Below are 69,673 nucleotides of genomic sequence, written 5' to 3'. Positions count from 1 at the left end.
CCCCAGCAAACTCCTTGAGACTCTGCCAGGCTTCACCATGCCTTGCAGGGACCAGTCAGCAAAGCCCAGTGCCCGAGCTCCTCCAAGACGTCTGTCTCTCTGCAGCGCCAGCCCCATCACTGAACACTCACAGGAATTCCTATGGCCACTGCACAGCCTGTTAGTCTAGCTGCGAACCCCCGTGGTACTTTAATATAAGCAGTGTCAGGATGAGCTCCACCCCGACATCTGGTGGTGAGGTGTGGCAAGTTGTGGAAAAGAACTTCAGGGGCCGATCTCATTTGCATAGGCACACCCACCCCGCCTAGAATGAGGCCATAGCTGCCCAAATGGTCACTTTGGCTGCTGTGGGACCCCAGTGTCTCTGTTATTGGGGCAGGAAGAATAACTTGCTATTACCCTGATTATGGGAACTGTGCTTAGAACTGTACTTGGCCTTTTGTTATGATGGAGGGATTCACCATCAACTAAGTAGCACTCGCTAGGCTAGGGTCATGGGTTCCAATTCTCTGTGAATTGAGAGAGGCTGCAGAGAAGTATTAATACTGGGTGGTATGGGCCCCTGGGTGAGTGCCTTACATGCTAATTGCACTTCCTCCTCTCCACTGTGGAATATCAGAGCTAATTTTGATTCCATTAGGAGTCTAGTTAGAGGCTGCTGAGCTCACTTTGGGCTAATGGTGCACCAGCACTGAGGCTCCTCTACTACAAGCTGAATTCACCAAAGAGCTGAAATCACTGAGTGTTGTGTTAAGTAGCGGGGGAGCCTGAAGATATATTGTGGAGCAGTTTGCGGGATGGCTGGAGTGCCTTGTAGACAGGCTGGTGGAGCAGTTTGTGGGACGTGGAGCGGAGCAGTTCATGGACCAGCTGGTGGAGCAGTTTGTGGGACCGCAGGAGCTGCTTTAGGGCAGTGGAGCGGAGCAGGTCCAGTGGAGCGGAGCAGTTCGTGGACCGGCTGGTGGAGCAGTTTGTGGGACGGCGGGAGCTGCTTGTGGGCAGCAGAGCGGAGCCGAGCAAAGCAGTTTGTGGGGCGGCTGGCAGAGCAGAGCGAAGGCTTATGGAGCTGTGGGGTGGTCAGCTTCAGATCACGTAAGGTGCCCCTTACCTCTCTCCCCCCCACTCCATCTCCACCCAGGTTGGGAGGTAAAGCTCTGCAGATAAACTTTCAAACTCTGGGGCTGCCCTGACCAGGGAAAGAGACTTTTGAGTCATTGGACTTTTGGGACTTTGGGTGATTTGGGGTTGCTGGACTCAGAACCAAAGGGAAAGAGCATGTCCCAATTTGCTTGGGGTGGGTTTTGCTCACGGGTTGTGTTACGAATCCTGTTGATGGTGTTTCCCCAACATAATGCCACATTGTTTCTCTCTGTTATTAAAAGGCTTTTGCTACACTCAGACTATGTGCTTGCGAGAGGGGAAGTATTGCCTCTTGGAGGCGCCCAGCAGGGGTGGTATATAACACTGGGTGGGGGCTCGAGCCGGTTTGCATTGTGTTATTGGAATGAATCCCCTAAATATTGAACCTGGCCCTTGTTGCTGCCAACTCTGACGGGCACAAGGGTTACATTAATATACAGCACTGTGACTATTTATAGTAAAACTAAGAACACGTTTATTAACCAAGGGCAGAGATTTCAGTGACACTGGGCTGGTTACAAACAAAAGCAAAACAGCTCACTTTCTAGCAACTGACCCTTAACTCCAGCAAGCTACAGTTTGCCTCAGCAGCATTCTCACTCATCCAGCTACCAGCAATTCCAGCCCCTCAGGTGGGAGGATCCACCGTTCCCAGACCCAGGGGGTGCTGATCCCTTTGTCCCATCAGCGATGGACCCAAGGAAGCCCCATCCTGCCCTTGAATTACCCAGCAAACCTTTGAAATAGATCCTTTGAAAAGTAACCCCATACAGAGCTACTTTCCCCTACAGCTTGTTCTTTGGGGTGCAGGGGCCAAACCCCTTCTTCAGCATCTCGTCAATTGGCTTGATCTCTTTGTTTACCTTAAATGCAAATGTCCCTTCGCTGTCCTTTGCTTGTGATCAAGCCCTGCTGTTGTCTCCTCCGCCTGTTAGCTCAAGCCAGGCAGGCAAGTAAATCCACAGCCCTCTGTCTAGGCCAGGCTTGTTGATCGACTGTTGTAAGAAGATATTTCCACACATACATAACTCTTTGTACACCCCCTGTACATACACCATGCCATGTTATTCATGACTGGCGTGTGACCCGTTCATATGATACCTTACCAGGCACTGTCTGGCTACGTATTCTGACAGCAGTGTGCTGGGTGCGCCCTTTGCTTACTGGCATAAAGGGGCTTCTAGAGGGGCAGTGGATCCAGGCAGTCAGGGAGCAAAGCCTGTGAAGGGCAGGGTCTCAGGAGCTGCTGAACCAGAATGGACCCAGGCCCCACAACAGGGACACAGACATTGTGCTGTATGGCCTCTGCCACTCCAACTGCACCCCCACCACAGCTCGGCCCTGTGCACTGGGGCTGCACTCCTGTTGCTGGTGGGGGCGGTGGCCCCTCTAGCCAAAGTGACTTGCACCAGCATGAGACCTCAGATTTCAAGCCGAAAAAGTGTCACACTGACAGTGGTGCAGGGCATCTGCACACAGGGAGTGTGTGGGTGCAGCTACAGCAGCGTAAACACAGCCAGACCCAGAGTCTCTGTGAGTCAGGCCCAGATCCTCAAAGATATTTAGGGGCCTAACTCCCATTGGGTGAGGCACCTAAATACCTTTTTGGATCTGGATCTTACTTCCTCCCCCCTCTGACAAGCTCATCAGCCTTTCACCTGCATCCTCATCCCACTGCCACAGTGGTGAGCTGGAACCGGTTCTTAAATTTAGAAGCCCTTTTAGAACCGGTTGTCCCTCGCGGGACAACCAGTTCTAAAAGAGCTTCTAAATTTAACGACCAGCCAAAAGTGCCTCTTAGGCACCATCTCCGTGGGTGCTCCGGGGCTGAAGCACCCACGGGGAAAATTTGGTGGTTGCGGAGCACACACCGGCAGCTCCCCGCCCCGTGCCCGGCCCCAGTTCACCTCACCTCCACTCCGCCTCCTCCCCTGAATGCACCGCCCCGCTCTGCTTCTCTGCCCCCCGAGTCCTGGCTTCCCATGAATCAGCTGTTTGCATGGGAAGCCTGGGAGGGCTGAGAAGCAGGCGGCGGCTTTGCGCTCAGGCCCAGGGAGGCGGAGGCGGAGTGGAGGTGAGCTGGGGCGGGTGCAAGGAGGGCTGCCCGCGCCGCAGCAGGTAACCTGGGAGGCGCACAGGGGAACCGCTCCCCGCCCCAGCTCACCTCCGCCTCCCTGGACCTGAGTGCGAAGCCACTGCCTGCTTCTCAGCCCTCCCCGGCTTCCCGCCGAACAGCTGATTCGCGGGAAGCCGGGGGTGGAGGGGGGGTGGAGAAGCAGAGCGGGGCAGCGCGTTCAGGGGTGGAGGCGGAGCGGAGGTGAGTTGGGGCCGGGCGCGGGGCGGGGAGCTGCCAGTGGGGGCTCTGCACCCACCAAATTCTCCCCGTGGGGGCTCCAGCCCCGGAGCACCCAGGGAGTTGGTGCCTAAGGCTCCACTTTTGATGTGATCGGTGGGGGGAACAGCCGCTCCCCCTGCTCCCCCCCAGCTATGCTCCCCCACCCCTAGGAGCCAGAGGGACCTGCCGGATGCTTCCTGGGAGCTGCCCCAGGTAAGCACCGCCGGGATTCCCCACCTTGCCCCCCAGCAGGTCCCTCTGGCTCTTAGGGGTGCAGTGGGCACCCACTACGGTTGCCCACGAGACCCTCCTGTCTGGTTCTGGGGGCAGTCAGAGGACAGGGGAGGGGGGTTGATGGGGCAGGGGTCCCGGGGGGGGTGTCAAGGAAGACAGGGGTTGGATGTGGCAGGAGTCCCGGGGGGCGGGGCAGGACCCCCTCTTGGGGTGAGGAGGGAACTGGTTGTTAAGATTTTGGCAGCTCATCACTGCACTGCCACCTAGGCCAGAGCAGGGCACTGAGTCTCTCAGGCTACTCCAGGCATCAGACGTTGTGTCTCCATCACTGCAGGGAAAGCAGGGACTCCTGAACTCCAGGCGTGGCAGAGCAGGGCCGCAGCTGCAGGAACAAAGCTCTCATGCAGGCCTCACTCTCTCTTACCCACTCACACAAGAAATCAGTGCCAGGACCCAGGCCATTGCTGTAGCCACTGAACCATGCTACCTCTACCTGGTATCACGTCTCCAACACTGTATCTCACAGAACACACATGCAGGGGGCTTCTAACGCGGTACTGGACCGGATCCTATTATTTGTTTGCAATTGAGCCCATTAGTCTGATTGGAAATCCCCACCAGATGTGATGGTGACAGTCACCAAAGTGTTTGGACTAACAATTCTCAGACTACCGGTTGTTGGTGAATTCTTTGTGGGTGTTGGTGAATTCTTTATTTCCCGCACATGAGCCTGCGAAGAGTTAACAATGCTTAGAAGGGGGGGGGCAATTAATCTAATAGGCCACACCTGAGGGGAATTAAACTGGCTAAGCAGCCCCCGATTGGGAATAGAGCCCAGTTGAGAAGGAGCAGGCAGGGTTATAATAAAGCCAGGGTATTGGCAGCAGATAGGAGGCTGTAATGTGGAGGCTTGTAGTCACTTTCTGGGCTTTAGAGAGAATGGAAGAAATCCTGGGAGAGAGGAGAAGCTGGGGGACCCTGCGCCTGAGGGAATGGCATACTCAGTAGGAGAAAAGTAGGAAGGCGCATAGGGAAATAGAAATAGGACTTGGGAACAAGCAGACCATGTGTGCAAGTTTCCCCCTTCCAGGCTATCCAAGTCCTAGGACACATCACTGAAGTTACTCCAGTGGAGCCACACAATTACTTGGGGGGAGCATAGCTGTGTTTTCTCCAGCTTGTTTCACATGGGGCTATACCTCCCTGGGCCAGGCTTGGACGGTGACATGACAGCAAATTCACTGATGATTTAGGGCCAGATGTTCAGCTATTGCGAATCACCATAAACTCCGCTCTGGGTGTCCCTCAGGATTAATGTCAGATGATGGAGCAGAATCTAGACCTTATGATTGGGATTTTTTGAATTTCAGTTTTTCTATTAATTTTTTTCATTAAAAAATAAAACGTTTATTGATCTCCCCCCAGAAAATAACTTTCAATTAAAAATTTCACCAGTTTCTATGGGGTTTTTGTGCCCTATAGAGCTGGTGGAAAAATTTCAAGTTTTGAAAAAAAAATAATCAAAATGTTAAAAAACAACAGCAGCAGCAACAACAAAAAAACAGTACGCTTTCTGAGCTGGGGGTGTGGAAGGGGTATCTGAACTATTTTCCTGGTTTTTGATCAGCTCTGCTTGCAAGTCCATGTTTCAGATAAGGAGGTCAGAGTAGAAGACCACAATAGTCCCTTCTGGACCTATAATCTATGAAGCAATTACTGGTGTATGGTGGTGTTACAGTGCAGTGATGTGGCCAGGGCTGCATTCATAAGGGAACAGCAGAGGCTGAGGATGCAGAAGTTGCTGGCAGTGCACTCTGCCTTGCTGCCCAAGATCAGCTGTCGGAGCAAAATGGTGCTACACCTCCATCGGCTCTGTGCTTGCCACCCCATCAGCTCCAGGGCTGCAGATGCAGTGTGGGTGCCTGGGCAGTAATGGCGGCTCCTGTCTCTTCTGCCTCATGTCTGAGTGAGGGTCTGTCTACACTGCCATCAGAGATGTGACTGCAGCACGTATAGATAGACCCAAGCTGGCTTGGATCTAGGTAGCACCAGTAACACTAGCAATGAAGTCATGGCAGCATGGGCTAGCCACCCAAGTACATACCCAGGATCCCAGAAAGGCTGGGACAGCCTGTGGCTTTGGCTTCACTTCTCTTCTTGGAGCTAATGAGGTGAAAGCTAGCTCAGGAATATCCACGGGTGCTGCAGTCACCCCTCTGAGGCAGTGTAGACAGGCTCATCCCTGCTATTGCTGGAGCCTCAGGTCATTATATGTAAGTGTCCTCACATTTTGCTGAAGCATCCAAACTAGGTTCTTACTGGCCTATTTGTGACGCTAAGTCCACGGCTCCAGCAAGGGACTCCTGCTGGCCTGCCAGACACAGCGTTGGGAGAGCCTAGCCCAGCTTCCCCTCTAGGCCAGCATAATGTCCCAAGTCTGCACCATCATCACAATGATGTGGCAACATGGTGTCATGGCAGCAGAAGGCAGATCGTGCTGTGCCTGAAGGCGATAGCCCCATGTTCCCGGTATGCTGAACGTTCCTGCTATGCCCAGTCCCAGTGGGGGACTTGACCGCGTCACTCCCACCCTGCAGATATTCTGTGCTGCTTGCCATGCCCTGGAGGCTCCAGGATCATCCCATCAAAATCAGGAGTCTCCGACGTAACTCAGGGTGAGGGGCAGTCCTGGGGAGCTGCCAAGGGAGCCATGGATGTGGGGTTGCACTGGGAGGTGATGGGGTTTGAGGCATTTCTTAAGGGGAGTGGAGAACAATAGAGACAGAAAAGAAAGGGGAACACACTGGCCACTCTCAGTAAGCCCTGTCCACCTGAGAGCAGCCGCCCGGTTACAAACCCTCCCCATTGCCACCCAAACCTGTCCTACCCTCAGATCCAGGACAGTGTCATATCAACTCTCTCCCCAAGGTGGCAGCAGCCTCCCAGAACTTCTGCCGGGAATTTGCCTCTGTCCGACACTGGTAAGAACAAGGTGCTCCCTGTGGCCAGAGGGAACCATGCCAGGCTATATACATAGGAGATCCCAGAGCAAGTGACCTGAGCAGCGCACAGCCCTAGCCAGGGGCAGTAAATCAGCGCCTCTCTCCCCTGTTCCCCCTGCATGACTCTCACAGGCCATGTCCCCTGGTTACAGGAACTGGGTTTCCAATGGGAATTAAGATAAAACCACTTGGCTGCTTGTTCTGCTTGGAAGGGCCCAGTTTGCCAGCAGCAGACTGGGCAATGTGTTCTCAGCACACCCCAGCGCCACGCTCCACATGCAGAATAGGCCCAGGTGGGAGAGAGCAAGGGAGGTGACCCTGAGTTCCTCCAGCATCAGGGCCTATGCAGAGACAGCCACCAGCTTCACTTTATCTAGTGGGACCAAGCTGTCACATCCTGAGTGTGAGTGATGACATGACGTTGCCTCTCATGGAGCCGAAGCACAGATGGGAATTTGTGGGGCAGTGGGCTTTATTTTTTGCAGATGCAAACTCATGTTTAGTCCAGCCTGAGATTCCAGCTCCCATTGCTATTCCCTGAGCTCCATAGCACCTGAACAGCTCAGCAGGGGGAATGGGACACTGGGATTTGAATCTAAATAGACAAGACAGACCCGGGGATGGGTGTGTGTGTGTGTGTGTTCCACAGGTGCCTGACCCTGTGTGTGTATGGGAATATATAGAATCATAGAGCTGGCAGCAACCTTGAGAAGTCATCTAGTCCAGTCCCCTACGCTCATGGCAGGACTAAGTATTATCTAGACCATCCCTGACAGTGTTTGCCCTGCCTCCTCCTTCTCAGCTGAGCTCTATTCCCACTAAACATATACAGATTGATTACTTTGTGTGTGTGGGTGTAGACAGCTAAGACCATGCATGCCAGGGTTCTCCTACCCATTCCGGCTAGGTTTGAGAACACCTGTTCCCCCACACACCCCAGCCTGCAGAGCAGGGAAGACGATCAGGCAGGGTTAAACTTTCATTTACTAGTGCTTTTCTCTCTCTGTGTCCCCCAAACAATGCATCTGAGGAACATGGCAGGCAGACACCACAAGCAGAGTGTGCTTGCTGTACTGGGAGTCACCACAGGAGGGGGGGGGGAGGGACTGCATGCAAGAATGAGTCTGTATGCGCCCCTAGACAAATGTGTGGCTGTGCATGTGAATGGGTGTTTGTACTGTGTATATATTGGGGGGTGGGGGGTTGAAAGACTGAATATTTCTATGCTACTTAATGTGGATGGGGTTGGATATTGCTGTGAGTGTGCGAATATATGAGGGGGCCGTGTGTGTGAATGGGTATGTAGGGTGCATGTACGGCCATGTATTTAAGTGGGTATTTATGGTAAATGTATGGCAATGCATATGAATAGCTGTATAGGGTACATGGCTGGCTCTGGGTGTAGATTAATGGATTTCAAGGCTAAAAAGACCATTAGATCATCTAGTTTGACCTCCAGCATCACACAGGCCAGAGAATTGAATCCAATTGTTCCTGTGAGGCTCCCCATAACTTATGTTTGGCTAAAGGAGATCCTGCAGAAAAGCCTCCAGGCTGGCTCTGAAGAGAGCAGGAGCTGGAAAAAGCACCACTTCCCTGAGGAGTTTGTTGCAACGTTAATTGCCTTCACTGTTAAAAAGTAGTGTCTTGTTTCTAATTTGAATTTGTCCGGCTTTGAATTTTAGCCATTGGTTCTTGTTCTACCTTTTCCCACTTGCTTAAAGAACGCTTTAGCACCCAGTGTATTCGCCTGACAAAGTTATTTATACAGCATAGTCAAGTGATCTTGATCTTTTTAGAAAATGCTAATAGATTGAGCCTTTAAGTCTCTCACTATCCAGCATTTTCTCCAACCCCTTGAATCATTTTTGTGGCTCTTCTCCGCATACCAAAACTGGACACAGCATTCCAGTTTCAGTTGCGCCAGTGCCACATACAGAGGTAAAATCACCTCCCTGCTCCTACTCCCCTATTTGTATATCCCAAGATCACTTTAGGACTCTGTGCCACAGCATCACGCTGGAACTTGTGTTCAGTTTCTTGTCCTGTATGACTCCTAAATCCTAAAGCTCTTTCCAGCACACAACTTGTCACTGCTTTCCAGCACACAACCACTCATCCTATAGGAATGGTTTCCATTCTTTGGTCCTGGAGATTTGACCTTGCATTAGGTTGTATTAAGAGATATTATGTTTGAATAGGCCCAAGTTATCCAGAACGCTCTGTGCAACTGCCATGTCCTCATCATTGTTCCCTGCTCCGCCAGTCTCTGGGTCAGTCACAAATGTTATTAGCAGAGATTGTACATTTACTTCCAGAACAGTCTTGGGCCTATACCTCTCCCTGCAACCCCATAGAAGCACCCTCATTTGATGATGATTCCTTATTGATAGCTACTTTCTGAGATCTGTCCATTAGCCAGCTCTTAATCAATTTTACATGTGTTTTATTGCTAGTTTTTTCATCAAAATGTCATGAAGTACTAAGTCAAATACCTTGCAAAAGTCTAAGTACATTACATCTACTGGGTTACCTCTATCATCCAGACTTGTTATCTCATCACAGAATGAAATCAAGTTTGTCTGACAAGATGTATTCTCCATGAAACCGTGCTAAGTGGCATTAATTATAGTCCTGTCCTTCAATTCTTTATTGATTGGATCCCATATCAGCTCTGCCATTATTTTGCCTGGGGCTGATGTCAGGCTAAGTGTCCTATAGTTACCTGGGTCCTCCTGCATGCTCCTTTTTAAATATTGACACAACGTAAGCACTTTCCCAAGTCAGAATTTCCCCCATATTCTAAGTTTTATTAAAAATTAACATCAGAGACCAGAGGTCCCCTCTGGCAACCTTGTGAGGACTGTTTATCCCTAGCAGATATTGTTTAACATCCTCCTTAGTTACTAATGGACTGGAAAGTATATCATCATCCTCATGTGATATCAGTACGTTGTCCTCCCTCTTTCCAAATGCAGAACAGAAATATTTATTGAACACTTCTGCCTTTTCTTTATCATTTGTACAGGTCCTAGCACAATGGCATCCTGTCCCACAACCAGGACTCCTAGCCACTATGGTAATACAAAGAATTTGTTTATTATTAACAATTTTACCATAATGATCTAATAATTGGCCTATACCATTTCTAGGATTTCTTTTGTTCGTGATATTCTTTTAAAAATCCCTCTTATTGTCCTTAACCCTGACAGCCATGGATTTTTCCCTGATATCTGTAGCTTCCCTTATCAATTTTCTATACTGCATAACTTTCAGCTTATATTGATTGCCGTCTACTTTTTTTTTTCTATTTGTTGTATATAGTTTTATATTCCTAATTGCTGCCTTCACTTCCCCCCTTAACCAGGATGGGCTTTGAAACAAAAGGTCATCTTCTTTCATGATTATGAAATTATGGCTTTTTGGCCATCTACTAAGCCCCTCTTAAACAATTTGCCCTCCCATTTTCATTCATATTTTTCTGTCTAAATATTTCCCCTCAATCAATTTTGCTCCAAATTTTCCTCAGCATTGGGAAATTAGCCCTTAATAAGCACCAAGTGCTTATAGTGGTTAGGACTGTCTTCTATTTTCACATAAGAAATCTAATCACATCATGATCAATGGTCCCTAAGTAACCACCAACTTTCAGTTCAGTGATCAGTTCATGCTTATCCCTCATGGTGAGGTCCTATTGAGTTACTCCATGCTGGGTGCAATGAGTTTGGTGTTAGAAAATCATCTCTAATTTTTAGAAACTCCAATTATGTTTTACTACCAGCCAAGAAACCTCCAGCATGTCTCTCAGACTGGAGTCGTCCATGATAACAAAATTTCGGGCCCACACGTTACAGATTGGTGCTTAAGGAACAACACATCCTGTCCTTTAGTTAGATTCAGTGGTCATTCCAATCCTGGCTTTTCAATAATGCCAATTATAGCTATATTCCCTCAGCAACGATCATTTCCAATTATTCTTCCCTGTTACCTAGACTCTTATCACTGTATATAAGCAATTAAAAGATGTCTATTCTTCACCTTTGCCACCTCGGTTCAGTATGTTCACAACACCCTGAGTTTGGTTCCATTTGTTCCGCATTTGCCCCCTTAGCCTCCTTCTATTACATCATTAGTTTAACCCCCTCCTGGTTTCTCCAGCTAGTCTCCAGCCAGATTACCTGCCCCGCATTCTGAGATGCGGGCGGTCCTGTTCGTTCAGCCCTGTCCCACTGGAATATGCCCCAGTGTTCCACCAAACCAGAACTTTCACCTTCACACCAGCCTCTTGGCCAGTGGTTCACCTCCAGCATGTTCTGCCTTCTGCTCCTGGGACCGGAAGAATGACCGAGATCACTTGGACTTTCCTCTTCTTCAGCTCCCCTTTGAGATCCCTGAAGTCTCTGATATCTGTGGAGTTCCCTGTGATGCCCTCTTACTGGTTCCAATGTGCATCACCCTGGTGGAGACTTGCCAGTCACTTGCAGAAACCCACCCAATCTTACAGTGACTCTTGTGTCTTTATTCCAGGGAACATCACACCCTGCTGCTGTCCTTGTGTCTCTTGCTGAATGCTCTGTCTATTCTTCTTAACACAGTCCCCAAGGATTGCCTGTCGGCCTAGGGGGTTCCAGGACCTCTCTTGGGCATCCTTGTGGTATAACAGAAGTAGCTGCCCTCTGAGCCCCGCAGTTCTCCATTCTCGGTCGCTGTGTGGCGGTGATTTCACACTTGTAGCCAAGTTCTCTTTCCTCTGGTGATTACAAGCGGGCAGGGAGGGGCGGGGAAGTGGCTGCAGGCCGGGAGGGTGTGCCTGTTTATATGTGAAGTGTGAATTCCCCCTCTGTACCGGGGCGGCGAGACACCCTGCTCCGCGCTGTTATAGTCACTTCCCTGCACAGGGACCAGGGTGGCATTCGCCGCCGCTGGGGGCCTGTCGGTGCCAGGCACGGGGGTAGGGGGGGTGTCCCAGAACCCCCTCCCTGCTGCCATGCCAACCTGGCTCCATTCAGAGCAGGAGGGACCGTGTCTTCCGGCAGCACCCGGAATGTCTAGCACGCAGCCTGGGGCGGCAGAGGCTGGCGGGCAAGGGGGGGGGGGGGTGTTTGCCTGGAGGGAGGGGCTGCCCCGGCCAAGGGGAGGCGGGCAGACGGCAGAGCTCAGCCCCATAGATGCGCTGTGTGCCGAGGAAGCCCGGAACCGCCCTGCCTGCTGCCCACCCCTCGTGGGGGCGCTGCCCCGCTCCGCCGGCAGGGCAGGGCGTGGCGGCTCGGCGCAGGGGTTGCCCTGTGCCCCGGCGGAGCTGTCCTCCCCTGCTCCCGGGCGCCCGGCCAGCGGGACTCCCGGCGGGGTGTGCGGGGGGAGGGCTCTCCGGGTGGAGGCGCCTTCGCCAATCAGCTGGCCGGGCGGGGGAGCCGCTCCCGCGGCGGGGCTGGGCGTGTGCACTGGGCTGACTGGAGCCCGGCGCTGATCAGCCGCTGTGGCTATTTTCCTCCCGTGGCGCTCGGGGCAGCAGCGGGGCGGCGCAGGGCCACTGGGGAAGCGCAGCGGGCTCGGGCGCCCAGGGAGCCGCTCCGGGCGGTGGGTGGACGGCCGCGGCCGGCTGGGTGCCCGCGATGGCCTCAGAGGAGTGCCGCTCGCCCGTGGGGCTGGACTGCTGCAGCTGCTGCCTGGACCTGGCCAACCGCAGCGGCCTGGAGGAGGGGGCCGGGGGCGAGAACAACAACCTGGGCAGCCCCACGGTGAGCAACTTCCGGCAGCTGCGGGCGCAGCTCGTGTGCGAGAACCTGAACGCCGACAAGCTGAGCAGCATCATGCGGCAGGACTCGCTGGAGCCCGTGGTGCGGGACCCCTGCTACCTGCTCAACCAGGGCATCTGCAACAGCAACATCGACCAGACCCTGCTCTCCATCCTGCTCCTCTTCCACAGGTGAGGCCGGGCGGGGCGCGCCGGGGTCCTTTCTTTGGCTGGCCAGGACGCACCGCTCCTCCCGGGGTGGGGCCCAAGGAAGCCCTGGGCCCACAGAGATTGGGGACCGGGGGCTTTGGTACATCTCCAGGGCACGGCCTGCCTCGTTAGGCACCTGCATACCTTTCAGAAAGTGCCTCTCCGTGGCCGGTGTCCGCTGAGCTGTCTCGGATCGGGGGCAGGAGCTGATTCAGCGCCCCCAGCCTGAGCTTAGCACTGTGGAAATCACTTCGGGCGGAGGGAACCGCCCAGCAGTGGGGAGGCCGCTGTCCTGGCGAGCCCGGGTGGGGGCTGAGAGTGGCGGATCTGGGCCCAGGGGTGTGAGTTGTTCACTCCGTGTTGTTAGTCGGTCCCTGGGGCGGATGCCCGGCAGCCTGGCGGCTGGGAGCGCTGGGGCATTGCGTGTATGCAGGCGGCTATCAGAGCCTCGGGCTGAGGTTACTGTCCGGCTCCCCCCTAGGCACTGGCCACCTGTGTGATTCCCGGGACATGGTGCGCCTGCCTCCAGTCATGCTGCCAGGCCCACCTTGCTCCTCCGAGCTGGGCTTGGCTCTCGGACCCGCCGCTCCATGCAGGCCGCCGCTAGCCCTATCCTAAACCTCCCCTGCGCCGCGCCTCATCCCCTGCTGGGGGAGGGGGAACTGAGGCACACGGGGCGACCGCGGGAGTGAGTGGCAGAGTTGGGGGGAGAACCCAGGAGCCCAGGCTATCCCTTGCCTGCTCTGGCAGCTCGCCTGTCTCTGGGCTCTCTCTGTTCTCTTCTGAAGTGGGTTATATCCCAGGAAAGCTTATGCCCAAATAAATGTGTTAGTCTTAAGGTGCTACAAGGACTCCTCCTTGTTTTCTCTGTGCTCCCTGATCAAACCGCCTTGGTCAGAGTGATGTTTCTGGGCTTTGAAAGGCGAATTCCCAGGCGGCCGTGGATCCAGCTGTAGTAACTATGTCAACCCTGAGCAAAGGTGTTTTACGGCCAGCCTGTGCGCTCCGGGGCACCGGCCTGTTGGCCTGTGATCAGGGCTCCTTGGCTGCGCAGAGATGGGGCTGACCAAGTCCCCTCCCTGTATGCATATGGGTGCCCTGCACAACAGCATCACTGCCGCACCAGGGCAGTCACGTCACAACCCTAGGAGTTTCCTCTGGTCCCATTCACCCGAGAACTGGGGGGCACCTCTGGCAGAGATGATCCTCAGAGACTGGTGTGAGAGAGGAAATAGCTGGGGGCCGGGGGCGACACTGGGCGGGCTGTGGCTGTTTTGCAGGCTGTGTCTGAAGCCCTAGGGAAGGTGATCTGTCGTGGGGGGGGGGCATTCCCTGCTCTCTCTCTCCTCCAGGGGCGGGGGGAGAGCTATCTGCCCTGACTCAGCACTTCCCTCGTGGAGCATTAGCTCTTTAACCCTCGTGTGCCGGAGTTGGTTTCCCTTTATACAGTCTGAGGCACAGGTAGGGCCGGTATTTGTCCGAGGTCTCAGCTGGAGACAGAGCTGGGCTGGCTCCATCAGGCCAGGCTTCTGTAACATTCCTGGGGATCTCACCTGAAGGAAAAGGGAATCGGGGCTGAACCACCTGCTTTGCTGTGTCCCCAGGGGGCGTTTAGGGGTGGACTGGTGGTGCAAGTGTGTGACATGGTGGCGTGTGGGGGGTGTTACAGCTTCCCCTGAAACCCTACAGGCCTGCTCACACCCTCATTAGCAGCTGAGTTAATGGGGGCCTGGCTTTGTGTTCGTTATAAGGTCTGGGGGATGTTCCCCTCCCACAGCAACCTGTTGTGGGTAAGTCAGAGTTGGGCAATATGCACATCTGTGCTCCCGCACACCAGCATCTGGGTACCACCTCTCCCTGCCTCTGCAGCAACCTCCCCCTCACGCCTGCTTACATCTGCATGCATGTGCATTCCTGCATGTACACTTACAGGTACACACCCCTGCATGCAGGGTTACAGGCTTACACAAACACGTGTGTAAGCTTGTACCTTCATATGCACATGTCAATGTACATATGGGTGCATTGGGACACACATGGCTGCACAACACACGCAAGCAGCCATGTGCAAAGCTGCACGCGCGCATGCATGTTTCCACCTCAAACCAGTGTGCACGTGGCTCCTCGTGCCTGCGCCAGTGCAGGACCAACATCTCGCTGCTGCCTGGTGGAGTTGGCGGGGTTGGCAGCCAGTCAGAGACTGAGGCAGGCTGCTTGTTCAGAGCCACCCTAGTGGAGTCCCTCTTCCTGGGGCTTACATAAGTGGGGCTAGCACTCAGGTGGCAAAGGCAGGAGCTGGGCTGGGAGCCAAGGCAAGAGGCATTCCTGCCCACGCCCTAATGACCATGCCTGCGGGAGGCAGGAGCTGCCTCTCCTCCATCACAAAACCAATCAAGAGGAAAACGGCAGGGAAAAGAGTGAGTCCTCTCTCCCAGGGGAAACTGCCATCCCATAAACCTGTGGGCATTCTGGCTGGGGAAGGGAAATGAGACACTGCCTGGGCCCCTGGTCCTGGTGGGGCTCAGTGTAGCCCCACCATGTAAGAAGCAGGATCTGGGCAGTGCCAGCAGCTCCTGGCATCACCCTCCTCACACTGAATATTGCTTCTACTCACTCTGCTTCATGCTCACTGCTGTTTAGGTGGGAGGATGGTTGGTGGTTACTACAGGACATGCCTAGGAGCAGGACTCCTGGGTTCCATTGCTGCTCACTTACCGGCAGCCTTGGCCCAGTCCCTTATCCTCGCAATACCTCAGCTTCCTCTTCTCTAACACTGGGATGATGATCTTGACTCCTCTCCCAGGGGGCTGCGAGGCTCAGTTGTTCCTGTGTGCAGCATGTGGATGGCAGGACAAAGCATTCCTAGTGTGCAGTGCCTCTCTGACCAGGCTAACATGTCGCTAACATGCCCCTGCGTCATCTGAGCCAAGAGGGCTCCCTGCTGCACGCCACCCCGTTGTTCTGTGGGCACCTGGGGGTGATCAGGACGGGAACTGCCTGCATGGAGTTGAGGCCCAGTGCCCGGTGCATCGCCCTTGGGCATCTAGAACTGTGCAGAGGCCCAATATCTTTGTTTGTGGCTGTTCTGCTTCAGCCTGAACTTTCTCCTCCTGGCTAATGAGCCCAGAGAACTGAGAGCCAGTAGCGTGGCAGGGCTGCCTCAGGGGTGCTGGGCGAGGGCACGTTGATAAACCACCTGCTAGGGACACACTAGAGTTGAGGCCCACCTCCGTGGCACCTTTGCTCCCTAGAAGCACTGGATGGGTTTATGGCCTTTGGTAATGAGGATTAATTCCCATCCCGGCAGGGGACAGGAAGGCCTGTCAGCAGCAGAATATCCAGGATGATCAGTAAGGTTTATGGATACACGACGCCCACCCTTGGGTAAACTCGGGCAGGAGACAAGGTGGGTGGTGCTCGGCACAGGAGTCAATCGGAGTAGAGTGGAGGGGCTTGAGCAGTGGAGCTGGGATCCAGACTGTGGGAGAGGGGTTGGATCAGCTTGGGATGGAGAGAGCCCCTGCAACTGTGTCTGGAGTGGGGCAGTTCAGTTCTAAGTGTCTGTCCCAATCCATGCTCAGGAGACACACACCTTCCCCCCCCCCCCCCCCCGCCTTGTACAGCGCTCCCAGCCTGGCGCTGGGATGGCTCTGCGCAGGCCTCTCAGACCAGATTCTCAAAGGGAGTCTGGCTTCTTCTGACATTGATTTCAGTGGAAGTTAGGGCCTCAATGAAATCTCTTTAAGCACCGGAGTCTACCAGCCTGGGAGGTGCTGGCCAGGCCTCATCGCTCTATCCTGGGAGTGTTGCTTCCAGGCGTGTTGCACAGCCCACTGCATATGCGTGCTTTCCTCAGCTGCATAGCCCGGCCGCTGTGGCTGCCCTGGGGGGAGGGCAGGCCTTCACACCTCCGCCAAGCAGATGTGAAACCCTCTTGCCTGGAGAGTAAGCAGGGAGCCCTGATTTGTTTCACGCCCACGTGCACAGGTGTGTCAGTGAGGGCACGAGGCTGTTCCCTGGCCTGTGGCTCTGAGAATGCAGGAGAAGGGAGCTCAGCAGCCAGTCGCTTCCCTGGTTGTGTGGCTCACCCCAGGATCACCCATCCCAGACCCAGCTGAGTCTGACTGCGTAGGCAGCAGCATGGAGGAGTGGAGGGGCAGCATCACCCCTTGAGACACTTATGACCATGTGACTGGCGGTGGACAGTGGAGTCTTGGCCCAGCGCTGACCATTGGCTCTCTGTGAGTTGTTTCAGGTGGTTTGGGGTGAAGGGTTTAAGCTGGAGCCTGGGCGGCGGCATGGAGCTGGAAATGGGGTCCCCAGGCCAGCCCTAAGCCCCACACGCTCTTGTCACAAGCCAAGCTAGTGTTTAGCACTTCTTCCCCCAGCCCCTCCGCACAGCATTGGGCTGCTGGGCCCTTTTTACAGGGGTGGGCAAGTGACCTGAGACTGCCTTTGGCCCAGCGCGTGCCCCCACCAGCTCTGCACCTCTAGAGCTCGAGGACTCTGGCAGGCCTGATCGGCTTCCCCTGGCTCTCACAGAGGCCTGGATATGCTGTGGCTGGCTCCACTGTCTTGGCTTCTGGCTCCCAACCCAGAGCCAGGCTCTGGGCTTGGCTCTCTGAGGGCCCTGGATCCGCTCAGAGCTGTTGCGACACCCTGTTCTCGCTCCAGCTCCTTAGAGTAATTAATGCCACCTGGGCCTTTTGTAAGGAGCTAAGGGGTTGCAATGCAGCAAGAAGCAAGTGGATGCCAGTTTGGGGGCTGCGCGCACACAGTCCTCCTGTCCTGGTGCAGGGAGGGGACAGTCCTTGGGGAGACGCCCATCCCAGCAGGATTGTGTGATCGGCTCTGGGCAATATGGAACCCGAAGGATAATGAGAAATGTGAGGGAATTGAGAGAGGAGCAACAAGAATGATCCAGGGGACAGAGGGACTGGAGCAGAAACCTGAAAAGAGCTAAATGCCTCAAACATGTCAAATCAGCCAGGGAGCGTGAGCAGGTGTAGGTGAGTGTCTTCAGAGAAGTGGAGTGCGTGAAGGTAGAGGTGGTGCCTGGTGAATCCATGAGGCTGTAATAGGATAAAGCTGTGCAAAAGAAATTGAGGCGGGGGCCAGAGTTAGATTGTGGAACTGTCTCCCAAGATCAGGGGTGGAGGCCTCCTCACTGGAGACCATACACACTGCCCTGAACAGAGCCTGGATGATAGACTGCAGGAGAGACATGACAAGGCTTTGACATCTCCTGAGCCCAGCTTGCAGCTAAGATATAATCATTGTGTGGAGCCATTAGCCCTTAGGTCACTGGCGTTTTCCAGCCCGCCAGCCCTGTGCTAGATTAGGGTGCGTTCAGTGCACATCCGCAGTCTCCAAAGGGCCGAACTGTCCATTCATGCAGCAGCACGTAGGGTGCCAGTGGGCTGGGGCATCAGGTGCTCCCCTGATGTGCTCACTGGGTGGCCAGCTTTTGCAGGGTAGCTGCACCACTTGCTCCCGTCGCTTTTCTGCACCTTGGGTCCCACTGAGGGAAGGATGCAGGAGGCGATGGGCAGGGTTAGCAGCGTTTAAAGCGCAGCATAGAGCTGTTAGGACTGGGACAGCTACAGCAAGCACATTCCAGGAAGGCATTGGGGGGTTGGCCAACACGTGTGTGGGGACGAGCTGGAGTCTGCTGCGTTCAGTGAGCGGCGGCTGTTCCTGTTTGCTACCGAACGGCAGGAGTCTCTCCTGGCCTTGGAAAGAGCCTGCGCCTCCCTGCCCTGCTCCCTAAACCCAGCCCCGCCACTGCTGCGCTCCCGGTAGCCCGGCACAGCCAGCCCCGCTCCCGCCTCTGATCCGGCTCAGCGCCCGCTGGCAGCGGCAGCGCGGAGGGGATCGCGGGGAGCGGGTCTGGCTAGGGCAGTGCCCAGCCCGTTTGCAGCGCGGGCAGGGCTGGTTCGGGGCGGTGCCAGACGGGGCTTCCAGACTCGAGAGATGTCAGCCCCGCCCCCCCGGCTCGTGCAGGGCCCTCCTCGGTACGGCCCGGCTGCTGGGGCTGGGCGGGGCTCCGGGCACGTGGGGCGCCAGGCGCGGAGGCTTCTTATTCAACAGGGCGGCCCCTGCCGGAGCCAGGCGCTGATTGGTGGAGGTCGGGCTGCCGGCCGGGGAGGGCGGCACGTGTACAGCATGCGGGGGCGGGGGAGGGGAGCGCTGAGGGGCGGGGCCGGCCAGTGACAGGCAGCTGGTGCTGGGGGGATGTCGACCGTGGTTAGCGCTGTACAGACCCCTCTACAGCCCGCTGCGCCTAACAGCACTGTGTGCATGCTGTGCACGCGCCTCCGCCCGCTGCACCGAGCAGAGCACACCGAACATGAACAGCACACTCCACACCCATGGCACACATAACACAAACCACAGTGCAAACGCCCCTCCACCCAACACATTATAGAGCATCATGCACTGCACATACAACACTGCACACTACATACACACAGTTACATACATTACACGTGCTACCCATTACATGTGCCACGTTGCACAGAACTGCACATTCTCTGCTACACAGTGTGCCGCAACATGCAGACCCCAGTGCACACCCAGCACAATCCACTCTGCCCATTCAACCATACCAGCTATACTGTACACTATAAAACACTGCACCAAGATACAGGAACAACTCAGGATATGCCAAACAACACACCGCACAGTGTAAAAACTACACATACCACATTCTGCACCCACCAGGCAACACGAAACACTGGACATGACTGTAGAGACATGCGTGCACACACCCAGTATTTCAGTACACACATCGCACTCTGTACAACAGACCAAAACCAGGCCTGCATTCCACCAGCAGTCAATAGCCCTGTCATTGCAGCGATTCCGTATGTATGCATCTCATGGGGCTCACCACTGGTGGCAGCTCTTCCTGGCCAAGCTCTGGTCAGGCATTGCGCCCTCCTCTGGCGATGCTGCAGCCCCTCTCACTCCAGGAACCGCAGCCTCCTCTTTGTGACGCTGCTCGCTCTGGTTGGGTCATCATACGTGTTCCCTCCTTCCAGGGTATCTTGACGAACAGGCTCAGGCAGTCTTTCTGCTCACCACCCCATCAGTGCCCCTTCATCAGCAGCTGGTAGGGGGACCCAGACCCATCCTCTACCCCCAGTCCCGGCTCAGGGGCCCTCTCATTGGCAGCCAGATTTGAGCTACTCCAGACCTTGCTGCTTTTCCCCTGAGCCTTGCCTACTACTCTGGCTCTCCTCCTTCTCTGGACTCGGCAAGCCACACTCTCTCCTCCCAGGGACCGTAGGATACTTGCCTCTAGCCCCAGGTACCCCTCCCTTCTCCCAGGGAGTGACTGGAGACTCCTTCCCTCCAGCCCCTTCTGTTGCCAGCTTCCTGGCTTGTATAGGTCCTGCCTATTCCTGCCCAGCTGAGCCTGTTCTTCAATCCCTGCTCCCTGACTCCTTCCCCATGTGCAGTCTGGGCAGTTAATTGGCCCCCGTAGCCATCTTAGCCCCTTCAGGCCTTGCGTGGGGCGAACACCCTGTCACAATGCTGACTAAAGCAATGATGGCCCAAGGCACAGCGGGCGTGTGAGACACCTGGCTGGGGAATCTGCCACTTGTCCTTTAAATTGCCCGGGCTGCTGCAGGGGGCACCTAGTGCTCTGCTCCATAGTCCCATTTTCTTGTCCAGCGTTCTCTGGCTGGAGATGCCCCTCATAGCTGGCGGAGTTGGGGCTAAGAGCCAGGCCCCTGGGTAACGGTGAAGAGCTGATCCTGGTTAGCTAGGCGTGTGCACTGAGCCCGGCTGTTCCCCAGATCTGGGTTCTGATCTGGCCCATTATAGTCAGACGACTCCCTGTCCCTTTGCTTAGATGGTTCTAACAATGCGTGATTCACCCTAGGGCTGGCATACACCCCCCAAACTGCAGGCTGTATGCTAACAGCATGCTGTGCGCACAGCCCCCTGACACCTCGTGTCCGTATGCCTTCCTGGGGCACTGAACCCATCGTGCTGTGAGGGGGAGTTCCCCGGAATAACCCAACTTCCTGTAAGGAACCCCCATCCTAGCAGGACGGGAGGAGTGTTAAAGGGCCAGCACTGTATTTGTTTTATACTTGGAAACCTTACAAAGGCCATTTGTCTCCCACCCCAGCCTGGCATTTTCCTCTGCCAGGATTCAGCTGGTTAGAATGCTGCAGTCCTCCCAGCGTAACCCCAACCACTGGGGATGTGGGGCCTGGGGATCCACGCAACAGCTCCACCAGAGAACCCCACCAACCCCAGGCATGATAGTGGGCACCTAGAGCCGTATCCACCGTGGATCCCTCTGCGGAGGTGAGACCCAGGGCGTGCAGCCAGAAGGCAGAGCGGCACAGACACCTAGGGGGGAGGAGTGATGCAGCTGTGTGCCCCTCTGCACTTGAGCTAAAAAAACGACCTTTGCACACCATCCAGGGGGACAAGGGGGCTGCTATAAAGCTTTTATTGGCCCAGATCACCTGGAGGAGCTGTGAGCAAGCCATGCTGGCTAAAGTCACCCTGTCTATTTATACTACCCCTATCAAGACTGTATCTGAGCACACACAGCCATTAACTAACTTATCACCACACCACCCACGCAGCTCGCCCAAGGTCCCCCAAGGAGCCAGGAATGATCACCTCACAGCCTGTGCTGGCACTTTAGCCACAGGGACAGCCTTGTTCTCAGGTGGCCACCCTGCCTCTCCCATGCTGGGTTCCTTGTGTGCAGTTGGTCATTGTGTATTTAGATGTGTATGGGGGGCGGAGAGGGAAGGGATGAGTACACCCCGTGTGTGGGCCCAGCACATGGAGGAAATACATTGAACTAGACTAATAGCCCCTCCCCACACCACATTGCATGGGTAACCTAGTGACGGGCAGAAGGAGAGCCTGGCACCAGACTCCACCTGGCTGCAAACTTGGGCCCTACTGTGCCCATGCCCTGCAGCTGGAAGGCTGGCCTTGGGGCTAAAGCACTGGGCTGCCATTCAAGAGCCCCAGGGGCAACTCTGGCTCTGCCACTGACTTCCCAAGTGAGTCCCTTCCCACTCTGTGCTCAGCGCCCCATGTGTTGGACATGAGAAGAAGCTGCTTCCCCTGGTGGTGGGTGCTGCGGGCTGGTCAGTGATGTCTGTGGAGAGTTCGGTCGTAGAGCCATGGGGGGTCGCAGAAATGCCTAGAGGCTCATGCTGCTCTGTGGGAGCTTGGGAGGTGATGAAGCTGAGCCCTTCTGTGGAGGGCAGTGCTATGGATTCTGGTTGTATCCTCTCCAGGCACTTTGCCCGCACTAATGAACCTTGCCTTGCTGGGTGGGCGACCTGTGGCTGACATTCGGTGTCCGGAGGTTCCAGGCTGACAGCTGTCTTTGTCGCTCACTTGCTGTGAGACCATGGCTGAGTCACATTCAGCTCCTGCGCCGTGGGCGCCCCAGGGTAAGGGTGCTTTGAGATCCCTAAGTGGACAGGTGTTGTGGGGGGGGAGGGGAGGGGGGGGAACATCATTCTACTCAGGTTTCAGACAAGGAAATGGAGACCCAGAGAGGAAGTGACTACAATGTGTATGGGGACATACAGTTCTGTTTCCTTATCAGCTGTGGCAGAAATCCCATCACAAAACTACTGCTGTTTGCCCATTGCCATGGTCTCTGCAGGCTGCCCCTACAGCTGCAAGGACCCATGGAAGAGGGGAATGGAGCTTTGCAAGGACTTGCGCCCCGAGATAGCAGCATGCTAAGGAACTGCAGGGAGCACCGTGCAGAGTGGGGGAGTTGTCTCTGCTGCCCCAACCCATCCCTGAGCAATGAGAGGTCCTGAACTGAGCTCCTGGGGAGCACAGGTCCCCTTCAGCTGTGCCCGGAACACGCCGGACGAAAGAGCCCCCCAAGTCTGTCTGTATGTGCTGGAGACATCATGGACCTAATTCTCCACTGCTTGCATCTCATATATAATGCCAGGTGGGTGTCAGTGCTCCACAGGGCTTCACTTCCATTTTACGATGGTGCAGGGCACTGGGAAATCCGGTTCAATACATCTAGGCCCCCCTGGCTCTCAGACTCAGTGAAGATTAATAAGAACTAGTATTTCACCTTTCCATTCCAGTAGGGTCTGGCGCTCCCTCTCAGAATTGGGACCCTATGTGCCAGGCACTGTACAAACACAGATGAAGTTCTGGCACAGACACTGCAGAGGTCCACCAGAGGGCATGCAGAGCCAAATTCCCACCCTGGCCCATTGTTCCTTTGGCCTTTCTCTGTCTAGTTTACAGGGTTGTTTGTTGCACTTGAAGAAAATGGCTCTGGGATGCAAATCCAGGTGACATTGGTGTAAAAGGAGATCTGCCCCTCCCCCAGATTTGCATGGACGGTGCAGATTTAGGACAAGCTTATGTGATTTTTGGGGAGACATTTGTATAAAGTCAAGCCCCGGCCAGTTTGCTTTAGCTCTACTGAAAATATCCTGGAGGAAAGCGGCGCTGCCCAGGCCTCACGCATCAGGTTCACAGCCAGAAGGGAGTTCACATACAGGGACCCTCTTGCTTTAACCCTTCTTTGTCTACGCAGTCCCTTGGCAAGTCGGGGTGGGTGGGCTAGAGCCAGGCACAGTGCAGATGCCGGTAATATCAGCATCTGAGTCCTGGCAATACACCACAGGACTTGGCAGGTACGCTCCCTGTCCGGGTGCCCCCCACCCCAGCTCTGACCTGTAGCTTCCATGCTGTCCTAGGTGTTCCCCCCAGCTCTGCTGATGTCCCTAAATCCTCACCTGCAGCTCCTGCCCCCCACTATTCCAGCCCTGGCTCCCCACATACAACTTGGCTTACAACCCTCAATCCTGATCTTCTGCATCCCCTGCTACTACAGTGCTGGGCTCCCCCATGGAGCTCTGCTGATGCCCCTCAGTCCCAGTTCCCACCCACCCCTGGCCCATGCCAGTCCTCAGCAGAGGTTGCTGACCCTGCTCAAGCATGTGGACAAACTGGCAGTTGTAAACTCAGGCGAATGGGATGACATCCGTCAGCGTTTGCAGAGGCTGCGGCCGTGCTAAGTGTTGCTATTAGTACAGGATTTCCATGCTGCTCCCCAGAGAGCTGCTACTCCTCCCAAGTCTGTCGTCCTGTGTCCTGCCAACAGGGCCTGCAGCATGTTAGAGCCTTGCACTGTCTGGGACTGGTGGTGCTGTGAGAGCTTCCTAGGAGGGTGTGCCAACCCACAGCTCCACCTCCGCCCCGATGGGTCTAGAACAACACCACCACTCAGCACATCCCCTCCATAGGTGGGAGTCTGCTACAGGTCGCTGCCCCTTACAGAGGGGGAAACTGAGGTCTGGGGTGGGCAAAGGAACACATGGAAGGTTGCAAATCAGTGGTGGAGCCAGGAACAGAGCCAAGTAAAGCCGGCTGCCAGCCCTGTGCTTTAACTCCTAGACCATGCCTGGAAAACTTTTACTGTGATGCTGCAAGAACCACCCTGCTGCCCCTATGGCGCAGCTTGGAAATCGCAACATGTTGCCCACCCGCACAGCTGAGACCCCTCAGCGGCAGGCCAGCATCCGGGGGATTAGGAATTGCAATGTCACTGAGGCTATGAATAGGGTCTAGCGTGAGCAGCGAGTGAGCCGTGGCAGCAGCCGGGCGGGGGATGTGGCTATAGATGGATCACCTTGTGCTGAGGAGTGGGAAAGTGCCGCCCCATTTGGGATGGATGTGGCTGGTATAGGCGAGTGCTAGCTAATAAATGAGTGGTCGTGTGTTAGCGCTGCTTGTCACCCGTGACAGCCACTGCCACCGCCCCTGGTGCTCATCTGTTATCCTGTGAAAGAACCAGGCCCCAGGCTCGCTTGGCAAGGGGAGAGGACTCTGCCCAGGAGGGCAGCGGGTGCTGGGCGTGCCGAGAACAGTTCATCTCTCTGACTTCCCGGGGACTTTGCAACTGTTTGGTTTGGCCTGTTTTGGAGGCAGGCCCTGCACAGTGGAGCTGGGCTGTGGATTGGGTACAGAGCTGCCTTCTGGGTCTAGGCATTGGCTCAGTCCCTTCTGCGTGGGGGTGGGGGTTGCTGCTAGATAGGCACAAGCTGCCCTGGTGTTGACTCCCACCTGGTACGGGGCAGGGAAGGTCCCAGACGGCATCTCTTTGCCTCTCCCCTCTGGGGATCCCCTCCCTGCACGTGCACCCCGGGAACGCCCTGGTCACCATGGAGGAGAGCTGGCTGTACTCCCTGGATCTGGGGCCCACTGTGCAGGGGCAAGCGGCTGCCCGGCCCTGGGAACAACAAAGGACCATTTGAACAGCGTGGGCCATGAACCAAGGGTGGGGACGAGGTGGGGGAGGGAGATAGAGAAACTGAGACAGGCTGGCAAATGTCAGGGCCTAGACAGGGAGCCCAGGGTGTTCTGGAGAGCAGCGTGGGCAGGGCAAACCCTGTCAGGCACGGGAGGGGAAGGGTGGGGGGAGGGCGTTGGCTGGGGGCTCTGGAGACTTGGGGTTGATTCCTGGCTCTGCCTCCAGGCTTCCTGTGTTGTCTTGAGTCCATTACCTGTGTTGCTCTGGGCCCCAGTCCCATCTGTGCAAGGGGGAGAGTGTGGCTTCCAATGCCTGGGGCTGGGTGACTGGGAAAGTCTCCCATGGGCATCAAGTGTCCTCCAATGGCTCGAATCCTGCCCCTGCTCAGGTCCTTCAAGGGAGGCCCAGGACTCGCACGCCCAAGGTGTCCAGGCTGGGAGCGACTCTCACTTCCCCGTTTTCAAGGAGCACTTTCTGTCAGTGGCAGTACACGTGTGCAAACGTGCTCTCCCCCAGCTGCGCACGCACGCAGCCCTGGACACACAGTCACACGTAGGCACGCCCAGGGGCCTGCTCCCCAAAGGACAGCATGCACCCTGTGGTCCGAGCTTTCCCACCCAGCCGGTAGCAGGCGTGACTGCACCTGCTTGGTCCCAGACACTTCAGGTCACAGGAGGCTGCTCTGGCAGGACGCACCAGAGATCTGAACACTTTGGCAAACCCTATGTGCCTATAAGAAATCCTTCCGTGTTTGTTGGGGTTCCCCCTGACTAGTCAGCAGCGGGGGTGCTAGTCAGTACAGTGCCTTCTCTGAGCAGCTCTGTAACGTCCATGAACGCTGCTGAAAGTGCCGGCCCCTGTTGTGACCATGGTTGCAAAGCACCTTAAGGCGCCAGCTTTCCTGCCTGGGCTCTGAGCATGGCTGTGCAAAGAGCCTTTGACTTTTGGGGGGTGTGGGTGTATGTATGTGTGCATGCACTCACTAGTGCTCACACCTGCAGGTGGAGTCTGTGGAGGGACTGGGGGAACCGTTCTCTATGAGCAGCTGACGGGCTGAAGGCCCCCCTTTGCTCTGCTGAGTTATCTGCAAGCAGGTTGCATGGTTTGTAAGTTTCTCCTCTCTCCTCAGCTAGGAGAGGAACAGGCTGGGTGGGGAACTGCAGCTAGTGGCATTTCTGTGATGAGGCTGCTGGTCGTGGTTGGCCATAGGTTGTTGCTTAGGGCCCCTGGTGTGGACTAAGAAGCTCCCTTTCTCTCTTTGTGATCTACCTGCTCCTAGCCCATTGATAAACCTGTTGTAGATAAATCCATCTGTGAGGGCTTCTGATGGGGTCGCCTGCAAACTTCTCTGCCCGGCTCTGGGGAAACCTCACTGTCTTCATGTGAATGTTTGTGAATGAACAAACACCAGAGATTATGGACAACAGCGAGGGAAACTGGCAAGGTTCCTCACATGGCAATTCACAGATACTTTGTGCTGCCTGCTCCTGGCTCTAGTGTGAGAGATACCTGTATGCAGGGTGCATGGTGTGTGCATGTGTCATTGTAGTTGTTGTGCTGGTGCGGGTGTGTTTATGTACATGCCATGTGAATGGTGGGTGTGTATGACGGAGATGGGTGTGCAGGGCACATGTGTATCGTTCTGGTGCTGCTCCTGCAGAAGTGTTGCTCTCCCTGAGGGGCATAGTAGGTAATAAAAGGCCCAGGAGAACAGGCAGCTGTCTAGAGAACAAATGAGACCTTCCTTTATGAGTGTGTTCTATTCTGGAGATCAGAGGAGCCTCCACGGTGTTTGTTCATTAGTCATTGTTCCATGTCCGAGCAGGCGCTCGGAAAATTGCAAATCTGACAACTTCCCGCATTCACAAATCCAGCCCCAAGGAGCAGCTATGGGTAGAAAACCAAAAGCCGATTTCTTTCCGCCCTGTGCCCCTGCATCTCAAGCTGCTGCGCTAGTACATCTGATTGCCTTTCATTGGAGCCGTGGGGGCTCGGGTTTCTGGAGCAAGTCCTCTTTTGGCAGGATTACCCTTTAATCCTGCCTTTATACAGCTTGTGATCTGTCTGGGTCATCACCCATCCTGGAGCCTGCGGCATGGCCCAGAGCTGCATACCTCCTGGGCTGCCGACCCGCAGGACACTCACCGTGTGTGTGTACACGCGCAAGAGTTATTAAAAGGCTGCACGCTGTCCCCGGGCCGTAGCTCGCTGGTCAGCACGGAGGTATATTTGTGCAGGGTAGCACGTTGCTGGACGCAGGACAGAAGTTTGTCATTCTCTCTCTCTAAATATATTTCAGGGGATTTTGCTGTCCCAGTAAATGATGACCCAGGGTGGGGCAGATGCGGGAAATTACTCCACAGGCAGCTCTGAACAGCACAAATCCTGGGGCCGCATGCTGAGCCCCTCGCTCATTTTTTTGCTCTGGGCAGACTCCCACTGCATTCAGTGAGTGCTTGAACCTGAGGCGGGATACATTTGACCTTTGTTTGGGGGCCCCCCAGCTATTTAAAACACTCGCCTTCGACTGGCAGCCCTGACCTGACCAGAGTCCGTCTTGCTGTCTGGTGGGAGCCTGGAAAGCCGGTTTCCCTCCTGCATTCGTGCTGGCGTGAGAGGGCATCTGGGTCGTGCTCCGTGGTTTCAGTGTTAAGTGTAGCGTTCGCCCTTGTGAGTGGAGGGGAAGCTGTTCATGGGGTGCTCTGACACCGGGACACCCAGGGGTCTCTTGGCAGCTGGATGTTCACCAGTGGCAGGAGGCTTAGAAATGCCAGCGCTCGTTAAACCCGTTAGTGTGATAACCCGGCAGCGAGTGCTTTAGAGCTGTTTAGGACATTGCCCAGGTTGGGGACTGGAGCTTTATGGGGCAGCAGGGATAGAGCTGCGATCCTCTCACTCCAGAAGCTTGAGCAAGGAGAGACTCCCCATTTGCAGCCAAGGCTTGACACGCGGTTGTGCAGCACCGATTGTACCCAGCAGAGGGCAGCGGTGCACACACCCTTGTCCAATACAATTGACCATTTATGGGAAGAAATGCGCCTCGCTGGGTGACATCTGGGAACACGATGCCGAGTGGCTAGACGCAGTGCAAGGCAGCGGGGGCCAGCAGCCCGCCCCATGTGGGCTGGACCGTGGCTCTGTGCCAGGCTTGGGGCTTTCCAACAGACGCTACAGGTACAAGCCCAGCACATGGCTTGTTGTGTTGTGTTGTGTTGTTAAATGTCAGCAAGGGAAGAGTTTTAACTCAGTGTCCCAGCTTCAAAATACCCAGGATTCTTTGCAAAGGCCAAGCAGGATATTAATAACCGGCTCAGCCCTGGTGCATGCAAAAGGGAAGTTTGTGCGTGTCCTTGGCTGACCTCTTGCAAGGAGACTCAGCTGAGCGGGCCAGGACAATGGCCTGCGGCTCTGTCGATAGATCACGGAGCCACCTCCAATTCTGGCCAAGCTCGCTGAAGTGCCTTCAGAGGCTCAGCCTAATGGACCCCTCAGGTGCTGGGATGAGTCTCTCAGCCTGGCTCAGATTGGGCTGGAGAGGTCCTGGGAACAGGCTTTCAGACAACAAGTGAGGTTTGATGCTGCCCAGTGGCTGGTAGCTGCCATATTGAATCAGACTGTCTCCAGCCAGTGTGGAGTCGCCATGTCCTGCATGCACCGCTGCATGGGGGGAGCCAGAGCTGAGCCTCTTGCATGCTTCATTCCTTATTTGTCCCCGCTTCTCCCTGCACAAAGGGGATTGCTGGCCACGCTGGGTGACTCATCCCCATGCTGGCAGCGGCCCAGGAAGCAGTGAGCCAGACATTATGCAATGGGAGGACTCGTTAACAACACACCACTGGAAATACACCACTTATGAAGCGGCATGCTCCGCCCTCACACCTGCCGTGAGCCCTTCCATCCTGCTGGCCACTAGGTGCCAAGATGCACCACCTGATGCCTAGAGAGCCTCCAGGATTTGGAATCAGTGTGCTTAGCCACCCAAGGGGAGGGTCTCTTCCAGCAGGCCTCTGACCAGCGAGAGCAGTGGGCATGGCGGCAGGCGCAGGGAGGCAATCCTGAGTGCCCCTGATTAGCACTCTCTCTGCTTGGTGTGCAGCCTGTGAGGGCCCTAGTGAAACACGTCTGGTACTGGGCTGATGTCCTGGTCCGAATGAGTGTCTGCTGGTTCTGGAGAGCCTGCCACTGGGTGCAGGGGGCAGTTCCCAAACTAGAGGCCCAGGCTGGGATTCAGGGGCATCAGCGGGTGTGGGGAGCCAAGGATGAAATAGTGGGGCAGAGAGGGAGCTGTGGGGTTCAGGAACAGTGACAGAGCTGTGTGTATGGGTACCCAGGGGTGGGAACTGCAGGTTGGGATTGAGAGTGTAAGCAGAACAGTGGGGGAGCCCAAGTCTGGAGGAGCAGGGGCTGTGGATCGGGATTGAGGGGCACCAGCAGAGCTGTCTGCTTTTCCGTCCCTTTCTTTGTACAGCCCGGCACTACTGCTCCTGTCTCACAGGCACCGATCTTTGCCAGACTGACTAAGAACCCCAGAGCCGCACGAAGCTGCTGCTGGTGCTTTGTGCTTGGCCATAACCTTTGAAGCATCAACAGAGTAAAGAAAGGTTTCAGAGTAGCAGCCGTGTTAGTCTGTATTCGCAAAAAGAAAAGGAGGACTAGTGGCACCTTAGAGACTAACCAATTTATTTGAGCATAAGCTTTCGTGAGCTACATTCGATGCATCCGATGAAGTGAGCTGTAGCTCACGAAAGCTTATGCTCAAATAAATTGGTTAGTCTCTAAGGTGCCACTAGTACTCCTTTTCATTTTAGAGGAAAGAAAAGAGATGGAATTTAAGGGTTTGCTTGAAAGCTGGCTGGCGTGGGCTGGGAACGCAGCAACCTGGGTTTGATCAGTGGGTTTCAGTTCCCTGTTCTCTCCCCGCGCTGGCAGCTTCCAGGCCTCTCTCCTCTCATTATATAACATGCTACCCCTCAATTAATGGCACGACTGCTCCCGGCACGCTGCAGAACAGCAGCTGCCGGCGCTAAGCGTGGCTCTGTGCCTTTGGGTTACTAGTGCAATGCCTGGTGGTTCCTTCCTGGGGCACCAAGGGCCCTGCCTGGGGAATGGCTTCCTCTGGGGCATGTCTTCCCTCTGGGGCAAACCAAACAGCTGAGAACCGGCCCTCTGCCACAGCCAAAGGGCCTCAGGCTGCTTGGCTAGCGTCTGCTGTGTCCTAGCCCGGGGGCAACACGGGCGTTTCCCCATCACCATGCGGGGCAGGAACCTACCTAAGAATCACTGGGCCTGTAGCCCAGGGCGTGAGCAGCATGGACAGTGCTGGGAGTTTGGATTTGATCTGAGTAACAGCAGGGGGCAGTGCTTGTTCCTCATCCAACCCTCTCCTAACACACCACTGCCTCTCTGGATCTGACCATGCCGGGGGAGGCGGGTTGGACCAACCCCCCACCTTGGCTCCCCTGCCACTGCCCCATCTGAGAACCCCTGCTCAGTGCTCCAGGAGAAGGGCCCTGCCAGTGCGGGCGAGTGACTCGCTGAGCATCTGCTCCCATTCGTGCCCCAGCATCCCACTGGGAACAAGCAAACACCCAGTCACCCCTTGGATCCTAGGCTTTCCGTGACCCCCTTGGGCTGCAGGGAGCTCAGGCCTGGGACATCCTCCGGGGAAGTGCCCGCCAAGCTCTTTAACCTAGGCTTAGCTTAATTTAATTTCCTCCCCATGTTGCTGACCAGCTGTTATTTGCATAAGGCCCTGTCCCTGGTGGGTCGTGGCCAGTGGGGATTGAACCTGGGACCTCCAGATCAGAATGTAGGAGGCAGAGGGGGAGGGCTGGGGAAAGCCCCCATCTCAGTGTGTGACGCTCTTGTGTGGAGCAGCCCTGACCTTCCCTGTTCTCATTACATGAGATGACCTGGGTCTGGTGCGCCGCTCTCCAGGACAGTGACCTTCGAAAGCAGCCCGTTCTGTTCCAAGAGTGAGATGCCCGGAGTGGCGAGGAGGGTTCTGGGCAGGGTGATCCCAGGAATCTAGGGCTTGCCGTGTTCCAACAGGCAGCTGGGCATTGTGGCGGGCAGCGAGGGGGGGCAGGGCATGCTGGGGGTGCCTTGGCCGTGGGATCCCATGGGTTGTGGCCATGCTGCCAGCAGGGCTGGGAGCCCCACTGCTGACTGTGGCTCGGGGGGACATGCCCCATTGTGCTCTGGCACCATTAACCAGCGCTGCAGTGCCTGGAGGGGGGCCGCCCGCATGAGACATCAGGGACCTGCTGAGTAGGGCTCACTGGCAGAGCGTGTGCCTGACCGCTGGTCCCCTCACCCGTTGCCTGCCTTAGTCCCCAGGGCCCTGGAGAGGCCCCAGCAACAGGGACGCTTTCCCAAAGCTCTTGGCTCTGTCCCACTTCGCCCTCCTAGGCAGTGCCAGGCCCTTTCTTGAGGCCTTGGGATGAGATTCTGATTCTGTCTGAGTTTGGGCCGAAGGATCGGGTCGGTTCTGATCAGAGTCCCAGGGGTTCGCGACGTTCTGGTCTGGGGTCCCACTGTGGCCAGTATAGAGATTTTGGTATCAAGTTGTGACCCGGATCTGAGCCGCCCGGGGGGCTGGGGTCTGGCGCTCTGCTGCAGGCTCATCTTCTGGCCGGGCCAGTCAGCCTGTCGCTAGGGCCACAGTAGGAGTCAGGGCCTCGGTGTCGATGAGCCTTAGAGGATCTGGGCCTAGATGCCACACCCCTCACCCTGTGGTGCATGCCCAGGACAAACCCTCTGCCATGGGACCCAGCAGCCTCCTCCCATGTGGGATCCCCGATCCTAGGACCGGCTCTCACATGGCAAGACAGGATCCAGTCAGTTGGCTTGGGAGTGCAGTAGATGCAGGCTCAGGCTGGCAGGCAGGCGTGAAACGGCTGTGTGCTAGCATGGCCATTAACATGCACAGCATGCCCTTCCGTCCCCACCAGGACGCTGTTGGGGGAAGGGGGGGGGAGGAGGCTGAGGTACAGGGGGCTTCCTAGTTACAGCACCAAGAAAAGGGAAAGAGCTGGGGAGGGGAAGGGGGGTGCTGTGGGGGGAGGGCTCTGGCTGGCACAGCCACTCACCCACGCCCTCTGGAAACCTACTCCAGGAACCTGCCACCTCTCCCAGCCACGGGGGCAGCAGGGACCCCCCCTGCCCAGCAGGGGGCAGCGCGTGCATGGGGGGGGGCAGGGGGGCCACTGGGAAAGTGGAAAGCAAGAGAGCAAAGCCGCAGCTCTGTGCAGGCCTGTTCTGCGCGCACATGCCAGAAAACACAGAACTGGGAGTACTGCCAAGTGCTTTATCAAAGGAAGCAGCCTGCCCAACAGCTGGAGAGGGGAGCCTGCCAGCTGTCTCGCTCCCCCTCCCACAGCCTTTCAAACACAACAGGTTGGAGAAGCCCCGGGTCTGCGGTTGGTGCCAGCCCCTTGCGATCCGCTGAGGCCGTTGGTGAGAGCGAGGCTGCCAGACTAGCAGCCCCCGCCAGCCTTGCCTGCCACAGAGCTGCCTCTGTTCTGCCGGGCAGGTGGGGGCCCTCGGGCAGCCTCCCGAAGCGCATGGATGCTCTCCGGGGAGTTGCTAGACTCCCCTTGCCTGCAGCGGTGCCTGTTGCTTCAGCCATTGCATGGGTGGGGAGGGGGTGTCATTTCTCCTCCCTCAGGCCTGTACAAAGAGCTACTGAGAGCTCCTTAGCTGGATGGGTTTGCTGGTTTGTGTGTGCCACATCACAGCTGTAAGAGATGTTGGGTAATTAGTTAATTAATTTCAATTTGTTTCTTGAATCCCCGGGGGACAAGAGAGCATCACAACCTGGGTTACGGGCACTAGCTCTCCCCATGACTGCTCTGGGTTGGAGAGGTTCCTGGCCCCACTGCAACTCTCAGCAGGAGTGCTGGGGAGTAGGGGGCTCAGATTCCCCAGCCCTGCCCCTTTGCCTATATTCCCACTGAGCTCCTGGAGGCAGCTGTGCAGCACAGCCATGGGGAAGGCTGTCGGCCTGGGATTTGCAGAGGGGCCAGGAGCAGTTTCCAGGGTCTGCTGAGACTTGGACAGACAGCTGACCCAAGTCGCAGCCCGGAGTCTTCCCAATCACCGGAGCAGATGGGGTGCTGCGGGCCTGTGGCAAATGCAAAGCGCCCCCTTGCATCTCACCCGGCTGCTGCAGTCTCCAGGGGTTGTGTGGACACAGAGAGTTGGAGGCATTTTTGAAAATCCCACACCTATCTGGCCCAGACCTATCTGCAGCTTCAGGTGCGTATATCTCTTTAGAAGTGTGGCCCTAAGTGCCTTGCGTTAACAGCACCGCGTTGTGCATGGATGTCGTGCCCCGCGTGGACGCCGCACCCTGCCTGGCCTGTGTGTCTAGGCAATTTCACTTCCCTACTCTCAGGCATTAGCACAGAGCCGCAGGTCCAGCTGCAGCACTGCCAGAGGTTTTCGTTAGCAGGGGCTCTGGGCTGGAAGTGGGGTTTGGACAGGGTCGGGCTGTGCCCCACTGCAGGGATAGGAACACCTCTGGAATTCAGCTCCTGGCTGGACTTGCAGGAGGATCAGGATCAGGCCCTGAATTTGGCAGAGGCGTGAGGGAGTCAGCCATGGTATACACTAGGAATTTACATCAGTGTAGCTACGTCTCTCAGTGGAGTGAAAAATCCACCCACCCACCCACCTAGAAACAGGCTGTACCCACTTGCCCTCCAAGGACAAGTCATGCCTGACTAACCTAATTGCCTTCTGTGATGAGATAACTGGCCCTGTGGATGAGGGGAAAGCAATGGATGTGCTATTCCTTGACTTTAGCAAAGCTTTTGATACGGTCTCCCACAGTATTCTTGCCAGCAAGTTAAAGAAGTATGGGCTGGATGAATGGACTATAAGGTGGATAGAAAGTTGGCTAGATCGTCAGGCTCAACGGGTAGTGATCAATGGCTCCATGTCTAGTTGGCAGCCAGTATCAAGCGGAGTGCCCCAAGGGTCGGTCGTGGTGCCGGTTTTGTTCAATATCTTCATTAATGATCTGGAGGATGGCGTGGATTGCACCGTCAGCAGATTTGCAGATGACACTAAACTGGGAGGAATGGTAGATACGCTGGAGGGTCGGGATAGGATACAGAGGGACCTAGACAAATTAGAGGATTGGGCCAAAAGAAATCTGATGAGGTTCAACAAGGACAATTGCAGAGTCCTGCAGTTAGGACAGAAGAATCCCATGCACCTCTACAGACTAGGGACCGAATGACTAGGCAGCAGTTCTGCCAAAAAGGACCTAGGGGTTACAGTGGACGAGAAGCTGTATATGAGTCAACAGTGTGCCCTTGTTGCCAAGAAGGCCAATGGCATTTTGGGCTATATAAGTAGGGGCATTGCCAGCAGATCGAGGGACGTGATTGTTCCCCTCTTTCGGCCTTGATGAGGCCTCACCTGGAGTAGTGTGTCCAGTTTTGGGCCCCACACTACAAGAAGGATGTGGAAAAATTGGAAAGAGTCCAGCAGAGGGCAACAAAAATGATTAAGGGACTGGAACACATGACTGATGAGGAGAGGCTGAGGGAACTGGGATTGTTTAGTCTGCGGAAGAGAAGAATGAGGGGGGATTTGATAGCTGCTTTCAACTACCTGAAAGGGGGTTCTGAAGAGGATGGATCTAGACTGTTCTCAGTGGTAGCAGATGACAGAACGAGGAGTAATGGTCTCAAGTTGCAGTGGGGGGAGGTTTAGGCTGGATATTAGGAAACACTATTTCACTAGGAGGGTGGTGAAGCACTGGAATGCGTTACCTAGGGAGGTGGTGGAATCTCCTTCCTTAGAAAAAAGAAAAGGAGTATTTGTGCGGATACAGACTAACACGGATGCTACTCCTTCCTCAGAGGTTTTCAAGGTCAGGCTTGACAAAGCCCTGGCTGGGATGATTTAGTTGGGGATTGGTCCTGCTTTGAGCAGGGGGTTGGACTAGATGAACTCCTGAGGTCTCTTCCAACCCTGATATTCTATGATTCTTCCCCCCGGTGTAAACAGTGCTAGGGCAATGGAATAATTATTCCATCACCCTGAGTATCGCCTCTTGGAGAGGTGGAATATCTACAGTGGTGGGTAAGTGTAGACGAACCCTGAGTCTCACACGGGAATTGTCAGCTGGATCTCTAGCCTAGTATCCTGTTCTGACAGTGCCCATCTCCAGCTGCTTCAGAGGAAGGTACCTGATGCCCGGCATCAGACCATTGTGGGAGAAGTTGCCCCAGGCCAAGTTCCCTCTGGACCCCTGTGGGGACGGGTCTGTCTGTCTTGAGTCAGGACAATTTCATCCCTCCCCTGGCTCTTGTTGCTGGAATCCTTCCTGTTGCAGGCAGCCCCACTGCGGGCAGGTGGGCAGGAGCCGGCCTCAGGTTGGTGCTTGTGGCTGTGGCTGGGGAGCCCTGAGGCCCATTGGCAGTGGGTAACACATGGCTGGTGAGTGGAGATACCAGGCCTGGCTTAGCTCCTGCGCCAGCCCCTCGGATACCTGCTGGGAAGCAGTCGCAACAGGCTGAGCACCAAGCAGTGCCAAATCATTGGTAAACAGCCCCTCCAGGACACGCTGGCCCTTCAGACGAGGAAACGACAGCCAGCTGGCTCGCAGCTGGCATCTCGGTGTTCTCCCAGCATCCAGCGCCATGAGGCCATGCGCCATGCTCCTCTGCTCAGGCCTGGGCACTGGGCACACAGCCCACACCTGCACTGCAGGGGAAGCCAGGCTGCTGTTGTGCTTGGGGTGAGCTCTCCTTCACACTGGCACCAAACCTGGGCCCTGTCCTGCTGGCTGCTGATGGAGGCCCAGCCTCGTGCAGGCTGTGGGAGTGCTGATACTGCCGGTGGGGGGGCTCCCCCTTGCAGTCTGGGCCTGTGGGGGTCAGATGTCTGGGAAGCTGTGGGACAGGAGGCTTGTATTTGGGTGGGATGTCGTGGCCTCGGAACGGTGAGCAGATACGCCGTTTGGAATCCCTGCCCTTCCGGATCATGTGCCCTGGGGCCTGCTCTGCCCAGCTGGGGCCTGCTCTGCCCAGCTTGGGCCAGGGGAGCTCCTGCTTGCTTGGCCCTGCTCAGTCCCATCCACTGACCAGCTCTCTCAGGACACCCTTGAGGTGGGGATGGAAGAATTGTCTAGTGGTTATAACAGGGGGCTGGGAGTCAGGACTCCTGGGTTCCATTTCATGCTCTGCTGCTGCCTCAGTGTGGAGCCTTGGGTGAGTCATGAATTCAGCCCAGGTCAGCGGTGGCTGTACATGGGTCTAAGTGCGAGGGAGGCAGAAGGTATGATGTTTGCATGGGGGGCTGGAGGGGACGGTGAAGCAGCAAAAGCAGCTGGCAGAAGGGGTCAGATGCACTCTGGAGCCTCCCACGCTTTACGGATCCTTTCTGCACATCCCTTGGCAACGTCGTCTCCCCTGGGCTCCATTAGATTTCCCCAGGCAGCCTGCATGCCTCCCCTCCCCCATCCCCTCTGCCTCTCGTGGGGGTTCCCAGGGGGGCATCAATGACAGGCTGAAATCCCACTCTTTCAACGTGCTCCCCGTCCTGGTTTGAATTGCTGCAGGACTTTCTGGGTCATAGCACCCTGCAAAGATAGCAGGGGAGTGCAGCATGGCCCGTGCAGCCAGGCAGCCTGCCCTGTCACATGGGGGGATCCTTCCCTGCAGTGCATTCCCCAGGGCTATGGCAATGCTGATGTTCCCCTTGATGCTCGGGGGATGGGATAATGGCATGACCAGTCAGGTGTTTTAACCATGGTAAGGCAGGGCCCTCGCCCCCCTGCCCCAGCCGCTGCAGGGCGTAGGCTAGTTACGGCTGGGTCAGGGTTCTGTGTGCATTGTGGCGATTTTCACCTCCTCCAGCTGCTGGTACAGCCTGTGCTGGGGCCAGGGACCAGAGAAGGCAGGCCAGCGGGTGGACCCACTCCAGTCCACTCCTACACGCTTTCTAGTATTCAGCAGCAATGTTCCTTAGCTCCGTCTTGTCCCATTGCTCCATAGTTCCATCCCCACAGATCGCTCTGAACAGCCCTCTTTGGGCTTCCCCCCTGCCCTGCAGGGCTAGGAGCTGAGTTATCCCCTCATCAGCACTGAATTCCAGCCACCGCTGGCTCGCCCACTTTCCTGCAGCCCTTGTGGCACTGCCCCCACACATGTGGGAACTGCAGCCTTCTCTGGGCCTGGCGCGTACCCAGCATGTTCTGGCTGCTGCAATCTTCATTCATTACTAGCTAATAATACCACCTTGTCCCCTCCGTGACTCACTGTTGGGCTGAGCAGGTCGTGCTCCAGCAACTTGCTGGCAGCAAGCCCACTTACGGGGTGTGTTACGGTCACCCACAGCCCCTAAGGCGGGGGGCATCATGCTGGGTGCTGCATAGGTCTGGGGAGAGCCACTCTCTGCACAGGGAGCTTCCAATCTAATAATGAGATGGAGGAAGGTTTACTGGCTCCGTTTTACAGCCCAGGGAGCTCAAGTGACTTCCCCAGGGCCATAAAGGAAATCTGCCCCAGAGGGAGGGCCTGAACCTATCACTCGTGGGTCCCACCCCAGTGCCCAGATCCCACCATCTTCATTGACCCCCACCGTCCACTGCCATCTCGTTCTCTGCCTGCCCTGAGCTCTCCAACCCACTCTGGCCAGCCAGGCTACAGGCTGCACCATTTCAGGCCATTAAAGGGTAAGTTTTCTTTGGTGGCTTTCCACTTCCCTCCTCTGTGACCCTTTTAAGCCGAAGATTTTGCCTCACTGAGCAGCCAGCATTTGCTTGGCTTAAATTCTTTCCTTTATTGCTCTCCAGTGGCTCAGAGGAAATGCAATAAACATTTCCCATGCCTTGGCCCCTCCAGAGGACCTTCCTGCCATTGAACCGAGCCTTAGGAGGGGAACAAACCAGAGCTGCTACCATGAAGCGTTTAAAAGGGCCTCAAGGCAGTGAGGATCCTGCTTAGTGCATCCTTCATCCTGTGGAAAGTTACCATGTCTCCCGGCAGATCCCCCAAAATATCCATGGATCTTGGGGGAGCTGCAGGGCTAGGGCATGGAGCCCTTGGCCTTTTCCATGGAGAGCAGAGAAGTGCTCCTGCCCTTGCTACATTAGAGGCATGCGTGCGTGTACGTGCGCGTATCTGTGTACATGCCTGTGCGTGCGCCTGTGTTGGTTAACTAACTTGGCCTGAGGTTTGGGCTTTATCTGTATTATTTTCTCTTACAAGCGAAGCGCGTGGTCTCTGCAACCGCCTCTGAGATCTGGCTCATTAGGGAGGCCTTTTCTGTTCTGGTGAGAATGACAGTCGGCGTCAGGCTTGCGTTCTATTCCATCTCAGCTGGTGTTATTGTTCCCAGAATAACTACAAAGTGCCCCAAATGAGCGTGAACGGGCCTCGGCTGACAAATCCAGTCAGGTTTGACACTGCAGACGTGGGCGTGAATTTGTGTTCGCTTCACAAAGCGTTTGCAAAGTGACTTCTAGCTCGTCTGTCTGTCCTGCCTCATCTAATCTGTCACCATGGCACCTCGGTGCTGATAACGCAGGCCGGGTGCGCTCTGTGGGAGGCACGCTGGCAACCTGCTGCTCACCAGACAGAACCAATTCCACAGCCACTCACTTTTTAGGGAGAGGAAAGCAAGGGGTCCCCATAACCTGTGCACAGGGGCAGTGCCCCCCTGCCAGCAATTGCTGTACCCCAGGAACATAAGGTCTTTGCTGGGAAAGTTGTTTCCCTATGGGGGAAGAGAGAGGGACAGACTCTCAGGGACAGTGGGCAGCATGGGGCATGCGTGGCCAGCTATCCCCTTGTCTGTGGCAGGAAGGAGACATCTGTGCCTCAAGGCAAGGATTTTGACCTGGGTATATTTCCCAGAGGGGCCTCTTTGCACGGACCCATACAGCACTGACGCATCAGACTCACCATACAGCGTAACTACAGCAGGGTGTCCATTGGACTTGTCCTAACAAATGAGTGACTGCTTAGGAATGGCATGGTTCCTCACCCAAAATGTCACAGCTCCAGCCAGGGCACAACTCAGGCGCTGCTGCTCCCACGGGATGGCCTGCTTGCCCTGGAGCTCAAGGAAAATCGCTATTAGCTCTTGGCAGTACAGGTGCTATGACACACACTCAAACCATTCTGATTCCCTCTGGCTGAGATCAGTAGCACATCACAGCACTGCCTCTGTCTCTGGTATTTGCCTGTGCTGGAAACTTTTGCATCTGAGCACATGCAGCCTGAGCCCCATGCTGGGAGATGGGACTTTTCTCAGGATGATACACCTGGGATGTCCATGGGGTGATTCCTGGAGCCGGAGATAGAAGCTTTGACTGCTCAGCTGCCCCAAAGGGCTGAGACGGCAGCCAGGGGCCAGGCAGTGTGTGGTGTTGGCCAGGGGATCCGGGCAGGAGGCCTCCAGAGCAGCAGGTCGGAAGGAGGAGAGAGGCCTGGGAGTGGGGACAGTTCCAGGAGCAGCGAATAATGGGCTGAAGCCAAGATGTGTGTGTCCTTTAAAGCAACCATGCTGCTGTGTGCTAAGAAGCCCAGCAGGCAGGGGGAGGGCAAGTGTGCTGGAGCACACAGTGGGGTGATGGTGCTGGCCCTGTGTGCCCATCTGCTGGGCAGAATGTGGGGGTGTAAGCAGCAGTGGGGTGCAGCGAGTGCAGAGCTGTGGGTGGGAAAGATGAGGGACTGGATCAGAGTTGCTCTAAGCAAAGGGGAGCCAGCAAGGGGCCCGTGGGGGGCTGGAGTGATGGGAGAGGAGCACGACGTTTGCGCAGCCCACAGGGGGCTCGGGCAGTGGCCCTCTCCACTAAGATCAGACCTCTTGGGCCATGCTGGATGTTTTCTTTTCTGGTCCCCAGTGCAAACTCCCCTCCCCGAGTCCTGCCCAGCGCTCCTTCTCTGAGCCTAGCTACAGAGGGGCCCTTCTTCCCAGGGGCTGAGCACTCTGCCTGCGCAGTGCACCCAGTGAGCGTCCAATGCTGCGTGCTGAGCCAGGCTCCAGCCCTAGCCAGGGGGCCACCAGGGCTGAGTCAGGCTTGGTTGCCAGTGAACGGAGGCTCCAAAGGGCCCTGTGCAGCTCCTCCAGCACGCAGGGGGCCGTGTTCAGAGAGCAGCCTCCAGCCCCAGCTTCCCTTTGCTCTTCTCCTTTACCGATGCCCCTGGTGCTGCCTGAGAAGCTGACAGGAGAAGGCCAGAGGAGAGTGGGGACCAGCCTTTGACTGTCTTAGGAGCAGCAGGGTTTGATCCCAGCTGTGTCCTGGGAGGAGGGCGCTTCCAGGGTGCAGAGTAGAGACTCTCAAGGGGGGTGAGGAAGGGCCCCTAGCCTCCTTGCTCTCCTTTCTCCGTCTCTGCCCTCTTGAGGCATCAGTTGCCATGGTGGGATGGGAGTTCTCCTAGCATCAGGGCTACGCACTCAGGGCCACACCTCCCCCTGGGCACGAGGACCCAGCAGCGCCTCAGCACCGATCCAAGCCCTGGTTCCGTTCTCTCTGATCGCAGGGCCCCAGGCCGGGAACACTGGGAAGAAGCAGTTGGAAAGCAAGAGAGAAGGCGACTGTTCTCTTGCCCCAGAGCTGAAGCTGAGGGCCAGGAAGGGCTTCCCCTATGTGGGGGGCACAGTTGAGGGTTTCTGGGTGTTGCACACCCTCTTCTGAAGCACCCGGCACCGCCAGAGGCTGGGCTAGCTGAGCCGGCTCCTAGCTAGTGCAATCCGGCCCCTCTCCCTGGGACTGCACAGTCCTGCCTGGCAGCAGCAGATGCTGTGCCCACTGCCAGGCAGGGTTTCCACATGACCTGTGTCGGGGAGCAGCTGACCTCACCTGCCTCTCTCTGCTCGTACCTTGCTACACAAACGCAGCCTGACACGTGTCATTCTGTACCCTCTCCCCGTGCCTTCGCTGCCCTGTGCGGGTCATGGGCCAGGCTGTCCCGGCAGGGCTCGCGAGCACGCTGCATTTGTCAGTTCTCAGACATCTCCTGCCCACCAGGTATCACCCTGTAGGCTCCATGAGAGGGAAGCTGGGGCTGGGAAACCTCCCCATTGACTACCCCAGAAGGCTTCTGGGGGTGGGGAAAGCCAAGGGGAAGGGTGAGGAGCTCTTCCCTCAGCCTACAGTAGTACGGTCCTGCCTTTCTCATCCCTCCTGCCTTCAAAGCCTTCTCTGTCTTATGGAAGATTGTATTTATCCTTATTGGTGAATATGAAAGTACCCCACATAGGAAGGAATAATCAGTTGCACCCATACAACATAGGAAATGACTGCATAGGAAGGAGTACTGCAGAAAGGGATCTGGGGGTCAGAGAAGATCGCAAACTAAATATGAGTCAACAGTGCAACACTTGCAAAAAAAAAAAAAGGGGGGGGGGGCAAGCCATTCTGGGATGTAGTAGTAGGAGTGTTGTAAGCAAGACAGGGGAAGTAATTCTTCCACCTTACTCCGCAATGATTAGGCCTCAAATAGAGTATTGTGTCCAGTTCTGGGCACTGCGCTTCAGGAAAGATGTGGACAAATTGGAGAAAGTGCAGAGCAGAACAACAAAAATGACGAAAGATCTAGAAAACATGGCCTCTGAGGAAGGCTTGAAAAACTGTGTTTGTTTAGCCTGGAGAATAGAAGACTGATGGGGGACATAACAGTCTTCAAGTGAGTGAAAAGTTATTATAGAGAGGAGGGTGATAAATTGTTCTCCTTAACCTCTGAGGACCGGACAAGAAGCAATGGGCTTAAATTGAACGGAAGGAGGTTTAGGTTGGCCATTAGTTAAAACTTCCTAATTGTCAGGGTGGTTAAACACTAGAACATATTGCCTAGGGAGGTTGTGAATTTCTGTCACTGGAGGTTGTTAAGAGCAGATTAGACAAACACCCATCAATGGTCTAGAACCTAGACCCTAGATAATACTTAGCCCTGTCTCAGTGCAGGGGCCTGGACTAGATGACCGATCGACGTCCCTTCCAGCCCTACACTTCTGTGGTTCTATGCTGCTGCCACCCCTAGGGGAGAGTGAATCAAATACAATGCATAGTGTCATTCCTGCAAATATGGCCAGGGGTTACCCATCCAACCGAGCTAGACACAGGACGTCGACTCCCCACATTCCCAGGGAGAGCTCAACCCCTGCTAGGCCCCAGGCCCCGCCCAACATCTTCCTGGCCCCGCCCTGCCTCTCCCCATTGCCTCTTCCTGCCCCTGCCCCGCAGCACCTCCTGCACGCCACTGAACAGCTTATCGTGGTGGATGGAAGGGCTGGGGGGAGGGGGAGGAGCTGATCCGCAGGGCTGCCGGTGGGTGCTAAGCACCCACTATTTTTTTCCCGTGGGTGCTCCAGCCGCAGAGCACCCACAGAGACAGTGCCTATGCGGGGCACAGTATCATGGCAGTTAGACTGGGGGCTTGTAGTCAGGACTCCTGGGTTCTATCCCTGGCTCTGGGAGGGGAGTAGGGTCTAGTTGTTAGAGCCGGGGGGTGGGTGCCAAGGCTCCTGGGTTCTGCTCCTGGGTTCTACTCCCAGATCTAGGAGGGAGTGGGGTGTAGTGGGTTAGAGCAAGCAGGCCTGGAAGTCAGAACTCCTGGCTTCTATTTCTGGCTCTGCCACTGAATCTATGTGACCTCGAGGAGGTCACAGCCCCTGTCCGTGCCTCAGTTTTCCCATCAGTAACATGGAGTTAGAGACCAACCCCCTTTGCAGTATTGTTTCTGCACTCATACAGGGAGTCTCTGCTAGGGGCTGGCGGGGCTGGGGGTCGCTGGGAGCTGCAATAGGATGGATCTGGGCAGAACGACATAGAGTGGATGCTGTGAGACTCAGAATGGGATATGGTTGTTCTCGTTGTGGGATCTGCCTGGCTTTGTGCTTTTGTTTCATCACTGGCCAGGGAGGGTTCCCAGCCATCCCGAACTCTGTGAGATCAGCCTCGCTGCCCTGCAATGCCAGGCCCTCTTGGGAGGGGGCAGGTGCTGCGTGCTGCCCACAGGATCATCCGCTGATCATCACAGCCTCCCTGCCCTCCCCTGAGCCAGAGTGGTCAGAATCAAGAGTGGGGGGCCCCTTGGGGTGAGAGGCACAGGCTGCGTGGCCGGGTCTGTACCATAGCGCTTTGAAGTGTTCCCCTGGCATGACCTAGCTGCGAAGTGCCTGGCCTTGCAGCCTGCTCTGTGATATTCTGCCAGCCGGGGGCAGCTCTTGGGAGTTGTTTTTTGAAAGTAGTTTCCTTGGGCTGGGTTTGAGGTTAAAAATAAAAATGCAAATTGTGCCCCATACATGATCCTGCCTGGGGGGAACAGCCAGGCATTGACCTGCCTCCCCCGCCAGTTGCTGGCAGAGCTACAAGCTGCTGAAAGCCAAGGGTCATGTTGGGAGGTGCCAGGGAACCTAATACTCTGCACTGCTGTCCCAGTGCGCTGGGTGGCTGGGTGCTGAGAGCTTCTGTCATTGGCTCCAGGGGAGCTGAGAACGCTCGGCCCCGGGTGGGGAATCCAAGAGATCTCCCCACAGTCCAGGAGTCGCTCCCTGGGCCAGGCATCAAGCCAGCCCCATTGAGATCCCTGCGGAGGGGCATTCACAGAAAGCAGGGCAGCCCGGTCAAGGGCGAGGTCACCGGGCGTGGGTGTGAAGCTGGTGGCCCCACAAGGGCATTTTATGTAACCTCCAGGATGTAATCCTCCATGGCTGAGGACTCCGATGTGCTCCAAGCAGCTGTGTCTTGGGAGTGTGTAACCAGGAGCGCTGCACGGCCCAGCAGCAGGGCTGGCCACGCAATCCGCAGAGGAGAGGCTGCAGCTGGCAGAGGCAGAGTCTCCCACATGCGGCACTCGATGAATGTGGCTCAGAGGTGTGGGGGTGCTGTGAGGGATGGTATTATCCCAGCATGCCATGCTCCCACTAGCCCAAGCCAAAGCCAGACCCTCTTGTTACTGTCCATCCCTGAACGCAAGAATGGCCATACTGCGTCAGACCAAAGGTCCATCTAGCCCAGTATCCTGTTTCCCTACAGCAGCCAGTTCCAGGTGCTTTAGGACAAATGAATACAACAGGCAATCAAGTGATCCATCCCCTGTCCTCCACTCCCAGCTTCTGGCAGTCTGGCAGAGGCTAGGGACACCCAGAGCATGAGGCTGGATCCCTGCCAATCCTGGCTAATAGCCATTGCTGGCCCCATCCTCCAGGAATTTCTGTTTTTTTTTTTTTAACCCAGTTATAGTTTTGGCCTCACAACGTCCCCTGACAGCGAGTTCCACGGGGTGACTGTGCATGGGATAAAGCACTTCCTCTCGCTTGTTTGAAGCCTGCTGCCTGTTAATCTCATCGGTTGACCCCTGTGGGCAGCAGTGGATCCTGGGAGTTGCTGGCTCCCTATTCAAAGCTGTATCCCCGTTAGTAACAGAGGCTTGTTCTGCCTGATCCCTCTCTTCAGGGCCAATCTCACCTTCCGCAGTGCAGGGACCCTTTCCTGCAACAGCTGGGGCAGGGGAATATCTCGCTCCTCCACCAGCACTATTTGCAGGGCAGCGGTACCCGGGTTTGCCTGACGTGGGGGGGGGGGCACGGGTGCCCTGGGTTTGTCTGGTATGCGGGGGGCAGGTTTCTGTGCAGTGATCACTCCCTCGTTGGCTCATCAGTCATAGCCCCTGCCTGTGTCAGGGCTTGCTGGATAGCTGGTCCGGGGTGGCCCTGCTCCCAATGGCATCAGCCCAGTGCTCATTAACGGTGATTCATTTCACTACAGTGACTGGCACTGATATTGAGGTGTTTACACTGACCCTGTCCCTGACAGCGACGCCTTTACACACAACAGGAGCAGGGCAAATAAGAGGGGAATGCAGCTGGCCAGGTGACCAGCCCACTGGTGTCAGCTCCTACTGGAGCTGGGGGCATAGGACAGGGGAGACCATACCCAGCAGTGGCCAGGCTGGGCTTCTGTGACTCCTGGCACCTATGCCTATGAGCGCCTATGAGATAGCTGCAGTCCTCTGCAAGAATTGCTGGCCTGCTTTTCCTGCACAGCCTGGGAGCGGGGTCTTGGCCTAGCAGCGGGGAGGCGGGGGGGAGATGGTGGCTCCTAGGAGCTAGGGGAGGGAGGAGGGACCCGTGGTTGAAGCGGCGGGTCGGGGAGACCTCTTAATCAAGCCCTTGGAGAGGGCTGGGATTTGGAGATGAGAGAGGGCTGAGACTGGGGTTGGTTCCCCCCATTCAGGCCCCCAGTGTCAGGCTGGGCTGAGCACCCCAAGAGCACCAGCCACAATGCCTGCCTCCCACTGGGGCAGGCCTGAAACAGTCAGATTTCTTGGGCCAGTGGAGCACGTGGCTCATTCTCCGGGCAGTAGCCAGGAAGGAAAGAAATGTGGGACTGGACAAGCCCCTAGGCTTGGTAACACATCTCAGTGCCGGGGCCCCCTGAGCCCCAAGTTTCACTTCCCAGACTGCTTCTCAGCTGATGTGCTGTTTCAGTCCCCTCAGCAGCAGGGCCTGGTGGATAGAGCAGTGGACCCAGGAAGCATGGATTCTATTTCAGCTCTGCCACTTGGAGTGAGTCGCTTTGCCTCACCCAGGGGCTCAGACAGTGCCTCAGTTTCCCCATCTGCCACATGGGGATAATGATCCTGGCCTCCTTTGTAAAGTGCGTTGAGAACTCCTGATGCCAGGGCTGATGATTACAGGTGCAGTGTCCCTGTGGGCACTGTGGATGGGTCTGGGTGAGGGGGTCTGTCTGGGGCAGTGACATTGACTCCCACTGCTTGCTCTGGTCCCACTGTGGCAGGCAGGGAGTCCAGGGCTGGCAGTGGCACTTGCTCCCGCCCTGAAGCTTCCTGTGTGAGGAAGCTGCTACCTCGGGCTCCCCTCCTGTTCTCTGCCCTGACCACAGCACAGGGAAACCGCGCAGACCACAGGGAGAGACCGGCCAGGCAGCACTCAGCAAAGTGGAATGGCTCTATTATCCAGCCATGAATAACCAGCTAATCAAACAGCATCACATGCTCCTTCCCAGGGTGCCCGGGCTGTGGACAGCAGCAGCCGAGCAGCTATTTAGCTATACCCCGCAGTGCGGGGCCACACGAGATTCCTCCTGTTAATAAGCATGCGGGAGGAATGGGCAGTTTAAAACATTTGCTGCTGAATTCCCCCATCCCTCCCCAAGCCCCAGGAGAGGGTCAGGGCAGGGCAAGCAGAACCTCCCTGCAGGGGGCTCTCTGTTTCTCAAGGGTCACTTTGTGGGTCCCCCTGAGCCCAGCAGCACTGCTCCATACTCAGCCACAAAGGAGCTCCCAGTCTGGCTTGCAGGTCCTGTCCCTCTGTGATGGCCAGGTGTGGGGCGCACAGTCAGCAGCTGCCCCAGGCTGGATCCAGAGGGAGTCTCCACAGGTGGAGGGGTGGGGTTCCCCAGCCCTCATTTGGGTTAGACCACTGGCACGATGGGCTGGTGTTTACATCATCCAGGTATGGGGGAGACAGGCTGTAGGTAGATGGATTGTAGCTCCCTTTGGAGCAGGTGGGGAAAGCCCATTGCTCAGGTGGGAATCTCAGGATCATTATCTCCATGTTCCAGATGGGGAAACTGAGGCACGGCAAGGGGCTGCAACTGGACCAAGGTCACCCAACAGGCCAGCAGCAAGGCCAGGAATAGAACCCAGGTCTTCGGACTCCCCGTCTGGTGCTCTAGGCACTACGCGCTGCCACTAGTAGAGTAGACGGGATTTGCGTTTGTAACCACTTGCATACAAAGCACAACCCTTTCCACTGCTCCAAATAGCAACAGCCCCAGACACCCATGTAGACAGGAGCAGTGACACCCCGCCCCAGGTAGCCCACATCCAGGAACAGTAACCCCGATGTCCTTGTGCGCACACAGCAGCCTGGTGCATACATCAGTGCAGTCTGTAGGCCAGGAGCTCTCCCTGTCTAGTGGGTGAAAGAACATCGCCTCCCCCCCTGCCCTTTGGCAGCTCCCTGACACCGTCCGTCCGTCTCCCCCCCCCCCCCCCAACGCGCACACACTCCACCTGGCCTCCTGGTGCTAGCTGCTGAGTGTATTGGCTCCAAACCCGGCCGCCATGTTGTGTTTGGCCTGGATAGCCGAGCCGACAGGCCAAGGATCACGCCACTAGCCTGCAGGTCCGCCCCAGCCAAAGGCCCAATAAAGCTCGTTTTAAATTAACGCAAATGTTATTGACATTTTTGCTAGCGTGGCCCCATGAGACTGGACCGGAAGCCCAGCTCCCAGCACACACCATGGCCTCCTGAGCAGCCCAGGGCTGGGCAGAGAGCCTGGGCACCTAGGGAACAGGAGGGGCTGCCGGGATCTATTTATTGAACTGTTGTCACAAAGCTCCAGTCTGCTGGGGAAAGCATTTGAGGGGGCAGCGCTCATCTGCGTTCTGCACCAGCCTCCCTGCTCTGCCCCGTCTGCGCTGGCTGCGTGGGAAACGACAGGCCGCTCACCTCCCTGCTTCCACAGGCAGCTTGTTCATGTTCCTTGCCACGTGGCCAAGCAAACAAGCCGCCAGACCTGCGGCATGGCCCAAATCCCAGAGCCGGGGAGACCTGCACGAGAGGTGCTCAGGGTAGGAAAAGGCACATGGCTTGTCTACAGGAGACTGAGTAACCTCTGCAGCTCCCCTCCCCACCTGACCCCGATCCCCACCTGCTTTAGACGGTAGCTCAGGATCGCTATCCCCCACGTTACAGGTGGGAACGGCAAGACAGAGAAAGGAAGGGACTTGGCTAAGTTCAGTGGCGGAGTCAGGAATAGAACCCAGGTGTCCTAGTTCCCAGCAGCGCCAAGCGCACTATCAGGAAGCAAAGGTTCTGGTCTGTTCTTACTTGTGGCCAAACAGCGTCATCCGTCCTTAGCGCCTTGCGTCCAAGCGTCTTGCTTGTTACTGTGTTTGGGCCACCAGCCCGGCCTGTCGCAACAGCACTGCTTGTGAGTCCAGTGGTGTCCGTCGCCAGCCACGCTGCTCATGTGGGCGAAGCGTCGTGCCCAGCAGACCCTATCTGGACAGTGAGGGGTGCTCAGGGGTGGAGCTAATGCTGGTGGTTTGTCTCAGGCAGAAGCAGCCGTGGTCTCTGGGCTCTCGGGTAGTTTGCTGGAAACAGGCCATATCACAACAGAGCAGGAAACTCCTCAGCAGAGGGGGAATCGGGTAATCTCCCCTGAGCCTGCCAGAGCCCTTTGCTTTGTGCAGTACACCCCCCCCCCCAACACTGCCCCCTGCCCATGTGTCTCCACCCTGGCCTGGTGGGAAGGGAATTGAGTCCCTGGGGCCTATTCAGCCCTGGACCGCTCTGCTGGGACTGGCAGGCAGCACAGGGGCCAGCTGTGAGTTTAATTAATAGGAGCCCTGTTTCCTTTGTTGATTGAACAAGGGGGCTTAGAAACGGAGACATGAGGAATAATAAAGAAAGGGAGAGAAGAGCCCTCGATACTGGTCCCTGAGTGCTTTACAAAGGTGGCTCTCATTACCCCAAGGTATCAGTGAGAAAATTGAGGCACAGAGAGCCAGGGTCAGGAACAAAGCCCATCTGCCAGCCCAGTGCTCTATCCGCTGCACCACCCGTGCCCACCTCTCTCTTATGGAGCAATGCTGGCTAAGGACTCATAGCCTGAAGTCTAGATACTTCTGAGTGCATGGCTGAGCGGCAGAGCTGGGAAGGAACGGAGGAGAAAATCCTGGTGCAGTGCTGGGGTTTGTTAAGGTATAAAGTAAATTACAGGGAAGATTGCTTTCAGTTGCTGGAAATCTTTCTCCCCTCTCCCTGCTCCAGGAGCGGTGCCCCCGCTGCTGTGCTCAGCCACACACAGGGCATGATGATGGTCCGGGGGCCCCATCTGGCTCTTCCTAGGCACTGTTGCAGCAGGACATTATTGTCTGGACTCTCCTGCTCCTCTGCTGTCAGAATGTTTCAGGTTTACACCGTTTTCAAGCGGCCCAGGAGGAATTATGCCCTGGTGCAGACTAAAGCAGAGGGAGGCTGGCTGTGCCAGATGGCTGATCCCAGAATAAATGCCAGGACTGCAGTGAGCCCGAGCTCTGGGTTCCGGGCAGCATCGACCTCCTTGTCCCCTAGCTGCCCGCATGTGCTGTGCCACGGAAAGCGAGCTGCAAGCGGTGCTCTGGGGCGAACCCAGCGAGGCAGCCGTGCCCTTAGTGCTGCTCACGGAGGAGCTGATGGTCCAGCGAGAAGCCTGGCCAGCAGTTGGTGCTGGGCATCACCCCACCCAAACCCATGCCCCAGACATGAGTCTGAACTGCATGTTCCTGCAGCGGGGCTGGGATGTCCAGAGGCCACCAGTGTCCTCTGAGGCATCTGGCTGGAGCAGGAGCAGGCGGCCAGGAAACTCCCTGAGAACTTATTCCAGGAAGGGGGCCAGGTCTCAGCTAGAGAAGCCAGATGGGGGGCACATCTCTAACCAGATCTCATGAGCTTCCCACATCACTAGATTACAGGAGAGACGAGCATAAACCAAACTCCGAGCTGTGGGGAGGCTCCAACCTGGGGATGGGGAAAGCAAATTGAACACCTAGCACACCTAGCAGTGCTGGGTTCCCAGCCTGTGGCACCTAGGGGTGCCCCGTTTAATTAGCGGTGTGGTTCCAGTTAACACACACTCACTCGCACAAGCTGAACTGCTATGAGCCAGGTTTAACGCAACTTCGGAGCAGCCACACAGGGCTTTGCTCTGGTTTTGTTAAATCGGTCTCACTGTTAGGGAAGCGCTGCGTGCGGACCGGGCCTGGGACACTTTGCCCTCCTGCCTGGTGTGGCTGGTTCTCTGGCCTGAGCCTTCCAATGAGCATAAAACCAATGGGGCAAGTGAAGCAGCAGCTTTCTGAGCCTGAGGCTCTCCCAGGAGCAGGGCAGTTCGCTGTGTCCAAGAGCGTGGGGCCCAGAGACCTGTAGCAGAGACAGCTGTGAAACAGACCCCTCCTGACTTCAGAGCATAGGCCGCAGTGGGCTCCTGAAATGGACGTTGATTGGATTCTTCTCAGCCACAGCCAATGCCACGATCAGGGTGTGCTGCCAGGGAAGGGTGGGGTGCAGATCCCAGAAGGGATGTGCCCGTGAGGTACTTGCTGTTTGCCACCGAGGGGGTAGGCTAGTCGAGCTGGCGATGGTACATCGACGATGGTGCCTACCAAGGAATATTGCACCACGTGTGACATCCGGATACGGGGGTGAAAGACAGCAGGATGGTGACTCCAACACTGGGGACAAAAAGGGTAGGCGGTGGACAGGGTGCTTAGTTCTGGGAGGGCATCATGATGGACATGACTCTGATCCCCGGCTGGGGCTGGCTTTTCTGCCATCCAGGACCCTGTGCTCCCCAGCTCTGGCCCGGGATTGGTTCTGACAGGCTGACTGCAGCCTCTCTAACCCCTCGGGTATTAACAGAACCCGGGAGGCCGGCCTGTCTTCCACTGCTGATGTCAGTCAGCTGACACAGGAGCCAGCTTAGGTTGGCTACGAAGCGTGGAAGCCAGGAGGAGAAAAGGATCAAATATTCTTGGCAGGGGGGTGGAGGGGCGGTGGTGGAAAAGGCTCTGGGGCGGCACGTAAGACCCTGCCTCCCTGTGGTGCCCAGGCCTGGTCACTACAGCGGGCTGCTGCAGACAGAGACTGTCTTCTCCCTGAGCCAGTGTGGAGGCGGCCTGTGGTATTGGTGCTGGCCGGGCTGGGCAGGTGGCTCACTGCACTGGGAGGGGGGATGTGATGGCAGAGGGCTGCGTGGCCCAGAGTGATAGGGCAGCGGCAGTGGAATTGCGCCGGTGTATGTCAGAGGTAACACCTGCCCGTGCCTTGCCCTCCCGCCGGCAAAGCTGCTTTTGCTTGGTTTCCTGGCTGCTTTCTTTCATGCTGGGGATGTTTTTCTTTTTCTCAGGTGCCGAATGATCTTGTGACAGGGGAAAGCCAAGAAACATAGCTGCTGCATGACAGCTTGGTAAACTGGGTGCCAGCAAACAGTCCACATTTTAATAGGGCTAAATGTACATGTATATGTCTGGGAACAAAGAATGTCAGCCATACTTACAGGGGCTCCCCCAAACTCATCCTGCTCCCTCTGAACCCAGCCTGGCCCCCATAGCAGCTCTGAGCGCCCCCAAACTCTGCCTGCTCCCCCACAGACAGAGGGCTACAGTGGCTATATTTTGGCTAGGCAGCCTGGGATTTGTGTGTGTGTGTGCGGGGGGCACTCAGGCCCACATAATGCAGTGCAGATGCTGTTGGTACCCACGGTGCAACAATTCCTAACCTGAGGTTACAAATGAGTGTAGACACTCAAGCCTTAGATTACCAAACCCAGGGTCTGTCAACTCGAGTTCTACTAACCCAAGGCTCACACTGCAGTGTAGATAGACCTATAAATGCCCATGCATTCTCCTTGCCTCACCCCCCAGCTGCTATGGTGGGCCCTGCCCCCACGCCAAAGCAAGGCTAAGGAGGGATCATAGAAGAGGCCTGGACCCCAGGAATACTGGAGGAGACAGTGCAGGCTGGGGTTTCAGAGGTCAGTCCCCTGTGAGGGGCAAGGGCAGTGCACAGGCTCCAGCAGCTTTACCTCTTCCCTTCTGCTTTCAGATCACATACAACCAAACCAGAACATCAGCCTGAACTAGGGTGACCAGGTGTCCGGTTTTTGACTGAAACACCATGTCAAAAAGGGACCTTGGCGGCTCCGGTCAGCACCGCTGACTGGGCTGTGAAAAGTCTGGTCAGTGGTGCTGGGGCGCTAAGGCAGGCTAGTCCCTACCTGTCCTGGCTGGCACAGTGCTGTGCCCCCGAAGTAGCCAGCAGGTCCAACTCCTAGCCACGGGACTCCACACGCTGCCCCCACCCCAAGCACCGGCTCTGAGCTGGGGGTGGTGCCTCCGGGTGAGAGCGGCACCTGGAGCCTCCTGTGCCTCCCGACCTAGGACCCAGACCTGCTGGCAGCTTCCATGGTGTGCGCAGGATAGGCAGGCAGCCTGCCTTAGCCCCCACGCTGTGCCGCTGACCAGGAGCCGCCTGAGATAAGCCCAGGCTCCAACTCCGAGCCCCAATCCCCTGCCCCAGTCCTGAGGCCCCCCCCCAACCCAGAGCACCCTCCTGCACCCCAGAGCCCTCACCCCCAGTCCAGAGCTCATACCCTCCTGCACCCCAACCCCCTGCCTCAACACGCAGCCCCCTCCTGCACTCCAAATCACTCGGCACCACCCCCCAGCCTAGAGCCCCCTCCTGTACCCAAAACCCCTCATTCCCAGCCCCAGCCCAGAGCCTGCACCTCCAGCCGGAGCCCTCACCTCCTCCCACACCCCAACTCCCTGCCCCAGCCCAGAGCCCCCTACCACACCCTGAACCGCTGATTTCTGGCCCTACCCCAGAGCCAACACCCCCACCCCAGAGGCCTCATCCTCTCCCGCACCCCAACCCCCTCCCTAGCCCAGTGAAAGTGAGTGAGGGTCAGGGACAGTGAGCCACTGAGGGAGGGGGAATGTAGTGAGTGGGAGGTGGGGCTCAGGGAAGGGCCGGGGCCAGGGTGGGGCCTTGGGGAAGGGGCAGGGCTAACCCTAGTTTTGTGTGACTAGAAAGTTGGCAACCCTACCCGGCCCGCCCTCCAGGAGCCAATTATTAACATGCCACAGTAGGGCCGACGAGGGTGGAGGGCAGGAGAGATGAGCTGATCCCCACTGATTAGAGGGGGATTCTGGGCATCCGGCAGTGATTCCCATCTCTGAACCCCAGTGGCCTCTGATCCCAAGGCCCCCTCTGATCCCTGACCATCTCCTATGGAGGGGGATTGGCTGCCTGCAGCCTCTTTGCTGCTCGTCACTGGGTTATTTCTGCCAGCACAGGGACGCTACCAGGAACACCCTGGGCATCTCAAGGAGCAGAGAGCCAGCGCCCTGCTTGGCTTGGGTTAGCTATCTCTGTTCTTGTTGCAGGGCTCATCCTCGGGTGCTTATGGCACATGCTCTGACTGTGCTATACAGGAGCTCAGTTAGTGATCACAGTGGTCCCGCCTGGCCCTAGAATTGAGGTGACCCTGGGGCAGACAGTTTTGCTGGTGCATGGGCAGGTGGCTCGTCTCTGTATCTGGAATCCAGCGCTCCTTCCTGGCATTCTTGTCTTGGGATTTCTTCTCTCTTGGTTTCTTGTCCTAGAGCTCCACGGTAACTGCTGCCATTGTCTTTGATTCAAGGAGCACGTGCAACGTGGGCATTGAATTTGTGCTCCTCTGCCTGTACATCTCTGAACAGCGTGCTGCAATCCCCTGACAGTGCTAAGGGCGGGTCACCTGAGACTCCTACCAATATTTTGTTAACATTGGTCATGCCTTTTCAGCTAACCTATTTGACTGTGCGTGGTTAGGGCTTGATTGGGCAGCGGCGGGGGAAGAGGGATAAGAGAGATGAGAACTGATATAGCAAAAGGATATGCTGTGATTGAGAGCCATTATCTGTTACAATTTACCATTTATGGTGCTAGTTGATGAAAATATCCCTGTAGAGAAGTCCTCTAATAAGTGGCAATCATTCCTGTTTAATGTGCATAGATATGCGTCAGCTCAGCACCAAGGGTGATCAGAAATTGTATGCGGTTTCACTGGTTCTTTTGCATTTGGCTTCCTGCCTTGAGTATGGCTTTCACACTTGGATACCTTATCTTCAATAGAGGCATTCTTGCCGGGCCAGCATAGGACATCTTGGGTCTGTTCTTCTACTTCCCAATTAAACGTTGTGGACTCTGATCGGCATTTCTGTGTGCTAGTCTGACACAGTGACCTCTGTGCAGAACCCCGTCACGTACGGTCATTTCTGCTGGATAGTCCCAGGAAGATCCAAGTATCTGGGTTTCTTCTGCTGACCCGGACCGTCCTGGTCCATCCAGAATTCCTCTCTCGAGCTGTCGGCAGGGTGGAGCATTTTGTGTTTCTTCTTTGAGCATGTCATATTTAGCTTGGGGAATGGATCGCACTTGAGCCAAGTCAGCGTTTCTAGATGCATGTGAAGCATGTCACCGTGAGAAGCTCCTTGCTGGGCCAGTATTTCACATGGTCCAATGAGCATTGTCTGAGTTTTGCACAATGGTTTCCGTGTCCCGGCGTCTAAAGGTTTAGGATCTTGTGGGCACACCGGCTCCACTTCCCTGCCACCTAGTGTTTAGGCCTGACACTGTATGCAAACCCTGCCTTGTTTCCCCTCACCCAGGTCTAGACAGGTGCAAACCAGCCCACCTGAGCGTTAGAGCACTCTGCAGGACCTCACGTATTGATGACAAGATTAACATATCCAGAGGCAGTCCGTGTTCAGGCCCATCTCAGGGGCAATCCAATACTGCGTGGTGCTTCAGCCATGGGTACTCCAGGCCAAGCCCCACGTCGAGGGCCAGGACCCCTAGGCTGCTCCACTCCTTTCCCCTGATGAACAGCCTCTGGTTCCTCCTTTCAGGATATTCTTGGTCCCGTCACATGTTCCTTCTCTTGGGAACCTCCTAGTTCCTTTCCCTGGCCTACTCCTGGGACCACTCGCACTCCAGGGTGGCCCCTCCTGCCCCTTCTCCTCAGAGACCGCTTCTTCCAGGGGTCCGTCCTGACTGAGCTTGGGCAGCCTGTGTGTAGGGGGCAGGTTTCTTCTGGGCCAATCTGTTACCCCAGGATCCAGGGCAGCAGCTCGGCCCTGACCCCCCTCAGAGGGCTGCTGACCAGGACCACTCTGATTTTACCTTGAGCCATTTCTGCCCATGCAGAAGATTCCAGAAGCTGCTCCCAACAGACCCGGAGCCAGCCTTTTCTTCTCATCATGGGGCATTTCAGTCAGTTCTTTGGACGCCCCTGCCACTGGCCAGCCCCAGCATAGAGAACGCCATCTCCTTCAGGTTTTCTGCAGTGCTACTGGCTTCCAGGGATGTCCAGGCTTGCAGCTGCCTTTCCTTGCCAGGATCCCTTCCTGTAACGAGGGGCTGAGACCCAGGAGTGCTGGGAAGGGACTGAGCTTGATCTCCTGGACCCAGGTCCCTGCTGTGGGTCAGGGTCACCCGGCAAGGGTCAAGAGCTTTCACAGGTGCAGACTGAGCAAAGCCATGGGACCCCACGTGTGCTGTCAGGGTGGTGGAGGGATCTGTGACAGGGAGGCCAGACGATCCCTTCCACTCTCTCCTGCCATGATATGTCTCTGCTGCTAGGGACCTGCTAGGACGTTCCTGGGGCTGGGGTCCAAGGGCTAAATCCAGGCAGCCCCAGGTTCAGAGTGTCCACTGGGGGTTAGTAGGGATAGAATTAGTGCTCACGTTTGTCTGAATGGCCTGGTAATACATTAGCATACGGGAGTCCATCTGAGAGGGACAGAGTGGTCTAGTGGTAAGAGCAGGGGGGTCTAGGTGGCCTGGGTTCCATTCTTAGCTTTGGGAATTGACTTGGATCTAATGGTTAGAGCAGGGTGCTGTGAGTCAGGACTCCTGGGTTCTTTTCCTAGCTCTGGGAGGGGTGTGTGGTTGGGTGATGAGAGAAAGGGTTGATCTTTGGAAATCTGGCTTCCATTCCCTGTCCTGGGAGGCAGTGTTTGCCACTGCTTAGAGCAGGGCACTCAGGCTCTATTCTAAGCTTTGCTGCTTGCTCACTCCCCTGCTCTGTGCCTCAGTTTCCCCATTTATAATGTTGGGATTATGGTCCCAGTTCCACTTTGTAAGGTGTAGCATGACCCTTGGGTGGAAGGTGTTCAAGTGATTATTCCATCCCATGTCAGTGCGCAGCTCCCCAGGGAGGATAAGGGGCCAGTGAGACAGATCCTGGAGCCTGCTGCATCCCAGACTGCCCTCCAGAAAGGCTGCATCTTGAATGCACCGTGACCAGCCACTGGGTGCCCTCAGCTCAGCTCATTCAGAGGCAGAGACCTGGGCTCCTGGGGCCTCGCTGCTCTTCCCTGGCTGCCTTTGAAGCTTGCAAGTTCATCGGGGAATGACTGCGACCAAGCGCTGGGTCTGGAGGCGCCAATGGCAGGTGCTGGCCTGTGGAGGGAGGCAGGGCACAGAAGCTGGGAATAATCCCTAGCTCTCCGGCTGTGGATGCCCTGAGGTTAATACCTTTCATGGGGAATGGCAGACCAGGCGGTCTCAGTGCTCTGCCAGGAGGCACTAAAAATCCAGTCAGCGGCAGCAGGGCTGCTCCGGGGAGGATTAGGCTGGGGTAGGGCAGTCCGTCTGCCGTGCAGCCTGCTGCCTGTCAGAGCTTTCCAGCCTAGCCCCACCCACACTGCAGAGAGCCCTGTGCTGGGCCTGGGCTCCCACACCCTCTGGCCCGGGCTTAGCTGGCCCATAGGCACCTCCCCAGCTTACACAGGGCTCTGCCCTGGAGGGCAGCTGCACAGAGAGCAGAGTCAAAGGCCCTCTGAGCATACCATTTGCTGATGCTCTGGCTGTATGTCAGCTGGTGGGGGGCAGCGTTAGGGGTGGCTCTCTGGGCCACGGCAGAGCTGCATGAGTGTCAGGGGAATGCCGGGTTCTCCTTGGGGCAGCATGGGGTCTGCTCCCTGGGCCATGGGGGAGCTGCATCAGGCCTGGTCTCCAGGCTTTGCCAGAGCCAGCTGGTTTTTGCCCCAGCTCTGCAGAGGGCGGCTGCCAAACCCCACATGGTGCTGAGGGCGCCGTGCCCCCAGTCACAACCTGGTCTCCCTGGCCCACTCCCAGTAGGGTCCGAGATCAGTGTCCACACCTGCTGCCTTCACCCCGATAACTGCCCCACCCTCTGGAATCCAAACAGTGGCCAGCACCCGCACCGGCCCAGCAGGCTGTGCTCGCCGGCTGAGCCACCCAGATAAGGAGTCCCCATGTCCAGGAGCTGCAGGGTTGCCCCTCCGCATGAGGGAGATAGCGCCCGGGTTCTCCATGCACTGCCCATGGGGATGCTTATCTCCCCAGGGAGCCAGCAGCACCCACCTCTGCCCACGTGAGTGTGAACTGGGGTGGGGGCTGTACTGCACTGCTGCTGGGGTGTCTGGTGCTCTACTGAACCCACGAGATGTGGCCGCGGCCCCGCTGCCTTTCCCGCTCCTAGTGACCTGCTGTGGCTGTGGGGGGCCTCTGGTGGCTGTGGTAGGGACAGGCTCTTGAGCAGCTCAGGCTTGCTGGCAGCTCTAGTTTATTAGTAGAAGGCTGGCCCCGGCTCCCTGGGTGTCTGTGAAGCGCCTGGCTCCACGGGGCCTGCTCTGAGCTGTTAGGGTAGAGTGACCAGACAGCAAGTGTGAAAAATTGGGACAGGGGGTAGGAGGTAATAGGAGCCTATATAAGAAAAAGACCCAAAAATTGGGACTGTCCCTATAAAATCGGGACATCTTGTCACCCTATATTAGGGGGATCCCACAGACATGGGGATAGAAGCACAGCCCTCCTCTGAACTGCAGCCACCCCAGCCACTCTGACGTCAGCCACTCAGAACCTCTCTAGGAAAACGCACCCATGTGCTAGCACACAGAGGCCTTGCTGGAGTGCCCCGAGAGGCCGGTTCCTGTTGGCTGGGCATGCTGTGGAACAGGGAAAGCAGAGAAGCATCCCTCGGCGCCAGGAGGGCAGAGATCCAGGAGCAGAGTGCACGTTCCCGGAAGGATGGGCTGCTGCATTCGTCCATTGCTGCTCGGGTCACTTGGTGCCGCTGGGTGCCAGAGAGCGGAGAGAAGGGAGCTAACACAGCACTATGGAGTACATGAGCAAACACATCCAAGTATGCAAATGTCTGAGCCAAAAGCGGCCCTCTCTCTTAGCGAAAGCTGGGCTGGAAACAGCCGGCAGGCCCAGCTCGAGGGACCTCATAGAGAATCGCTGGCTGTCTGGTGAGAGGCCGAGTACCTTGGGGCAGGGACCGTACCTTGCTTGGTATCTCTGAGCCCAGTCAGCCCATTGCTCAGCATTGCTGGGAGGGTAGGAGACCGCAAGGACACTGGGATGCAACATGTGTTATAAATATCCCCCTCTCCAGTGAGAGCTCTGATTGGGGCCTGCAGTGTAAGGAGCCCCGGGGCTGCTGACAGACTGTGTAAATGTCATGCACACACACACCGCTGAGCCGTAACCCTGCTTCTCCGACTCCACAACCACGCCAGGTGACACACAGGTGGTAGTAGCAGTAGTAGGCCTCTTATCCTGGGTGTGGGCCCAGCGCACTAGATAGCAGCATCGTGCTCTCAGACACAGACCCACAAAGCCAGGACATTACACACTATACCTGCACAGAGCATGCTACCCTGCGGGTCCCCCACTTTAGCATGGCAGATGGAGGGGCTCAGGGTTTAGTAGCTCTACACCCGTGTTCAATACACACGTGCAGCCCACGATTCACCGCCATGATGCAAGTGTCTGTTCTACAGGAGGAGTGACCCTATCTCTCCTCTGGCACTCATGGTACCCATCTGGTCATGGTACCCACCCAGCCCTCTTGCATGTGCAGTTCAGGGACTCCTGGGGAAAACATGCCTGTGACAAGAGCACACTGTGGCCACCAAGGCTCTCGTCCGTTTATGCAGCCCAGAGCCTGCGCCGCTGGCTCGTACGGCCCAGAGCAGCCTGGCACAAAAGCTGCTGCCCACAGGAACAATAACTCTTGTTGCATCCCCTTGGGGCAGCAGCATCTTCCTAAGGCCCGTCCTCTTAGGCACCTTCGGCCTGCCCATGCAGCTACCAGCCGCCGGGGGGCGCTTTGCGCCCGCGAGGGAGGGAGGGAACCACCAGCAGGCGCCGTTGGAAGCTGTTGGACTCGAAAGTCAAAACATGTTTTGGTGGAAGCTTATGTAACTCTGGTTAAGAAGCGACCTACTTCTGGGGTGTAGTAGCTCCTGGGCGCAGCCTCGAGCCTGCCATTGTTCGGGCGTTATTAGCGGGAATTGTTTTGTTTCGCATGCACATTTTTACACTCGCTTTGGCCGCCGGGTTTGGCGCGCTTGCAAGCCCGGGGAGAAAGGCGAAAAGCTGTTTTATTTTCCCGATCAACAAGAGGACGGGTCGGGGCCGGGTTCGTGTGCTTTGCAGCGGGCCCCTTGAACCGGGTCTGACTGAAATATTGGAAGCTGCAGAAATCTCGGGGGGGGGGGCAGGTATTGGAATCCCGGACACTTGCGTGTCCAATGATGCAATGGTTTTGCAACATGCAAAACGACCCTCAACATCCGTGTGTATTGGGGGTAAAAGCCTCGGGGGGGAGGGTGGTTAATAGCGCCGGGGGTCTACACACAGCAGCTTCAAGCAGAGAACGAGACTGCTAGCAAAGCCCTTGCAGCGGGCGGAGCTCTCCAGAGCTTGTGTGTAGGGAAAATTCTGCACGGCGGAGTTAACCCCCCTTCCCCCGCATACCCTCTCCCGATGCACTGTTTGCAAGGGGGCGGGGGGCGCGGAGAGCTCCCTGAGCTCGCCCCAGGGTTCAGGGCGGGGACATGGCAGAGCCGCAGCCTCGCCCCACCCAGCCGCAGCCTGACACCATGTGACGCCAGCAGGAGCCTCCTATATAAGGTGGGGGCGCTCGGAGAGCCCCCACTGGTGGCTTCACCCCGGCTCGCGCTTGTCGTTGTGCGCTCGTCCGGCCCCTGCCCGCCCCTTGCCCTGCGCCCGGCCCGCCGTCGGCTCCGTCAACCCCCGAGCGCCCTGCCGATCCCGAGCGGCGAGAGCCCGCTAGCCCTGCCCCTGTGCGCCGTGGCCATGAGCACCGAGCTCTACCAGTCCGCCATGGAGGTGGCCGTGTACCAGCTGCATAACTTCTCCATCTCCTTCTTCTCCTCGCTGCTCGGCGGGGACGTGGTCTCCGTCAAGCTGGACAACAGGTAGGGGCCGGGCTGGGGGGCTCCGCGCGGGGGGCGCCGGGCTGGGGGGTGCAGCGGGGCTCGCTGCGGATCGGGCTCTGCGGATCGGGCTCGCTGCTAACTGGCCGCCGCCTTCTTGTGTCTTTCAGCGCCTCCGGAGCCAGCGTGGTGGCGATTGACAACAAGATCGAGCAGGCGATGGTGAGCACGGGCTGGGGTCACCCCGCGGCGCACGGGCAGGGCCCCCTGGGCTGATGCAATACGTGGTCACCCCGCGGGACAGGGGCAGGGCTCCCTGGGCTGATGCAATAGGGCTCCCGCCTGCCCCCTTCCCCGGGATCGCTGCGGGGCGCACGCCCGCCTTTGTCTGCCGCTAGCGAAGCTCACTGACCGCTTCAGCACGCCGGGCGGGTCGGGGATCCCAAAGCGCAGGCGGGACCCCCGGGGGCGTCCCGGAGCCCCAGGCCCGCGCCCTGCAGCCAGAGAGGCAGGACACGGCACCCTCCCCCCCTTGCCCCTAGAGTGCCTGGGAGCTGGCAGGGGCCTTGCTGGAAAAGCAACAAGGTTCTTCTCCCAGCACGGTGGCTTCACTCCAGCCATGCCAAGGGCTGTGGCACATCAAACTCTAAAATTGTTTTTCCTCTTGTGGGGGAAAGAGCGCAGCGATCTTGCCCTGGGCTAGAGGGACGGTGTGCTTGGTAGCAGATCCCAGCCCCAGTGTGGCCGCTGAGCCCTGCTGAGAAGGGCAGAGAGCTGGGCTCAGAGACCTGCAGAAGGCTCCAGGGAGTTGTTACAAAATCTGCTGCATGTTGAACGGTGTGCAGTGTCCCTGGTAGACATGCCCCTTGCTAATCTGTGCTAATAGCATCTCTTGCTTCCTGCCCGATGAGAGACCTTTAGCCAGAGCCCCATAACCACTGACGCTGCTGCAGCCAGACAGCTGGATTCAGCCGGCTTAGCTGGGAGCTCAGGCTAGCTCTGAGCATTGGTGACGGCAGCACAGAGCCCAGCTGGTCCTGGACTGCAGCTGGAGTCCATAGCTGAGCTTGGGCGGAATAGTTTGGTAACCCTGCCTTTGGTTGTCTCCTAGGATCTAGTGAAAAACCACCTGATGTATGCCGTGAGGGAGGAGGTGGAGATCCTCAAGGAGCAGATCAAAGAACTGGTGGAGAAGAACTCCCAGCTGGAGCGAGAGAACAGTCTCTTGAAAACCCTGGCCAGCCCTGAGCAGCTGGAGAAATTCCAGTCCCGGCTGCCGGCAGAGGGGCTGTCTGCAGAGGAGCAGATGGGCGGGGCAGCTGCCCCGGCCCAGCACACCGGGGGCTCTGCGGTGTAAGGTGGCTCTGTCCTCGGAGTGGGCAGAGCCACTGAACTCTTTCTACTTAATCTCCTTAAAAGTTGTTTCCTCCCTCATCTCATGTGGAGAACTTCCCAAGCTAGCGAGAGCTACGAGATGTGCCAGGGGCGCTGCCCCAGCTGCTGGGACACTGACTGGCTCTGAAGGAGCGAGGTGTCATGTTGGGACACTGCACAGCCAGACGACCCCCATGGGGGGCCTCTTTGCACGTCCGTGAGAGTGCAGGGGCTGCACATCCGGTCATGTGCCCTCGCTGCACCGTTCAGCAGGGCTCCTGCTGCACTTGACAAAGACTGATCCTTGGAGGAAGCCAGTTGTTGCTGAGGAGAGATACAAATCTGCCCCTCCTGCCACCCTGGAATGGGCCTGGGGTAGGAACCAAAAACTGATCTCGTCAGCACCTTTGTGTTGGCGGCTGTGGACAGTGCATGGCTTGTGCACACCACAGGTTGGGGATTACAAGGAAAGCTTTGTTTCGTTAGTGCAGGGATCTTTATATCCTTAGCTGCATCTAAGGAACGTATACACACAACCACTGCTGGGGATGGCTACCGAAGCCTGGGGCTCGTGGGGGGCTCTATGGATGCTGCTGCCCATAGCTATATGCCTGGGGCCCGCTGGGGATTCCAGCCGAGTGTGGAGGCGGGCCGCTTGGATGGTGTTTGGAAATGGGTGACTGAAGCTGTCTCGCTGTGGGATAGATTTTTATACATAGCTCGGTCTGTGTACAGACCCCCCCAGGAGGGAGATTCCCCGTCCCCCAGCCCGCCCAGAGCAGGGCCACAGGACACCCGCAGCAGAGATTTTATAATGAAACATGCCAATGAGACCCGCCTGCCGTGGACGGGGTGGCCCGGCCCCTTGGGGGCCGAGAGCCGAGGTTATTTGCTCCGTGAGCGTCCCCCCCTCGAGACAGCTCTCGTGGAGCGGACAGGGCATCGCTCTTGATGTTAGACTGTCAGAGCATTAACATGACTGTGTGAATCTAGCTAGAAATGGCAATAAACTCTACTTTTGATAATACATGCAGAGAGGCGTGTCTTTGTAATGGGGGAAGGGCTGGGTAGTGGGAAGGGTGGGGGTGGGACGGTGTTGATGGGAGAGGATCAGTGCTCCTGAGGGGAGGGGAAAGGTTGGGGGGGCAAACTCCAAAAGCTTTGGTGGGATGTGGGCTGAGGTTCAGGCTGCGCAGGGAGGGACTCCCTGGCCCCTGTGTGCAGTGACCAGATACAGGCCAGCTGGTGACATCTGTGGTGTGGTTCCGTCAGGGAGCTCCCCCTGCCCACACCCACACGTTCCTGGGCTGCTCTCCAGTGGGATGCAGTGCCTTCAGCCAGTCATTGGAAACTCTCTTTAGCGCTGGATGCTGCTGGCTTCCAACGTGAAGCCCCTGAGTCAGGGGATGGGGGGGTGAGTGGGGGAGTCAGTGATCCCAGCCCCCTCTGCATTTCAGCCTAATGGGCTAAGGCTTGGAGCCTTGTGGGGGGGCCCCATCCTCACTGCCGCCTGCGAGATGAGAGCAGGGGTGAGCTGAGGGGGTCTGGAGTGTGTGGTGGGGGAGGGGGCAGGTGTGCAGGGGCATTGGGTGCTGGCCTGTTACAAAAGGGAGACACGGGGGCCTGGAAAGGGACTGAAAGTGAGAGACGTGCACGGGTGCATTAGAGTCCTCATTCATAGCTCTGCTGGTGCCCCTCAATCCTGACCTGCACCCTCTAGTGTCCCAGCCCTGGGCTCCCACACAGCTTTATCGGTGCCCCTCAGTCCTGACCTGCAGCCCCTGCTGTCCCAGGCCTGGGCTCCCAAACAGCTCAAATCCAGTTTGAGAGGGATTTTCAAGCCCACAGAAGGGGACTGGTGCCCCTGGAGGAAGATCCTTCAGACGGTGCAGTCAGATGCCAGACGAGCAGCCGCCCTCTCCCAAGCTGCTGGGCTGGGCTGCGGGCGCTGCATGGAGCTGGCCTTGGAGAGAGGAGAGGGGGGCTGTATGAGGGCGCAATGAGAGGGTCACAGCTCCTGGGGTAAAACAACGAAGTAAAAGAAGCAGTGAGAGGCAAAAAGGGATCCTTTAAAAAGTGGAAGATAAGTCCTAATGAGGAAAATAGAAAAGAGCATAAACTCTGGCAAATGAAGTGTAAAAATATAATTGGAAAGACAAAAAAAGAATTTGAAGAACAGCTAGCCAAAGACTCCAAAAGTAATAGCAAAATTTTTTTTAAATACATCAGAAGCAGAAAGCCTGCTAAACAACCAGTGGGGCCACTGGATGATCGAGATACTAAAGGAGCACTCAAAGACGATAAGGCCATTGCAGAGAAACTAAGTTAATTCTTTGCATCGGTCTTCACTGTTGAGGATGTGAGGGAGATTCCCAAACCTGAGCCATTTTGGGGTGATAGATCTGAGGAACTGTCCCAAATTGAGGTGTCATTAGAGGAAGTTTTGGAACAAATTGATAAACTAAACAGTAATAAGTCTCCAGGACCTGATGGTATTCACCCAAGAGTTCTGAAGGAACTCAAATGTGAAATTGCAGGACTACTGACTGTAGTCTGTAACCTATCATTTAAATCAGCTTCTGTACCAAATGACTGGAGGATAGCTAATGTGACACCAATTTTTAAAAAAGGGCTCCAGAGGTGATCCCGACAATTACAGGCCAGTAAGCCTCTCTTCAGTACTGGGCAAATTGGTTGAAACTATTGTAAAGAACAAAATTGTCAAGATACATAGATGAACACAATTTGTTGGGATGTAGTCAACATAGTTTTTGTAAAGGGAAATCATGCCTCACCAATTTACTAGAATTCTTTGTGGGGGTCAACAAGCATGTGAACAAAGGAGATCCAGTGGATATAGTGTACTTAGATTTTCAGAAAGCCTTTGGCAAGGTCCCTCACCAAAGGCTCTTAAGCAAAATAAGCAGTCATGGGATAAGAGGTAAGGTTCTCTCACGGATTGGTAACTGGTTAAAAGATAGGAAACAAAGGGTAGGAATAAATGGTCAGTTTTCAGAATGGAGAGAGGTAAATAGTGGTGTCCCCCAGGAATTTGTACTGGGCCCAGTCCTATTTAACATTCATAAAGGATCTGGAAAAAGGGGTAAACAAAATTTGCAGATGATACAAAACTACTCAAGATAGTTAAGTCCAAAGCAGACTGAGAAGAGCTACAAAAGGATCTCTCAAAACTGGGTGACTGGGCAACAAAATGGCAGATGAAATTCAATGTTGATAAATGCAAAGTAATGCACATTGGAAAACATAATCCCAACTATACGTAGAAAATGATGGGGTCTAAATTAGCTGTTACCACTCAAGAAAGAGATCTTGGAGTCATTGCGGATAGTTCTCTGAAAACATCCACTCAATGTGCAGCGGCAGTCAAAAAAGCGAACAGAATGTTGGGAATCATTAAGAAAGGGATAGATAGTAAATATCATGTTGCCTCTATATAAATCCATAGTACGCCCACACCTTGAATACTGCGTGCAGGTGTGGTCACCCCATCTCAAAAAAGATATATTGGAATTGGAAAAGGTTCAGAAAAGGGCAACAGAAATGATTAGGGGTATAGATCGGCTTCTGTATGAGGAGAGATTAATAAGACTGGGACTTTTCAGCCTGGAAAAGAGGCGACTAAGGGGGGATATGATAGACATCTATAAAATCATGAGTGATATAGAGAAAGTAAATAAGGAAGTGTTATTTACGCCTTCTCATAATACAAGAACAAGGGGCCACCAAATGAAATTAATAGGTAGCAGGTTTAAAACAAACACAAGAAAGTATTTTTTCATGCAACGCACTGTCAACCTCTGGAACTCCTTGCCAGAGGGTGTTGTGAAGGCCAATATTATAACGGGGTTCAAAAGGGAGCTAGATAGATTCATGGAAGATAGGTCCATCAATGGCTATTAATCAGGATGGGCAGGAATGGTGTCCCTAGCCTGTTTGCCAGAAGCTGGGATTGGGTGACAGGACATGGATCGCTTGATGATAACCTGTCTATTTATTCCCTTTGGGGCACCTTCCATTGGCCACTGTCAGAAGACAGGATACTGGGCTTGATGGACCTTTGATCTGACCCAGGATGGCTGTTCTTATGGGGTGAAGAATGTCCCCCTATCATCCCTTACCAATGCTCCTCTCTAGCTGTGAGCATCAGTGGATATTGCTGGGATGAACCTGGGGGAGCCATGCCAGGATGGGTCCTGCTGGGAAGAAAGCAAAAAGACCATTGTGTGCAGGTTGGAAAGGGCTGGACCGTCCCTGTGCTGGAGCCAGGAGCCCAGGGAGGGCAGCAATCTGGGGATGCAAGGGGGTGCAGGGATCAGGATGCACTGACACTCAGGCTGATTGGGAGGTGCACCCATGGGCGAGCTCTGAGGGATCCTATCCGCCAGGGAACAACCCTGTCCTGGCCCCTGGGGGCAAATGAGCAGCCAGGGCTTTGCCATTTCCAGAGCCCACCCCCCAACAGGCAAAGCACCCCTTCCCTTCAGTCCCCAGCGGGGGAAGGGCACCTGGAACAGACGCTGACCCCACTTCTTCTGTTCCCAGCACCCCAGCCTCCAGTGCAGCCTCTGACCTATCTGGGGTGACAGAGCCCCAGGCCCTGCAGTGGGCTGGCTTAGCAGTGTGGTGCCCAACCCTCCCCCTCCACCCGCTGCCCAACTTCCCAGCCCATGACCAGCTGGCACCTACCATGCTGCCCAGGGAGCTGCCCAGAAAGGGGCTTTCCAGCCCCAGCCACCTTCCCCCACAGCTGCTCTCAGCTTCAGGGCGCAAGATGGCTCTGCTTAGCCAGGTCTGTTCGATCCCATCCCCACTCACCCTCACTCCTGCTTAGGGGCCTGGGACTCCCCACTGGCATCACTCCAGGGCAGGACTGGGCTGCAGCATCCTGCCAGACTGTCACCCAGTTGCCCCCGTCTGCACTCTACCCCCTCCCATGCTGAGCCAAGCCCCCTGCGCCATGCACACGGGGACCTGCCAGGCTGCAGCCGCACGTGGTGCCGAGAGGCTGCAGCTGTCTGTGCGGCCAGTGGCAGCCGTCCCTGCAGGGCTGGAGGGAATGCTTTGGGCACCTTCAGGAGAGTGGCTCCAGGGTAACAAATGCAGGCACGGCCTCCTCTGTGCTCAGTGGGGCTTGGCTGCGGGGACACCTGGAGCGATGGGTCATGGAAAGAGGCAAGGTGTGGGGTGGTGAGGCTGGGTTGGGGTAGAGGGCGAGCTTCCCAGAGAATGACAAGCAGAAAGAACCAGGGGGTGCTCTGCTGCTCCCCGGGGGAGTCACCTCCCAACGCCTACGCGCTACTCCCCTGGGCCCTCAGTAAATGGGCGCGTGAGCCCTTTTCCTGCCACAGTGTTGCATTAGGAGTTTGTGTGCAGGTCCTTGTCCACTAGGTTCCCTAAATCCTTCCCAGTCACTGCTCTCCTGGTCCCCAGCCTAGGGGTGCAGCCTGCGCTCCTTGGTGCATGACTTGGCGTTGCATTTTGTTTGACTGGGCCCAGCTTCCCAGTGATCCTGCACCTGCTATGTGACTCAGTGCTCATTACTGCGCTGCCCAGCTTCATGTCAGCTGCACATGGTCCATGCTGGCACTGAACACACCGAACACAGAATGGAGCCCTATGTGCCCCACTTCAACACCCTAGTTCGTGATGGCTCTGCAGCGAGAACTACATGGTGAGATCTGTCACGTCCCTAGTTCTTAATCACTACCCCACACAGGTTTAGGGCAAACTTGCAATGATCGTTTTGTAAGCTGACCATTGTGCAGTACTAAATCAAACGCGTTACAAAGGTCTAGTCCAGCTACATGGTCCGAATGCACCCTAGACAGACAGCAGGTTGGTTTGACGAGTCACCGCAAAACCCTGGTCCAGCCTTAAGGCTTTTTCGATTAAATCCTATATCAGCTTTGCCATGATTTTGCCCGGCTCTGATGTCCCCTCCACAACAGAGTGACTGTAAGGGTGGGAGGGGTAACGCAGGTGGGAGTCGCAGCCCCATGGGGAACACCCCCTGAAATGTCCCACGAGGCTTGAACCCTGGTTGTGCTCGCCCTAGCGAGTGGCTGATGAAGAGTTGCAGGCATGTGGCTCATGCGTCCTCCTGCCCTTGGGCTCAGCACATGGGTGAGACAGGCTGTGCCTGCTGGAGCTGGGTTTGCAGGTGCCCCAGCGGGGGGGTCTCACAGACATCCCAGGTGGGTGTGTCACTGCTGATTCCCGGCCAGCCTGCATGTAGTGATGGTGTCAGGCCACACTAGCTCCAACGGCTCAGAGCGTCCCCGGCTCCAGCTGGCTTTGTCACCAGGGCCCATAGCCAGGCTGAGCCCCCCAGCTAAACTCTCCTGGCTCCCAGCTTCCCAGCCCCCTGGCTCCAGGCCTGCAGCGCCTCGAAGTGCATGGCGCTGGGAGGCAGCACATGCTCAGCCCTGCACCTGGCAGGAGGTGCTGGACAATGCAGCTGCAAATGGGGGATCCAACAGAGTGGGGATGGTGCTCCCCAAGCAGCTGGTGAGCAGCCAGCCCTGCATGTCCGGGCAGGCTCCCCTTCCCCTGCACAGGGAGGGGCTCCACCCCACTCACGCTGAGGGACAGCGGTGGCTTTGCCTTCCAGCCATCCCATGTTCCCCTTTCCCTGTTCATGCCTGAGTGCTGTCACCCCCCATCCCGAGGTGCAGGAGGCAGCACAGCCCTGCTCAGGCTGGAGGCTGACAGCCCAGCCCCGGGTCAGGCAATTTACAGATGCCCCAAAGGTGAGGGGTCCAATGGCAGGGAACCGTAGAGCCCCTGAATCATGAATGCCAGTCATGCATGCTGGGCACTGCCTGAGGGCTGAGCGCAATGCAGCACAGGGGCAAGCGGGCCTAGAGAGTCCCTTGCAGACAGTTTCTAATGCAAAAACGCAGCACAATGGGGGTGCAGAGGGTGTCAGTCATAGCTTGGGCAAGGCCCAGGGCTAGACTAGGGGTGGGCTGTGGGCCAGGACGGAGGGGCATCAGCAGAGGCTAGAGCTGTGTGTGGAGCCCAGCGCGGGGACAGCAGAGGGGTTGAGGGGCATCGGCAGAGCTCGGGGGTGCCCAGGGCTGGGTGGGCACTAGGAGTTAGAATTACATCCATTGTTATAAGCAGAGGCTGCATTTCCGAGGCTGGCTGGGGATTCACCTGTGGGGCTGGCAGTGCCCGGGCCTGGGGGCGCTGGTAGGTGGCTGGGCCCCTGCTGGCACCTGGCAGCCCCTCTCCTGTTGCTGTTGGGCTCTGATGCCACATCCAGCACAGCTGGGCCCGGGGAGGTTTCAGAGCCAGCCCTAGGGAGTCAGTGATGCCAGGAGGGGAAGTGGCAGAAGAGCCACAGAGCTCCAAGATCATCAGTTCCCTGGGCAACGCTGCGCAAACAGACAAACCCAGGCCCAGCCGCGGGCATGGGGGAGGGCAGCTGCGCTCGCTGCGGATTTGGAGGGGACACTCCCCACCCGCCACTGCTCATGGCTCTGCAGCGCCCAGGTGCCACACGCCAATGCAGCCTCTCCCCTGCTGCCCCCGGGCTGGTGCATCCCCGCCCCCACTGCTGCCAGCACAAACACGCTGGCACTCGCACTGTGCACAAAGAGGGGTGCTAAGCCGGAGGTGCATTGTTTTGAGGGGGGCTGTGGAAAGCCCCTGAACCAACAGGAGCAGGGGCTGGGGTTCAGGCCTGGGATCTGCATCCTGGAGTCGTGCTGCTCGCTTGGCCAGCCTGGCCGGTTGGGGAACATGGCACGTTCTGGAGGAGCTGTGGCGCCCTCCCAGCCTGAGACTGTAACCGGCCTCCCCTCGTGTCTCCGTGACCTCGAGATTCTCCATCTGTCCATCCACACACTGTCTGTCTGTCCATCCACCCCCACACTGTCCATCTACACACACACACCCTGTCTGTCTGTCCATTCAAACACCCTCTCCACTGTCCATCTGTCCAGCCATACACATCACCACCTTCTGTTCATACACACACCCACACTGTCCGTCTGTCCATCCACCCCCACACTGTCCATCTACACACAGACACACACACTGTCTGTCTGTCCAGTCATGTGCACACACACAGTCTGTTTGTCTGTCCATCCACACACACACATACTGTCCATCCACACACACACTGTCCATCTGTCCATCCACACACACATGCTGTCCATCTGTCCATCCATACTCCTCAACTGTCCAACTGTCCATTGCTCACCCCTCATCCCCCGCTGTCTGTCTGTCTGTCCATCCACTCACGTACAGCCCCTACAGTGAAGCCATATGGTTTGGGGGATCAGTTCAGTCACCACACTCACCCCATCAGACTTCTCTCCATCTCCCAGCACTCACTTCTTTACCCCACTGCTGCCTGTGCCCCCAACCCCTTCCTGCACCCTGTGTGTCCCCCCCGCACCCTCCATGCCCTCTGCACTAGCTGTTCCTCTGACTGCCGGTCCTGAGCCCCCTCCCTGCTGGGTGTTCCCAGGGCAGCAGCATCACCAGGCAGGTGCTGGCAGGACAGGACAGCCCCAGGAACGCCCTCACTGGTATTTCCAGCTAAGCCCAACCAGCTGCCTGGCCTGACACTGCCTGACC

General features: G+C 56.5%; 1 protein-coding gene across 3 annotated transcripts; it reads left to right on the top strand.

Moving 5' to 3' along the window:
• The first annotated feature begins 12,164 nt into the window (after positions 1 to 12,164).
• TSC22D3 (TSC22 domain family member 3) lies at positions 12,165 to 62,090 on the top strand. Of its 3 annotated transcripts, none has more exons than XM_037908766.2 (3): positions 12,165 to 12,637; positions 59,860 to 59,911; positions 60,801 to 62,090. In XM_037908766.2, exons 1-3 carry the CDS (start codon positions 12,324 to 12,326, stop codon positions 61,044 to 61,046), a joined length of 612 nt encoding a protein of 203 aa, XP_037764694.1. In that variant the 5' UTR covers positions 12,165 to 12,323; the 3' UTR covers positions 61,047 to 62,090. The 3 variants fall into 3 exon arrangements, with proteins under 3 accessions (XP_037764694.1, XP_043378295.1, XP_037764693.2); XM_043522360.1 differs by lacking the exons at positions 12,165 to 12,637; positions 60,801 to 62,090 and adding exons at positions 58,663 to 59,731; positions 59,993 to 60,794 and having other exon boundaries at positions 59,860 to 59,948; XM_037908765.2 differs by lacking the exon at positions 12,165 to 12,637 and adding an exon at positions 58,733 to 59,731.
• The last annotated feature ends 7,583 nt before the right edge of the window (positions 62,091 to 69,673 follow it).

This window comes from Chelonia mydas, chromosome 9, assembly GCF_015237465.2.
Source record: "Chelonia mydas isolate rCheMyd1 chromosome 9, rCheMyd1.pri.v2, whole genome shotgun sequence".
In the NCBI taxonomy this organism is placed as follows: Eukaryota; Metazoa; Chordata; order Testudines; family Cheloniidae; genus Chelonia; species Chelonia mydas.
This window is presented reverse-complemented; position numbering and strand designations above follow the sequence as displayed.

Coding starts and splice junctions, on each gene's coding strand:
- TSC22D3 (XM_037908765.2), top strand. CDS start 59,277: ATGCACTGTTTGCAAGGGGGCGGGGGGCGCGGAGAGCTCCCTGAGCTC. Junction 59,732..59,859: donor TCCGTCAAGCTGGACAACAG/GTAGGGGCCGGG, acceptor TGTGTCTTTCAG/CGCCTCCGGAGCCAGCGTGG. Junction 59,912..60,800: donor ACAAGATCGAGCAGGCGATG/GTGAGCACGGGC, acceptor GTTGTCTCCTAG/GATCTAGTGAAAAACCACCT.